Source organism: Camponotus vicinus, unplaced genomic scaffold, assembly GCF_025532165.1.
Source record: "Camponotus vicinus isolate PSW18456_S1 unplaced genomic scaffold, iyCamVici1.0 SCAF_2, whole genome shotgun sequence".
Classification (NCBI taxonomy): Eukaryota; Metazoa; Arthropoda; class Insecta; order Hymenoptera; family Formicidae; genus Camponotus; species Camponotus vicinus.
Genome location: NW_028141956.1, coordinates 3,646,612 through 3,718,700, shown reverse-complemented (window position 1 = coordinate 3,718,700; position 72,089 = coordinate 3,646,612). Strand labels below are relative to the sequence as shown.

At 31.4% G+C, this 72,089-nt stretch overlaps 2 protein-coding genes, 2 long non-coding RNA genes and 1 pseudogene across 6 annotated transcripts; 4 read left to right on the top strand and 1 right to left on the bottom strand.

The window, feature by feature from the left end:
• Positions 1-9,471: 9,471 nt before the first annotated feature.
• LOC145967557 (uncharacterized) lies at positions 9,472-11,049 on the bottom strand. The gene is made up of 3 exons (XR_014437459.1): positions 10,779-11,049; positions 10,230-10,602; positions 9,472-9,743 (listed from the first exon to the last, which is right to left on the bottom strand). It is a non-coding gene; the product is annotated as an uncharacterized LOC145967557 (long non-coding RNA).
• Positions 11,050-31,497: 20,448 nt separating this feature from the next.
• Positions 31,498-33,021, top strand: LOC145967390 (uncharacterized). Of its 2 annotated transcripts, XR_014437394.1 has the most exons (4): positions 31,498-31,649; positions 32,004-32,332; positions 32,421-32,478; positions 32,764-33,021. It is a non-coding gene; the product is annotated as an uncharacterized LOC145967390 (long non-coding RNA). The 2 variants fall into 2 exon arrangements; XR_014437395.1 differs by lacking the exon at positions 31,498-31,649 and having other exon boundaries at positions 31,928-32,332.
• A 2,168-nt stretch (positions 33,022-35,189) lies between these two features.
• LOC145966365 (uncharacterized) lies at positions 35,190-59,675 on the top strand (annotated as a pseudogene).
• Positions 37,194-46,866, top strand: LOC145966713 (aminopeptidase N-like). Of its 2 annotated transcripts, XM_083091011.1 has the most exons (12): positions 37,194-37,363; positions 37,580-38,105; positions 38,762-39,220; positions 42,512-42,695; positions 43,003-43,159; positions 43,366-43,447; positions 43,972-44,348; positions 44,707-44,981; positions 45,136-45,326; positions 45,489-45,788; positions 45,874-45,955; positions 46,103-46,866. In XM_083091011.1, the coding sequence occupies exons 2-12, from the start codon at positions 37,600-37,602 to the stop codon at positions 46,238-46,240; spliced, it is 2,751 nt and encodes a 916-aa protein (XP_082947137.1). In that variant the 5' UTR covers positions 37,194-37,363; positions 37,580-37,599; the 3' UTR covers positions 46,241-46,866. The 2 variants fall into 2 exon arrangements, with proteins under 2 accessions (XP_082947137.1, XP_082947139.1); XM_083091013.1 differs by lacking the exon at positions 46,103-46,866 and having other exon boundaries at positions 45,489-45,777; positions 45,874-45,959.
• LOC145966712 (aminopeptidase N-like) lies at positions 48,262-55,666 on the top strand. The gene is made up of 12 exons (XM_083091010.1): positions 48,262-48,387; positions 48,613-49,142; positions 49,776-50,234; positions 50,921-51,104; positions 51,411-51,567; positions 51,795-51,876; positions 52,382-52,761; positions 53,170-53,444; positions 53,595-53,785; positions 54,106-54,405; positions 54,493-54,592; positions 54,989-55,666. The coding sequence occupies exons 2-12, from the start codon at positions 48,613-48,615 to the stop codon at positions 55,094-55,096; spliced, it is 2,766 nt and encodes a 921-aa protein (XP_082947136.1). The 5' UTR covers positions 48,262-48,387; the 3' UTR covers positions 55,097-55,666.
• Positions 59,676-72,089: the final 12,414 nt, after the last annotated feature.

Here is a 72,089-nt window from a genome sequence, read left to right as displayed (position 1 = left end):
ATAGATATAATCAGAAAAATCAAATTGATAGATTTATTATTTTGCTTGTCAAAATCTAGGCATTATTTAATAAACGATTTGAAAAATTCATTTGTTGAATATGATTAATATTATACAAAAAAGAATATTATTTATAATAAACATTATTTATTATACAGGTACTTTAATCTTACACGGTTTAACGTAATTCTATAATTGAAATATTTCATAAACAGTCAAATATATATTTAGAAATACAGAGTACAGAAACAAATAAAGAGTACTGACCCGAATTTTCATCAAATTTTCGATAATTAATTAATAATTTTATAAATTACGCAATTGTACAAATTACATATTTTGTCGAATTTAATCAGAGTTATGTCATAATTGTGTTAACAATCTGAAGCAAGAGCGTTTATTCAATGTAATAAAACATTCAGCCAATATTTGAAAAATATGTCAATTTATCAAGATGTGAGTTTTCTCGTAATCACATGCGAATAATACTTTAACATTTGACACTACAATGACCTCGTAATTTGAACGATTATCACGATTACATTCCACAATTATCAAGATTGTTAACCTACGCACAAACAACAATTTATACGATTTCGTGTACCGACGAATGCAGTGTATTTTTATCTTTACTGTTAAATTTTCCGAAAACTATTGAATGCGTTTTTTATAGGTAAAACCATGCAACGTGCGTGCTACTGCTTGAAAAATTTTACTTCATCCGAATATTGTCGCCAGATCGTTAGTTAGTGCTATTCATCGTGTAATTTTCAATTCAAAGTATACAACATTCGTTCAATTTCGCAATTTTATTGAAATTAAAATCGTAGTTTTATATAAAAATGTTTAACAATGGAAAAATAAATGCTCTCTCTTTCTCTCTTCCCTAAAAATAATTTCTTCTGTGAAGAGAGAAAAAAACACCTGATTTGCCGAATTTAAGACAGATCGCATACACAATAATATCGCGGATCTTGCGTTTATCTTTGCAATAAATTCCCGACTGCATCGAAATGCATACACGCAACCCTGTCAGGTTCTCTCATGCGCCACAACAAGCTCTCAAGTTTTGACGAATGAAGCCCTTTAATCCGCGTAATAAATTATAATCGCGCATCCTGTAGCGTCAGTTAATGACTCCTGACCTCGTTAACTAGACTATGTATAACGGTCGAAATAATGCGGTGCAAGTTTGTGCCGCATCAATGCACAAGTTTTCGTCAAGTAATTTCGATTCGATCGATATACCTTGGCGTGTAAAATTGTTGCCTCAAATCTGCGTGCTAAACATAAAAATTGTATAATTTCACGTGTATGGTATTGCTAATCTTTTTTAATCAGATTGACATAAATTGATTTTTAATCGCGAGCTCATCAAGATATTACGTTCAAATATATTATCGAATTATGCATTGAAAGTTGAACTTCTTCAGATAATTCTGAAAAATAATCACTTCTAAATAAAATAACATGTAAAATGATTAAAAAAGAGAAAATTAACATGAGAGATGAATAAAAATTGAGAAATGTATACTCAAATCTTAAGTAAATTCCCTGAGAATTCTATGATTTTACAGGTATTTTTATTCAAGATAAAATTAAAGTATTTATACATATAAATATAATTTTAAAATAAGTTTATTTATTTGCGTGAACTTTATACTCTAACATAAATAAATTATTTTAATATATTTTAAAGCTAAGAAAATTAAAATTTCATATTTTTTATTAAATATATTTTTTAAAATAAATATTTATGTATTGAATAATATACGCTGGTGCGGGTTAAGTTTTAGTAGCAGCACTAATTAATTGCTGCTCATTTACAATATAAAACAAAAATGATCAAAGAAGCAATTTTTAAAAAATTTCTTAATAAAATTTTATGAGAATTCCCCGATTTTCCAGAGTAAAATAAAAATCCTTGAGAAGGTCCTTTCTAGAGGATCCTTTCTAGGTTTTCCAAGTTTTTTCTCCGCGAGTATCTTAAATATCTATAAAGAATATTTAGACAGAGATTATTATTGATAAGATAATATAAAGTCTTCTTTTTTTCAATTTGATATTTACTTATAAATTGTATTACTTCCTTAAATTTAAAGATATAAACATAAGATATAATTTAGAACATAAAGTATATACAACATATGCAAGATTGATATTTAATTAAATAACAAGTTCGAAAACAGTCAAAATTTTTGCTCACTTTTCAGATTTATATAAATGTCGAGAAGGAAAAAGCTCTCCGTTACATCATAATAAATCGAACTAACAATTAATGCGCATACTTAATTATGGCTAGTTCGATATTCGCAATGTGAACAAGAGGTTATATTTACTCTCGCCGCGCGTACAAACGCAAGATACAGTCTGCTGTAATTAATCGTGCAATAACCGCACGAACCCGGTCATCAGGCGGCCGATCAATTGGCCGCGCGTTGTATGTTTAATAATTTCTAATGGCAATCATGCGCGCGCAGGGGCTAGTGTGTATCGATAATTCGCTACCTGGATTACCCGGCAATATTATCCGGGATTATTAAGGTTTTCTCGCGCGCGCCCCGCGCCATGAAAGCGTTCATTACCATTTCCGCGACCCCTTCCGCTCCCTCCTCCCTCTTCATCCCCCCCCCCTCCGTCTCTTCTCGACCGACCGCTAACCCACGGAATTATAATCGTACACCCTATAACTTCGATGGTTAACAACATCACAGATAAATTGCACCCTGCGCCGCTGAGCTGTAATTTCGCAAGTGCACAAGTAGCGGGTCCATGCGACTTACACGAGCTCTCGTTACGAAAATTACAACGGTCCACGGCGGCATCCCGTAACTCGGCCTGTTGTAATACGCCGCAATACGCTTGAACGCGCTCGCGAACGAATCTCAATCTCGTCGCGGTTATTACGACACCGACGAATCCCGCAGGAACACGATCATCGGTGGAACAGCGATTGGATTGAATATATGCGTCTATAGTATTTGAAATCGTAAAAATAATTCTGCTTTTTGCGATTTGAAAGTACGATGAAAAGCAAATGAAACAATACTCATTTTAAAGAAAAAAAAAATTAAAAACGGAGTAAAAATGTGGTAAAAGCTGAAATAGAATTTTTCCTTTTTTTGTAGATAGATCGTGGCCTTTATAAAGAAATCTTTATATTTTATAGATTGTATAGAAAGAAGAATTAAGAAATAAAATAATATATTATAGAAAAGATTTTTAATTATGAAAATAATTCTATTTTTTGCGATTAAAAGATAAAAAACAAATAAATAATACTCATTTTAAAGAAAAAAATTAAAAACGAATTAAAAATGTGATAATTAATGCAATACATAAATATTATATATATTGTGTAATTTATATACATGTGTGTATGATAAAGCATGTGATAAAATCTGACGAGCGATCCGACGAGCATCTCTCTGGAAACTATGAAAATATGTTTAAACCAGCGAATAAAAGTTTTATGTCTCTGTGACAGAGTTCCCATAATGTTGCAGTCCAAGTACTAGCGAATTAATAAACACGAAGTAAACGCGTCGATGGCCTTCCTAAAAGCACGTTTCTTAATGCAACGAAACAACTTTCATTCGAATAAGCTTTATTGGAACATATTTAATGAGCGATGTTATAGCATGTCTTGTTATAGGGTGCGGATGTCATTTCAAGCACGCTCGTCTTCTTTTTTTTTCGTAATTTCGCATCGTGGAATATTAACGACGTCGTTATGTAGCATCCGGTACCTTTTGATACAAACGAAAATAACATCATCAAGTTCGTATCTACTGTAAAATAAAAATTTGTGAAGAATAAAAAAATTTTTTATTAATAACTATTTCGTAATTTTAAAAAATTTAAAATTTTTTTTTCTCATAAAGTTGATGCAACATTTGTGTCACTTGTGTTGCATTGATGAATTTAGGAAAAAAATCCGAATCTCCGAAATTCACATCGAAGATAATAGCAAGACAAGACTGCAACGGGTTATGAAACAGATTACTCTAGAATTCGCGCATAATAGGTGTCAGGATACAATGTCGATTGTTATCGGTCGTATTTAAGCGGTATGTCAGGCGAAACGCGACATCCTGAGAGTTAATCACGAGCATCTGTCGTGATATTACAAGTTTCCAATTACAAGCCGCGAGACGACCATCTTCCATCCGTGTTCTTTGGAGAGGACAAGGAAACGCGAGATTACGCAAGAGGACGGAATTACAAGCTCGATTTTGACGACAGTGCACTCATTTTATTTTCGCCTCGCCTTTCGACCTGCTCAATGTCGATGCAAGAGCCGTCATTACATACCCTTGCTAAAAACGTACTTTTGCAACACGGAAAGAATAGGACTGACTCTTTCAAGCGCCGGAAAATAAAGAGAGCAAAGGAGTGAAACAGCGCTTTTCCTCGTCCACAAAATGGTCGCGTTTCCGTCACGTCACAGACCCTTGATAGACGACGACACCCTTATATAATTCGTCAAGGGGTTTGTGAAGAGCTCGAGCAACCGACAATGGAAGTGCGAACAACTGCAACAGCGTGACTAACGATATTTTGAGATTGAAATCTGAAACTTTCGTTCTTGCTTTAAAACTATTCTTCATCTTTATTTTGTATTCTAATATCTGGTTTTCTTATGATTTCTGCAATCTGTGTATTCTGTAGAATACATAACTTTAAATGATGATAGATGTGTCTTCTGCAGTTACATATATGAATTATAATTCCACCATCATACACAGTTTTTTAATAAGTACAATGTTTTTTTTTAATCAAACATTAAAGCTTAATCTTTACTTTCTTCTCAAAATACTCTTCATCCTCTTTCGTGTTATTATTTTCTCAATAGCTTATCCACTAAAATTAAAATTAAAATTGAGAGCTTCATGTAGAAAAGACTACAAGCGTATATTCTGAAAGTTAGATCTTTACTGAAAAAGTTTAAAAGTATAAACTGTCGCGAGTTAGATACTCTGTACTTCTTTTAACTTTTCTTTTTAAAATAAGTATAAAGGTTCGAACACACACAAATTTTAACTTTAAAATGATTTTTAACTTCAGTCTTTTTCTAAATTTCATCTTTACAATTGAAAAGTAAAAACAGAAAACTTTTTTCTTGAATTCATTCGTTAACATATTTATTGTCGAGTGGATGAAAATATCGACGTGTCAGATCGTCGACCAACCTCGATAGGTAAAAATGTTCCAGAGTTCCAGTGTACATTCCAGAGGAAACAGAAAGAAAGAGAGATAAAGATAGAGAAAAAGAACGCCTATGAAATCTCGTGGGGTTCGTCACGAATGGGCGAGTGAATCGAGTGAGAGAATTCTCACAGGGAGAAAAGACCAAACGGATAACTCGTTCAAGAGGTACAAAACTGTCTATTTAAGGAAGACGATGCCTGGCTGGTTATGAACGCGAAATAACAAAGCTGGGAAAAGAACAGCGGGATTTATCAGCTGAATCCGTAACAATAGTTTTTTCTTGTTTCTCCGAAACAAAGAACGATGTTGAAATGTTGCAGCTCCTATTTTAGTTCATTTATCTATCATTACCATATAAATTGACACTACTGAGCAAAACGATTAGTTAAATAGCTTCAAATTTTAAACTTAACAGTTCCGAATTATTATTAGCTATATCTGCTCTCTCTATATATTTTTGCCGATATAATATCGTCATAATTATCTCTCGGTGAACCAAAATCATGCGAAATATTTAATGAAACTGACCAAACAAATGTGTGCTGTGAACTTCATTTTCTTGTTTGCTCGGTACACTTTTCATCGACCGCTCGTCAAGTTCATCTTTTTTATCCTGGCTCCAATAAACATTTACTCGTAGCAGGACTTCTTTTCGCGAGCAGCGTAATTGCGGTGATCTTTGAATACTATTCTCAACGTCAGCCTTGTAGCTGCTTGTTTTAAGCAGTATCGTAATGTATTGATCGAAGAGAATTTCCATTTATTAATTATATCAAATACAAGCCAACCCTTCTCTCTCTTTCTCTTTCTCTATCTTTCTCTTTATCTCTTTATATCTCTCTAGAAATATAGCGTATGTTGTCATAGTACAGGTAATTGCGTAGTTTGTATAGACAAGTTCAAACTTCTCTTGTCGACTCACCAAAGGCAACGATAAATTTACGGTGCAATGTTTTTCAATCATTTTGTATCGTTAAAGAGTATATTTGAATGTATATTTACAAGATCGCTGGTGACAGATAATTAAAAAATGTTTATTTTATTTCGAAAGATGTACGAAAAGTTTATTAGCAGTTGAAGCATAAAATAAACAAGAAATAAAAATGATATTTATTTAACAAAAAGTCTCTCTTTTTCGAGCTTTAATTTGGAGGATATTTTTGTAATAATTGCTGCTAAAAAAGAGTGCGTGATGATAATAAATCCTAAATATATGTTTAAAATTCACACAACGTCAATTCAATGTTTAGTGAAATTTTGTAATTAATTATTGTCCGAAATAATATAACGAACAATATCCAATTTAATTAATTTGATAGTGTAATTTGTTTATTTAATAATGCCGTACTGGAAATCTATACTGTTGTATTGACTCGGCTTTAATTGTTACAGCGAACACATTATTGGAGACTATGCAATATGACGTATTGATTAACGCAACTAATTACAAAATCATTGCTGATTATATCTTAAATTTCTCTAGATGTCATTTGAGATTTTGTAAATTGCTTCCGCGTTTAACAATTAAGCTTCGAATTTTTTATAAAAATATTTTCGCTATTTTAATAATATTTTAATAATATTTTCGCTATTTTAATAAACTCGCGATTATGTCGGATATTTTAGACGCTCATAAAATCTCGTAAGAATATATTCGTGCAGCTTATTATTTTACTTAACGAAACCGTAATAAAAATAACAAGTTTTATTTGAACATTATTTGAAGGCACCTTAATGTTAGTACCGAATTACATTTCTTAAGTTAATCTGACATTATATTAAGTTTATGGAATTTCTTTTCTTTCTCGATTGTGAAGAATAAGTTATGAAAGCAGAAAGATAAGTAAAAGAATTTCATCTGCATCATTAATGGTGAGTTTCCTCGACTGTCTTCTTTCACAAATCACGCGCCATAAACATGATCTGCCAGCATAATTAATTAACCTAAAATCATAGCGTGTCTCCAAAAGTAAAAATATAATATTTAATAAATTATTACTTGACAGCTTCACTGAATATCTTTTGCAATAAACACATTCTTTAAATTATATCCATTATCTCTTAAAATAAAAAAAATAATAAATAATAAAATAAAATAAAATAATAGTTACATATATGAGGTACACACGTACATTTCTTGTATCTTTAATTTTATACGACATAACGCATTTTCTCTGAATGTTACAGCTCGTAAAATCGTAAAAAAGCACATATGACGAGAGAGTCAGATTTTACTTCGTACATACATATATACTCTTACATATTTGCGCTAGATTCGATATATACGAACAACAATTTTTTTCCCTCCTTTCATCGTACGCTTGCATCCTTATCGCTCGCGTTCATCTTACTATTCTTGTTGCTCGTCTCTAACATACTTTGTCCCGGTTGCGTAATTCAGCTCCAACAAAACAACTGGACAAACGTAGTTGGAAAAATCGTGTCCGCAGCCGGAAAACTTATTCTCCGCGCTCTCATATGTGGAAATTGCTCGCGGATACGGCCGCGGTAAATAAGAAAAGGAGAAAAAAAAAAGAAAGAAATGCTAAGCATACGAATAGCGGCGCTTGCGATCGCATTCGCGTTCGTACTATGCAAATGTGGCTCTGGCCGAGTTTGTTCTCGAATTAATAATGCTCGGTCCATACCAATGTCCGCTCTATTTTACGCAGGGACTGCTTGCACAGCAATTCTAGTATCAGCCATTACTATTTAACCCTATAATGTATGACTTTTTCTAAATCACCGGAAAGAAAAACTTGCAAATTCTTAAAAAGCAGAAAAAATAAATTACTATCTACATAAATTTTTCTATATAAATAATATTCTTTCTGTATATTCTTTTTTTAAGATATCGATTTATGATTGATATTATTAAGTAAAAATAATAATTAATGTCATAATAAAATGAAGAAATAATCGAATGATATGCCTTTTGCGCGCGTATAAGATTTTACATGCTTTTGAATTCTTTATCCTTCCGTGTTCCCTCATTCGTGTTTCTTTTGACAAGCTGCAGGATTATCATAATTCCAAAGCTTTCCTTCTTATCCGACGCTTTAAAAGCGACAGGCGCAGAAACTTTGAGACAACGGACGAACAATCGTTGAGGAGGACATTGGGGAGGAGAAGGATACGCAGGAAAAAAAAAAGAGAAAAGTTTCGAGGCTCCGCCTCGGACTCGTAATTCATTTTTACGTCCGTATTCGAGCCATAGGAAAACGAAGAGAAGGCCGCGACGCAAGCCGCGACAAAACTTTTCCATGCCATTCGCGAAAGCGTCTTTTGATAAATGACGAAAGCGTTCCCCTAACCCCAATGCCGCGAAAATTCAACCCTTAATCCGACGACGATCGTTCATACCGGCGATATACTTTGAAAAATTCATCGGCCGTCCGGCTATCGTGATATGGCGCGGAAATGTATTTTATAGCTTGCATACATATATCATGCATTTATCGTTACATATATAAAATATATAAATTTAAGCAACTCTGTATTCAACATAGAAATTAATTAAATAAATAAGAATTTTTGTTAGCACAAACACAAATAATATCATGCTATTTTTCTGATTAATTTGTTAATTAATTAAAAGATTTAGAATTAAGGTAAAGTGCAGAAATTTTCCTACTGAGATAATGTAAAAATAACTGAATTCTTTTGTGAAAAACTTCGTTTGCAATGCACTTAGAAAAAGAATGAGAGAATCCTCTTAAAAAAATAGATATAATCTCATCTGATAAAATAGAAGAAAGTCACTAAAATAACACCCGATAACTATTACAATTTTCAAGATGTACCGTTCATTACGAAGTAATCCCTGCGGTGCAATCGATACAAAGTAAAACTGCAAAGTTTTTCCCAAAGATAGTAATACTATTATTTGCGCATAATTCACTCATAACTATCGATTGAAATAGATTGAATTTAGAATTTTTCATATCTCTTTTTAAATAATTAAAATTAGGTTAAAAGATCACGGATACAAAATAAAATTAAGAGCAATTATTAATTTATTAAAAAGTAGCAGCGTATTGCTTTTCCATCTAAATCAATTTTTATTAGAATATTATTTCTTCTATCTTGGATTATATGAATTAAAAATAGCAATGATAGAAGAGAGAATAACCGATGCCTTTATCAGCTAATCAAGGTAACTTTTTAATAATGTTCTTAAGAAAATAATGGAGTTTTAATTTTGCCGACAACAAGTAAGGTGCTAAATAGTTTTTGATCTTACCGGTTGAATATAATCCATCCTCAAAATTGTAGCCAGCCGAGCGAATCGAGCGCGAGGTTGCATTGATCGAATTAAGGATCGGGCTGCAAGTTTAATTACGTCCCGTTCCTCGACGTGCCCTATTTCTTCCAGCTCTTTCGTCGGCGCCTTCTTCCATCGCTTCTCTTAATAGCTCTTTGATCGTCTCGCTATAAAATCGAGCCGCGTATTAACGCTTTTGCGCACTGCTTTCCTCACAGCCACCGTAATTCGAAGCAAATTTATGTGATCATCCGCGTAAACGAGAATTCTTCAACAGAAAAGAGAGACGTAAAAGACCTTACATGCGTAAAAACCATAAATAATAATTAATATTAATTATCGCGAGATTATTCCACAAACATGACTTTCACTTTCCGCGTTAAGTGGAGGATATTTATTCTTGTAATACTCACATTATAAAATGCACAAACTGCATTAGAAAAAAATTACACAAATAATAACAAAAACGAACATAAGAAATTGCACGCATGAATTTGCAGAAGTCGGTGGCTCCGAATTATATGAAACATTCCTAACGACCGGTAACGGCGCAACGAGATTATTATCGTTAGCATTAAAATCATTACGATGCTATCAAATCCCTCGCGGGAGACGTCTCGGTATTTCACGGAACGTATATCTTGCGTAAGGTGCAAGGCGCGTGTTTGCGTGAAGCATGAAGTTTCGTCGATCAAATTAAGCCCCGCGCTACACGTTTAATTACATCTCGTCGCGACGACGCGGGATGTCTCACCTGCATCTCTTGTGCGAAATCCACCCACACTCGGAAAGTGAGTTTTTCCTTCCTTCCTTCCTTCCTCCCTTCCTGCTCGCGCAATCCTGTACATGTCAACCCTGTCAAAGGGCGCGGCGAGAGAATTTCATCCGGAAACTAGGTCCCCCCGAATGCTCGTCTCAATCGAGTAAACGTCACCGGATGGAATACAGAGCGAAGTGAGACAAGCCCGGAGGTCGCAAAGTTCGCTTGTTCGAGGACGCAAGATGTCCTCGGGCTGGCGACGTGCGAAACGACTCGTATTGGCCAAGGGAGACTACTCCACTCGACATGGTGGATGTGAGACTGGTTTCATATCCGCGTTGACTGGCAATGTAGCAATTTTCCAGACCTTTTTAAGCAACAATAAGATAGAAAGGAGTTGAAGGAATATTGCGCGTTTTTTTCACTGGCTTAGATTTATAATTTATATTTGGAAAACACACTACGTAGCTTTCGGTGAATTTTAAAGACTGAGATGAAAAAATATCACGACAATTTTAGTTATATCAGTTGTGAGATTATTACTTTTATCTCAATTATCTTTATTTGTTTTCCTGAAATTTCGCCGGCTGTTCGAGAAGCATACTCTTGTTTCCGCGTGCTTTCATTATGTAAACGCGTCAATTTGGAGGAGAAAAAATATGGCACAACTCCCGCGAAAACTTCCTCTCTTCTTGATGGAGAAAGTTGCCGGTGAATAGTTTCCTCGCACGCTCCATCGAGTTCATCATCGGTCGTAACCGATCGATGCTACTACTACCTTGAAAACTTCGCTGTGTATTATTACGACGGTCGTTCTCTCTTCACTTGGTCATGACGGGATACTAATCGAATATCGGTCGATTCTTATCGATTGTGCAAATCATCATCGATCGTATCTCGCTGCAGGACCACAATTGCCATTCGAGAACTCTCGATTATACAGACACTCGAATGTCACTGGTAACATCACAATATATCCTGTTTCCTCTTGTCTTTTTATTAATAGTAAAGCTCATTTTATTCGTTCGTCGAGTTGATTGTATAAATAGAATCCTTTTTACGAGATCATTTGAAAAGCTCGTAAACGATGAATCTGATAATAAAATAAGCTGACATCGCGATAAACGAGTTCTATTTTTTTATAGAGATATTTTCAGCCATTGAACAAGTTATAACATGAGAAATAAGTAATTTCCTGCAATCGTAAGCATGTTCCTTCTTTCATCACTAAAACTGTGTGGTACAAAAAAAATTTTGAAGTAATATAACGTAATCAATAATGATATTACAAATTTTTTCATTAAAGCATTAAAAATAGTTTGAAAAGGTGAGCTTAAGAGAGAGATCAATTTTTTAAAAATATCTCAAACTAAAGTACATTTAATCTTATTCATAATTAGCGACGCAGACGTGATCGAGAGATTACTTCGATGCCAATTTGTGATATTCTCAAGAAAGTGTGCAAGAAAATTCGCATGACAGAGATGCTTTTTCATTCGCGTTTCACTGCGCTTTCACCCTTTAACGAAACTGTCATTCGTGCTTCTTAACGCGCGCTCAAGTATTCGATAATCTCAATTTACTTCCGTTAGAATCTGCTTCGTTGTAGTAGTGTCTGTTACATATAATCTTAAACTATCCTTGTAAGCTTGCGACATCATTGATCTTGTCGCAGTTCAAGCATCTCTCTATTGCAAAATTTATACGACGGCACTTTGTATTACGAAATATCCAAGATTCCATTCAGATAAAAAAAATTAAATATAAATATTAAAAAAATTAAATATGTATTGTATGTATACAGGTACGAAATAATAATATTGTAAAATAATCTATCAACATTGATAAATTATGTATTATTATTGGAATATTCATTATATCAAAATATATATTCCACCTAATAAACATATATATGTAAATTTGTAACATATTTGGATAATTTGTGTATGGTTTTGAGAAATGAAAAATTCTAATTGGGCGAACATATAATTTTGTTTCTAGTAAAGAATAAATTTTATAAATCTTTAAGAATAATTTTATAAATTTTATAATATCGTCCTCGCCAAATGTAAAATTGTAAAAGCAATAATGTTACATAATACTATTGTTTTCCAAAGACTTTGTAATTTCAATCGTAACGTGCGAAGAAACTCGACTGTTCTTTGAAATAACGAAAAAATACGAAAACTGAAATACGAAAATACCTCGGGAAAAATAATTCGTAGGTATTTCGAATTATTCTCACGTTGTTCGCGTTTTTACGGCGCGAAAAGGATCCGCAATGAAACTCAGAAACTCAAGATAAATGAAAAGCAAACGAGACGGAAGTCTGGCTCGTTATGATCGTTTAAAACGTTTGTGCTGCTCTCACACGAAGCTCATTAATGATTGAGAAGGTGGGAAAGTGGAGTAATTCATTTCTGCCGTGCGGCAGCGGCAGCGCGCGATTCCATAATCCATAGGGTGTAATTCAGTTGGTTTCTAGGCAGGGAAGGCTCGCTTGAATCCCGCAAGGTATTTACGACAATACCGCGGAGATACGCTGGCTCTATTATTGCATCCTATAAGATCATTCGAACATCGTAAAGTTTCCCGTTCGCGTAATCTACCGCTTTAACGTTACATAGTCCGCAAGAAATTTTATGAAGTTTCGAAAATACGAATTAGATCTACGTCGTAAATTTTTACGAAAGCCGCGGGGAAAATGCACCGAATGAAGCTAATGCGATTAATTATCGTCGTAAATTTTCGATAAATCTTTTTTAGCAATAATTTGGCCTCATTAGTAATATCCGAGCAATAAGCTGAAGGTGAAAAACACCTTTTTAATTTTGCAATTTTACCACATGTGGGGTGTCTGGGGACCTTAATGCGAATCACCAGATATAAACGAAGTCAAAGAAACGCGGAAAATTCAATCGTGCATGCTCCTGCAATTTGCGTATATGCAAATATATTTTATGCATATCTTGCACGTCTGAAAAGCACTCACCTGAGGAAGAATATACGCGGAGTGCGTGTGCTTCGTTTTCTATTTTAATTTCCAAACATAAATAGCGCCGCGATTCATTTCCTCTCGTCGTCAAACGTTCGTTAGGAAAAGAAGAGAAAGGGCGAAAGGAAGAGAGACAGAGAGAGAAAGGGAGAGAAGGGGTGAGGAGCATGCGCGATTTTCTCGACGCAATTCCCAACGCAATGTGAAATATTTCCGGTCCACGTGTGCGCGCGTTCGTGCGCGCAAACATTAGCGCACTGAAATATTCGCGGCCCGGAACGTCGAATGCAAAATAAATTCCCGCGACCCCTCCGATTTATGCCCAGCGCGCGGCCTCTCTCCGGGCACGTTTTCGATTCGCTCGATACACTCTACTCATTTAATATCTGTCTCGAGAATAGTCGGGAATGGCCGATTGGCAAGCTTGAGCTTTACCCGACTTTATCAGGAGTTTTTCCAGCGTCGACGATGCCAGACTACTTCGCATCCACTCAACTGCTTTCCAGCAAGTGCATCCCTCGAATGTATCTCCTAAGAAGTCCGGAAATATCCTGACGATACTCTCGTTAGAAGCCATTGCCGTTAAGCTACTTTTGTGTTTGCTGTTCGATACTAATACTCTGCAATTGCTAGCGTTTGTTTATCCCGCGATATCCGCTGTCTCCAGTGATTTCAAATATCAAATATCGATTGCGAGAAATGCGAAGAAAGTATTCTGACGTTATGGTGTAAATCAGACTGCATCTTCAAAGTTGAGTAAATTGTGCGTTTGATCTCTAATTGTTCGAAAATTAATTCGGTCATCGAGATAAATATGACGAAGAGATTGTCATAATTCTTTTTTATTCGCATGATTAAAGACTTAATATTTTATCTATGCAAATAATTAAAAATTATTTAATGTATTTGAAAATAAAATTGTTTTGTTTTAATATTTTTGAAAATATAATAGTCCCTGTTAATGGAATTTCAAAATATACAAGTCACGCTAACCCATTTCAATGCGGTTCAATGACAATGGAACAAAATCGAAAATTGCGATGGCGCGTACAAGTCTATGTCTGGACAATTACGCGAACAATTGTGCACGAAAATGTAAATGTAACGTATAAACAGTTTGTTTGCCGCTTAAATAACCATTGGGCATCTGGACAAACGACTGTCATTTGTGGCAATAACAATTATAGCCTTTGTTAGCTTTTCTCTCATATTTAAGTTCATGTCGTGTCGTTATTTTTATTCATCGATCGCCAGATATAACTTCTCTATCTTTCGTTCTCCCTCTCTTTTTCTTTACACGCACGAAACTTTATTATAAAGGCCGCAAACAAAACCAATGGCCAACCAACGGTACAAATCTGAAAATTTAATTACACGCTTGACAAGAGTTGTCTCGTCGCGAAACACGACGAAAAGGTGAGAGTGCATTTTAACGAGACGCTCAACGTAAATCGCTTGCTTTCCACGAATATAATCACGCCGGCACGCTTTTCCAGCGCAAGATGTTGCTAATTATTTCAAAGAGTTACGCTGTTAGAAGAACGGAGCCGGCGACCTGACTTAAATTGGTCGTGCAAATTACATTTTAAAGCGGTCCAAGAAGTTGTTGCCTCGATACGGAAAGTTTTTGAATTTTCCGGTCGCGGGAATACGACTTTCGCGTCCCGTAAGAATCGCATATAGCGTTTTTATGTTTCTCGACTTTATTAATCCGCAATTTGGCTCCTATCGTCTACGCTCGAATTGATCCCGCGTGTTTCCGGCATCACTACTAAAAAAATTCGAGCGCCAGCTTTACATTCTTAATTTTTAGCACACACGCGGGATTTAGAGAGCAGAAAAAGAAGGAAAGGAAACTTTCAAAGTAAGAAAATTAATTTTGCACATGCTTGATATTCAATTCTGACGAATTCCACGAACTGCTAAAATGTAGCGTAACAATGATCAAAGTTTACAATTTTTCGGCAAAAATACGATATGTGTCCAGGCTAAAAGGAAATTCTGGTTTCGTGAAATTATTCCGCGGGGATTAAAAGAAGGCTTTTTTTATATCGGCGCACGTCTTTCTTGAGGCTACGGGCATGAATAATAAATTTCAGCCGGGAGCGAGCGAATAATCACCGTTCGATCGATATGTGATTGTAACGTGGCATCAAAAATCTTTTTTCTCCTTTGCCGAAGTCGATCTGAAATTCGAACACGCCGCCCTGTCACAGTTTTCGATTATTTTTTTATTCGCAGCTGCGTCGCGGCTCGATTACGTCAATCTTCCTACGTGTTCGTACATCAACCGTACAATCCTCTAATTCCGCAGCCACAAAGGGCCCAAGGTCTGATCTTTTTTGAACACGATACATCACGCGTCATTGAGCGATCGAACAAAGATGCCCTCGCTATTATCAAATGGGAAAAGTTTGTACGTTGTAGCAAATTGATCAGTGTTAAATTTTTCACACAAGCTTGGAGACAAAGTTTTATCAAACTCTTTCGTTGACAAGTTAATTGATCATTCTAGACATCGAGGAAATCGAGCGATAAGAGCTTTCATTCACTATGAAAAAATTTCTTTTTTAAGAACGTTTCACACATATATAATTTTATCAAGTTTCTTTTCAATCTCATTTCCTTCGAGGAATTTAAAGTTAAAATTCTTTACGTTTAGTTACAATGAAAATCTTATATAGATAAGTGTTCGTTAAAATAATAGATATATATTAAAATAAAAAGATATATAACAAAACAAGATTTTTATTTAATTCTCTATCAAACAAAGTCGCTTTTAAAACAATTCATCAAAATTAGCCGGTAATTCCTTTCATGTCCGTATCCTATTTCTTAATTCTCTCTTTTCCCGAGAATAACAACGTTACGTCTACGTGTTTAAACGAGACGAGCGTCTTTTCTCATCACTGTTTCTCTCACGACGAGATCTGAAGGCGGCGAGATCGTCGAGCCGGAAGATGCAGAGGAAGATGCCGGTAAAGGCGCGAACCCAGCAAGTAAATAAGGAGATGCTTCAAACACAAACCCTTGTAATACTTACGCGGGCTTTTAATATCACGATGCTTCTTCGTTATATGAGAATTCTCAGCGGCTGGAAAGGATCTTACATCAAGAACGGAGGTTACGAGTGCAGTGGCGGTGGCTGGCAACGGAAAATCGCAAGACAAAGTGAGAAATATCCGCTTCCACGATGGGAAAAGTGACGTGACGCGGAGGATAAGATCGAGACATCGGCGATGAGGAGGCGGTAAGGACGACGAGAAATGGAAATGTCATGATTGGTGGATGCTGATGAGAGAGGCACCTCTTTCTCTCGTCGAGGGAATCTGGAAATACGATAGGAATGAGCTTAACGACGTTCGTTCCCACGCATTTTCAAAGACAACTCTTATTTCAGAAACGAATGGGCGCAATTGAGGAGGAGGGAAAGGGAGAACGCGCCGTCGTCGCGATGCCATCGGGGAATTAATAATAAGCTACTGCAGAATCATTCCCCGTTCCCGTCACCGTGGGAGTTGCCTTGTTGTGTTCGCTCAAATTTGTTCTTACAGACGTTGCAGAGCGTAGCTGCACGCGCCTGCTGTGCGTCGAACTAATTCCGCGGAAGCGGCTTGGCGAAAGCGATTTAACGTGCTCCGAGCACGAAGCGGAATAACAAATATATAATGGAATGTTAAGGGGAAATTGGAATTAGATTCCATACATCGCTATGATTTCCCCACATTGATTTTAAGTCTATTAATATATAATATATAATATATAAAGTACAAACTAGTCTCGTAGTGTCAAAATTTGCAATAAACTTACTGTTTTGAACCGACATAAATTATTGGATAATAAACTATTAATAAAAACTGGATTAAAAAAAAACTATTAATAAAACTATTAATAAAAACTGGATTAAAAAAAATTATTAATAAAACTATTAATAAAAATTAGATAATAAACTTATTAATAGAAACAACTCGTTAGCGCGGTTTCTCCACTTTTCCTACGCTTTTCAACTCTTCGCGTTTTTCCGCTCGTAAGATCGCGTTAATAAAGCCAGGAATATATTTTACATCCTCCAAGAGTTCGTTATGTCGACGAATGAGCAGCTGAGTATCCGGAAAAACGCTTGTCCAAGGTTGTTTCAAGTCGCGGGCACAATTTGCGTGACACGATTTACTTTTGCACCGCGGCCTCTTTGCACGCTGGCAAATTCTTTTAAAACGCGTACGGCAAACTTTTTCACGATGTGCGAAATATCAAACCATACATCAGAGCTTTTCTAAGTGATATAGTAAAAATTATAGACAATTAAGTTATGATTTTCACGCAAATTAATTAATTAATTAATTAATTTAGACTGATTATCAGACATATGATTTCTATTATAAGAACATTCTTATCGTTTGCTGATCAATCTGATTATTGCTGATTATTAAACAATTGACATATGTGTAATATATCGGGAGAATTAATAGAAAGCATACATTGTAATTTATGACATTATCTTGTCCTGCGTTATAATTTAAGCATTTCCATCAAGCCAATAATGAATAATTAACAGCGCGATTATTCCGTAAGCTCGACCAATAATGCGAAACACTTGCGGCGAGGAAAATGGTCGATATCGTCAATTACACAGATCCATTAAATTAATAATTGTACGTAACATCTGGCGCGCGTGCAAATTTCGGCATGGGAGAGAGAGAGCCGACGATAATTAGATCCGTGTGATTAATTCGATCGATAAGAATTAAAAGCGATGAGATAAGAAAATTTCTCGCCTATTAAGTTTCATGGATGATGCTGACTCGATATCGAGAAGCGAGTGTCGTGACGTTTCCCGGCATTGCTTAATCCCGCTACGGATCTTACAGAGGTCCTGCGGGACTGCCGATCCTCTCTTGGCTAGTCGTTTATAAGTCGCTTGCGGCCAACGGCTCATTAAAAGAGATTTAGTAAGTCGTTAACTCGCCCGGTCGGGCCGCAAATGAAATTTATACAGTTTATTTAAGAGGCCGGATTAAGCTTTATTCACGGCCGAGCTCTGACAGCATTATTCAACGTTGGTATGTTCAAAATTCTCTGTTACTTCAGCTTGAGTTCGTGTCAATATGCAAGATGCCGATGATGGAAGCCTCGATTATAATAATATATACATTTTTCTAAATTTGTCTTAATAAAAGAGCAATTCCAAAATTCAATATAGATTCTTCCAAAATTAATAATTAGTGGAATTGAACATTTCTAGAACATTAGGAGACGTTATACGTTTGGAAAAATTAATGTATAAAATATAGAAATATCTATAAATGTAATGTATATTTGTATAAAATACACTATAATATCTTTTACAATATTTAATAATATTTAAATTATATTTCTTGCTACTATGTTTGTACTCATAATTAATGACAACGTAATTAACGAAGATTGAATAAACTTAGGTAGATGTCCCGTAGAATATCTCTCTGAAAAAAATCGAATCGCTTATGTAATTAACCCAGATTATTTTCCTTCTAACCCGTTATATTTAATTGGCATTAATTAAGAACGCGAAGGAATTCGTTATATCTGCCATCGTTACGTAAGAGATGCCACCGATGCGACGTTAATTAAAAAGAATGTCGATGAAGAGAAGACGAAGGAGAATTGGATATGTGAAAACCGATCCTAATTAGACCAACGTCAAATAAATCGCATGTAGAAACTTAACGCGTTTTAATATCAAAGTTGTAGAAAAACTCCAGATATCTTTAATCTTTTATCTTGAAGAATTTTTAATTCAATAAGCATTTATTGTTACTCTTTTTAAACAGAAAATAAACAGATTCAAATAAAAAATATCGCGATTAATTTGAGAATATCTCGTATATCTAATTTATCATTTCAACTTCTCGGTAATCATCGAATCATATTGCACAATCTCAATCGCGACAGTTGCGACGAAATGCGAAAGAAACAAATTCGTACATTTGTTAAAAAAAAAAAGAAAAAAACATTAGAGGAAGTGTGGGGAACGGCATGCGCCAACCATAAATCAGCAATCGGTCTAGTGGATCTAGCGCCATCGATGAAGAATGAACAGTGACAAATCCAACGGCGCTAATGAAAAATCACGAGCAATAGACATCGCTCGCGAGAACGACGAACTATCAGGGGGTGCATCGATGAAGGATTTGGAGACGAGGGTGACGAGGAGAGGGATGAAACGGGTCAGCGGCGAACGTAAAGCAGACCACGCTGCTGACTTTATGGATTCGATTATTCGCATTTGCTGCCTGTGCAGCAGTTCTCTCTCGATGTCGTCTCGGCATCGAACGTTGCACGGGAAAGGACAGCGAAGGGAAGAGAGGGAAGGAGGGAAGGGGCTTCGCGTAGCATAATTTAAATTTATATCGAGCCCGGCCGGTGAGTTGGCAAGACTACTTTACTAGTGCTATAAAAGCGATCGTGACGGAACTTGACGAGTTTTTTCTCGAGTTTCAAGCACGCTCTCTTCCGTCCCATCTCGCGATTATTATTCATTTTATTTCGCTGTAATTCTCCGGTATATTTTATTTATGTAAATATAAAATTGTGTTGTATATTGAACGACTGACGATGACTGATGTTTACGATGCTATTTAAATATAACGAGCAATGACGACACGCTGTTAATGCAGTTAATCCTTGTCAAGCTTCATCATATTTTATGCTACTCTGAATATAGATGGTCAAGTAAAGGTAGTTGATACATGATGTTGAATTATTTCGGTTAATACTTCAATTAATTTTAATACGTTCGAGGTTCATTCCGAGGTTCATTCCGAGGATTTCCGAGGTTCATTTCTCTTAAATTAGTAATATCTTTTCAGATATAACTTGGTAACAATAAAATGTAGAAATATAAATCGGAACATATTTTTCACTATATGAGTGTCGGAGTAAGGTAAGGTACTGATTGATTTACGAGAGTTTTGTTTATTTTAGAAAAGTTTTGTTGTGTAATTCTGTATAATCATTTATATTCAAACAAAAACTCTAAAACAAAATTTCTTAAAATTAAACAAAACTTAATAAAAGAATTCTTAGAATAAACTGAAATGTAATATGTATAAACTTAGTAAATAAATTAGTAAATAAATTAGTAAAATAGTAAATTAGTTTATGATTTAGTTACTAGAGTCAATTTGACTTTCAATCAATTTGATTTGATAAATTATTTGTTTAAGATATTAAAAAATCTATTATTTGTGCTGCAATTACTATTACATATTACGTTTTCAATATTTAATAAGTTTATATGAAATAGATCATGTATTGCCACACACAATAACATATTAGTTTCATTTATATACAGGGTGTTCATTTTAAAACTTTCCACCCGTTTATTTCACGAGTGACTATTTTTTGCGAAAAATGCCAAAAGATGTCAATTTTGTTTTAGAGAGGAACATTTAAGTACATTAAATACAACGAAATTTTTGCACTCCCAACTCTTTTTCTCTTTTTATATTTAAGTGAATAATTTTCGATAAATCAGATTTGGAAGTTTTAGGTGTCAAAAATGTTTTACATACAAAGATATATTTTGGGGTATAATTTATTTATTTTTTAGTCATTTATTGTAACAAATGTTCAAATGTCTCTACTGTTTTCTAAACAATAATATAAACGATTCTTAAATTCTGATTGCCATTTAAGATTTTTGAAGGGGTGGCTACTCAGACGAAGGGAATGAAAAAATTTCGTTGCATTTAATGTACTTAAATGTCCCGTTTGAAGACAAAATTGACATCTTTTGACATTTTTCGCAAAAAATAGTCAATCGAGAAATAAACGGGTGGAAAATTTTAAAATGAATACCCTGTATAACATATGACAATATATTTATTTATATAAATACACGAAATAAAATAATTTAATTTCCCAACATGGCAATTAGCATATCTGTTTATAGATATAAAATATATAATAGCATACGCAAAGAGAATATATCATGTTATAATGCATCATTTTCGAGATATATCGAATAGCACAATATCAATATCCTAGAGCGTATTAGAAATTTATTCTATAAAATTAAATTTACTCTATAACGTAGATATAAATACTCTATTACGTATTAAAATATCTAAAGAAAAGTGGAAAGAAAATGAAAATTCTCATATTCGTATTTATGTTCGTCGTCATTATAAATAAACAAATACTGAATTAAACAAATACCGAATGCATAATTCTTTTCCCAAATAGCATATAAGAGATTGATTAATTCTGAATCCTTTTTTAATTATTTCCTTTAGTTTATGCGTATTTCGAATCTTGTCTACATAAATTTACATATTAGTTTCAAAAAATTTATGATTAAAATATTAAAAAATATTAATCTTCAAAAAAGATTTAATTTACAATTTGCATTTTTTTATTATCTTTAAAATATGAATATTAAATAAAAGAAATTATTGTTTAAAATATATATATACATATATATAATTTATATGGTTAAAGGTCGATGCACAATCACTTCTCATTGTCAGTTTGACTAGTCGATCCTGAGGATTGACTAATTGTAAGTCTATTGGTCAATCTTCGAAACATTTTTATATTTCGGCCTTTAACTAAGGCGTTTTCTGTCGATTCTAGGATGAATTAGCATGCCTCGTCAAAGAAAGAAAATAAAAAAAATACTTCAGACTTTGCCTAGTCAATCCTAGGTGTGTTTTTATTTGGAGTTTGATTAATAAAAGAAATTTATATTTCTGATTATTTTTATCTATTTCTTTGTTCACTTAATAAATTGTTACAATTTTCATTCTTGAATATTCAAAAATCAACAAAATGCTTATATTTCTTTGATTTTCAATATAAAATAATATAAAAAGTAAGTAACTTGTAAAATTAATAGGCAGGTTTCTAAAAAGTAGTACTAAGTAGTATTAAGTCTTTTGATACATCCTAATATCTTATTAACTTTTACATTTATTAACAAAAACTTAGTTAGTAATGATTGAAATCATATCAAATGAAGTAATAAAATGAAAATAAATATATTTTTATTAAATAAAATTTAGGTATCTTTTAAAAAAAACATTAAAATGATATACTGACATAAAAAAACATAACATATATACAACATAACATAACGATAAACAAAGTGCACATCGCGATTTTATTACCTCATTGCAATCAGACTAGTCAAAGGAAACAAACTTGATTATTTTAATTTCTAATTTTGATCGGCCGGTTTATTCTCTTCTAGGATTGATTAAAAACATATCGGTCAAAGGCCAAAATTTAAATCTATTTCGGATTTTGACCGATGTGTTGATCCAAAACCGTTGGTCAATCAAACTGATTGACTAGTTATTCCTAGAAAAGACCGCGCTTCGGGCTTTAACCTCATAACATATATGTATACAGGGTGAGTCTGATAAAACGTCCACCGTGTTTTTCTCGAAAACGGTAAGAGATAGGTAGAAGACATCCATTATGAAAATTGTAGGATAAGTAGGGGCACATACTTTGATGACCTAGAATAACCTTGAATGTCCGTTTTTCACATCAAGAATAAAAAAAAAAATTTTTTTTAAATGGAAAGGGGTACTTTGTAGTCACTCTATCGATAGTACTCAATGAGCTTAATAACTTTTGTGTCAGAGTTTTTTTCGAAAATTCAACCGTTGTCAAGGTATCGACAAAATAAGTCAGAATGAAAATTTGGAATAAATTTTTTTATTATTCCTAACTGTACTTACTGTAGTACACTTACTGTAGTAAGTGTTCAAAATGTGCACCACGTTGAGCCAGACATGCCTGTAGTCTTCGCGGAAAGCGAAGCTTGTACTTCTTCTAACTCCTGTGTGGTTATTTTGCGAAAAATTATTTTAATTCTTTCTATCATATTTTCTCGAGTGGTAGGACGTTGAAAATAGGCTAACTCCTTCACTCTTCCCCAGAGGTAAAAGTCCAAACATGTTAAGTCGGGTGATCTCGCAGGAAATAGTACAGGACCACCTCTATCTATCCATTTGTTTGGAAACATTCTGTGGTGGTTCTATAATATCACCTGCGAGATCACCCGACTTAACATGTTTGGATTTTTCCAAATTTTCATTCTGACTTATTTTGTCGATACCTTGACAACGGTTGAATTTTCGAAAAAAACTCTGATACAAAAGTTATTAAGCTCATTGAGTACTATCGATAGAGTGACTACAAAGTACCCCTTTCCATTTAAAAAAAAAATTTTTTTAAATTCTTGATGTGAAAAACGGATATTCAAGGTTATTCAAGGTCATCAAAGTATGTGCCCCTACTTATCCTACAATTTTCATAATGGATGTCTTCTACCTATCTCTTACCGTTTTCGAGAAAAACACGGTGGACGTTTCATCAGACTCACCCTGTATATAATTTCTCTATTAAAAAATATATTATTATTATTATTAAATAATGAATTGTAAAATATATATATAAATTTAAAAGTTTATATACCGTAAAAGCATAAAATTTTATTTTTTTAAAGAGAAAATTAAAAACGTTATCATTATTTATATATTATAATTTTTCACTGTATCATATATATTTATCATTTAAGTCAAATTCACCATATGTCACATGTAAACAAATGTAACATAACTTTTACATTTCGTATTCAACGTCTTTATTTTAATAATCAATTTATTATCATTAGATGCAATTATCGCATACTGCGTTTTTACAAAAACTGCAATTGCTTCGTGATAGCGGCAATATATCGCTGATTGTGAGAAACAATTTAATTATTTTGTTTTAATTAATCAACAAAGACGGATCGAATTGCAGCATCGGGAATTGAAACACATGCCGTCGAGGCAGATATTTCTCTCGGTGTTTCCGCGAGATATGATTGCTCCAGGCGGCAGACTTTGCTCTCAGACCATTAGAGAGGCAAAAGGGATGAGAATAAAGACTTTTCAATCGGGTTTATTCAGACTGGCGATACCCCATCCTCCTCTCTCTTTCCTTCCCGGCTGGCATTCGCTTCGCTCGTTCAGGAATTGGAAAACACAGAGGAAACGGAACTTGAAACGCCGCGTCGTCCCGGAAAAATGGCGCGCCGGAAATTGGGACTTACCCCCTCTAATTTTACGTACCAGAAGTGTCTTGATCGGAAGCGAATCGAGGGAGAAAACGGCGCGAACCATCCGAATACAAATAGCTCGCCGCAAAGGACTCCACTTAGTGTCAGGATGCAGTCGGCATGACTGCAGATTACGACAATACCATTCGCGACTACGTGCGTTCCATGAAAGCTTTAAATAAAATACCAATTTTATCTAACTTGTACTTTCATCCCTTTATTTTTCAATGAACAATTTCTATTCGTGCACGATTTATACATGTATACATTCGCCTGTCTTTAAATTCATCGTGCGTGGAATCATCTGCCGCTCTAAGATTATCATTTCTATTATCGCACGAGAATATATTTACAAAATGATTTTTTGCGATTAAAATGGAAATGTAATTTCGCTGTAAGTAGCAGCAATGACTCCCCATTGTATCGAGCGATTTATGCAAAAGATATTCGAAATATATAATGGAGATTCAATTTCGTTAAAATGCTAAGTTACATATTCTTGTGTCTTTGGAGTATGAATAAATTACGTTTTATAATCTCTCGTGAATATCTCTTAGAACATGAATAAATTTGCATCACAATGTAACACCCCGGTATCAAGAAAACGTTGTAAATTTTAATCGAAAACGTAAACTTTTTCAATACTCGCTGGAAATTCGTACGTTTATCAAGATTCTTCTCAGAAACCTCCTTCTTGCACGTGTGCATTTGCACTGTCCGAGAGATTATTCAGCCCTGAGTCTCGCGAAATGACGCGAAGCCGCTCTTTAAGTACAACCCTCGCAAGCCGACATCGAAACTACAGTGACTTTCGTCGATTCGCTTGCTTTCGATCCATGTCTCGGTTTAATTTACGCAGTTTCGCGCGAAGCTAATTACTGAAGAAGAGGAAAAGAAGTGCGGGAGGGAGACAGGTCGACATTTCGTGTAATCTAGCACGGGAGAGAGAAACATCGAGATAGTCCAGCTGCCTCCGCCGCCACCGTTCGGCCCATCCTGCCGCGGACAAAGAGGGATTAGCATGGGAATTACTTCCGGCCGGACGATAAAGCCCCGGCGCGCGGAAAGTTCAAAGCCGAACCGACGTAGCTTGTTCGTAAGCGCGCTCGTTGCAGGCCATGCACGGCGGAGGAGGAAATTGACGCCCCCGCTCGCTCGCTTCAGGGAGGGAGGCCCTTCGACCTTCCTGCTCGTTCTGATATTATTCCAGTTTCGAAAGTACCTTCCATTGCACCGCTGAATGTACCACCGAAGGACCAATCGTGCTCTCGATGTCGCACGACTTTCTCGCCATCGACGTCGACGAAATCATTTCGCGAAACGAGGCTCGAGCGGGAGATTGAATTCTCCTCTTTCTCTCCGCGCGATTTTTTGGCCCCTTTCATACTTTTTTTCTTTACGTTACACATACAATGGAGACAAGAGCCGTTCCATCGATCGTGTTATCATGCGGGGATTGTGTTAGATGGCTGGACTTTTGGCGCCGCTAGCTTACTGGAAAAGCGAGCGGACTACGAGAGTAGAATAATAACGTGAAGCGCTCTCGAGCGAGAGGCTCGCGTGCTTTGTAAATTGCTTGTAGAGCGAGAATTCGATACGCCAGCAGCATGTGCCATGTAAAACGCTGTTTGTTTGCATTGTCGTTTATTGCGAGACGTGACTGCGAGGCAGGAGGAATTCATTCGCATAGCCGATGACCGCCCTGTCAGATTAATGTCTTCCTGTAGAGGCCCGCTTTCCTTTTACTCGCGCTGAGAGAAAAAATATACAAAGGAAAACGAATAAGCAGACATAAACGCGTAAGCAGACTTCTTAGAAGCTTTCGTTTATTTTTCATTTTGCTGCTATTTATTTAATGCCTCAAACTAACAGAGAATTCCGTGTTTTACGATATTTGTGTAAAAAGATAGATTCGATTCAGGGGGAGAGGGAGAGAGAGAGAGAGAGAGACAATACGCGCTTTCACGATCTATTGTGAATCAGATACGAGATGCAATATAAACTTTCACAGCGTGATTGGAAAACAACGCGACAACAACGCGTGGACGGACGACAGATTTTACTTGCAAGGGATTTTCCGCGCCGCACACAAAATACATAAAATGGGCGGAAAGCCCAGGAATAAAAGCCGAGAGTTAGAAGAAACGATCCTTTACAATCCTTCGTGTTTTGATTTTTAACCGCGCGCGCTCTCCTTCCTACACATTTTATATCCAATCTCATAAGGAAGCCTCCTCGATAAGGAGAAAAGGTAAACGTTATTACAGTCGAGAAGAATGCAATCGATATTTTATGAGCCCGGATCGACAACGAGAGTTCTCGCGGAGCAAAATTGAAGTCCAAACACGCGGAAAATCGCCGTGTAAAATATGAGAAACAAAGATGATCGAGAGAGGACGAGCAAAATTTTGTTCGATACGTAAGTTAAACACCAGCATGACCGCAGAAGGATATAAACGGGGAATTGAACTTATCGCCTCGAACCTCATCGTTGTTTCACGATCGGAAGGGTCCGGATCGATGGCTGGTTTTAAACGGAAAACGGAGCAGCAGAGAAATATCTTTAGTGTTCAAATGGAGCGAGAGTCGTAACGGGAAAGGAAAAGGATGAAGAGCGAAAAGAAGCACGTCGACACGAATGATGAAACAAAGGTAGAGAAATGAGCATAGTGACGGTCGCGAAATATTACTCGAAATATAGCGCAGCATTAATATTCTGTTTTATATCGAACCGACGAGACAAAGTGAAAAAGTTTTCTCCGATGAAATGAGAGCGACGCGACGCTGTTTTCTCGGCTCTTTCGGAGATTCTCTCACTCCTTCTTTCCACCCTTCGTTGAACCTCATTTCGTCGACGACGAAAAATGAGAAGAGATATTGAGAGACGGCAATGCAATAATTAATGTTTTCACGAAACGAAAGATTAATAAAGTGATATTGCTTGCGAAAACCTCGTGGAAATATTTGTGTGATTTTAAATTTTATTACATTTTATTAAATCGACGTACGGAATGAAATCCTCTTATATTCGTAATAGAAAAAAGGTGCATTCGGAATTTTTATTTTCAGGATCCTCTCGCAGGATGAGAGGGCTCCTCCTACTTTAATTTGTACGAGATTCCGTCGCAAATTCACTTATTTTCTTCTCTTCAATGAGAAAAAATAGTAACCAACTCTCTTTAATCTATCGCGTTTAAAAGATACAATATTTATAAAAAGCAGTGATATTTTATAGAAAATATTGGAGGACGAATTTAACATTATCTGTAGAATTTTCTCTTGTATGCGCCGCAATTCATCGCTTTAAATCGAGAAGCTACACTAGAAAGAAAGAGAGAAAAGTATTGACGCGATCGTTATCGTGGAATAAGTGAAATAAATTTAATGGAGCTCGCGAGTCGCGGTTCGTTTAGGTGATTCCGAGCGCGAAGGTTTCGACGCGAAGGGTCCGCGCGAGAGCCGAGCTTTTTCGCGTAATTTATAACGTGTCGTTGCGAATGAGGAAAGTTAAGTGGTCGGCCGTGCGCGTCGTATCTCCGAGTTGGAAATGCCTCCGAGGTCTTTAAAAAGTCCCGCAAACTTCATTAAGAAATTCGGCGCCTCGGGGGGCACGAGCGCATCCATTCTCGCGCTTTATACATACGAAAGTCCGGCGCGGCGGAAAAGGAACTTTTAAATTTAGTTGGCTTAACTGACTCCGCCCGGCAGTTTAAATGAAATTACATGATTTCGGAGCAGGACGAGAGACTTAACGACTTGCTACTCCCTGTATCCCCCTCCTCCCTCCTTCCACCCTCACCCCCTCGGCGGTCTGACGTCTCGCTCATAACGTAATCCCCGGTTGATATACATCGAGGCGAGCCAGATTCTCCAGATGAACTAGAAAAGTTGGTTCGCTCCGTCATTAAGTCGGCTTTGTTAACTAACTCGTAACATCTTTATTCGGCCGACGACATTCGCGATAACGAAACGTGCTACGAATTTATTCAGGATGAATGGAATCAAGTATTAATATTAAGATCAATCGAAACAATTATTTCTTATTTTAATTAGTCTACTTAATTAGAAGTGAAGAAATTATTTTATCATTTTAAAGTTATCGAAAGTTATCGTAAATAGTTTTATCGAGTAATTTCCGAATAAATGTGTTATCATATTTATAACGAAAAGATTCTATAGTCTGATTAGATTCTCTCTGTGCAAAAAAAAAATAATTTTTAAATATGTAATAAATATCGTGTGCTTTCGACTATATGAATTTTTGTTAAATTTAGTCAGTCTTATTGTTGATGACAAAATGGATTTGATCATCTATTTTAATATGCAAAATTTTTATTGCTTTCCTTAAAATAAAATCAAATTAAAATAATTTTATCTATAATTTCAAAATTATATCAAAATTCATTAACCTATTTGATCAAAAAATGTGCAAAAAATATGTGCATGATTGATTATGTCAGAAAGAGTTTTGCTAGAATAGTTTTAACCCATTTTAAGCGAGCGGCATTTTCCTTATTTCATCAATTAGTAATCAAAAGCGCGCGACGACAACAGAACACTCCGTGTATCCGGTCCATCCTTTGGCCAAACTGTGTTTCCGTCCTATCGATTGCTCGTTGCAATCAGTAATTCGATTTATGCTGTCCGAGAACGTTGCTGTTGATCGACAAAAGCGCGGCCGCTAAAGGATCGAGAAACGAAACGGTAGCTCGACGACGACAAGGTGCTCGTGTAATCAAGGAAACGATCGAATTATAGCTGCTTGCGAAAGGCTGATTGCTCGCCCACGGGGAAATTACCCTCTCTTCGTTCGGTCGACACTACTCGGGGACTCGGACCTTTAATTGGCGCTCGTAATTAAGCGTTTCCTTTTTCGCTCGTCCCGATCCGCGACGTGATCGTTCCAGAACAGCGTATATGCGAGAAACAGAATGCAAGAAGCAGAAATAAGATGGTAGTATAGTTTGAAATATGCTGGAATCATCATACGCGATTTAAGTCACTTGCATAAAATTGTAAATAATCACGGCAAAATCAAATTTCTCGCTAAATGTAATTTCTGCAAACAATTTTACTCGAAACTATATCTTTTGGAGTGACTCTCTATTTGGATTACCTTCAAAGATCTTATTTAAGTGTGTGTCATTTATTACAGCAAATCAAAATAAAAAGAAAAAATTCACGAAAATTAAATGTATATTAATTTGAGAAAAATTAATATGTGAAAAAATAAATTCCTGTTTCTGTCTTTTTAATATTTTAACTCAACAATAATATTATGCCATTAAAAAAAAATTAAGTTGATAAAATAATACTATAGATAATAATAGATTAAAAAAAATACTAGAAAATAATAGATTTTTTTATTGTACAATATTATAATAAAATATTATAATAAAAAAAATCTCAGAGAAATTTGACATTCCTCTTGGCTATGGCAGTGCACATTTTAATATGATTGTATTGCACATTGACAATTTTGCGATATTTCGAGTGAGATATCATTAAGTTGATGGAAGCGGAGGAATCTCGCTCCGCTCCAGTTTATCCTGCAACCTCTGCTATTATTTCTCCCGCCGTCAGCCGCAAATTGAGGATTCCCAGGTTTATAAACGAGATCGAATGAAATTAATGGCAACGAGGGAAGGATTACGAGGAAGAGGACCGAGCAGGTGACCGAGATCGAGAACGTAGAATGTCGTTTCGTGAACAAATTCTGACAGCGAGAAAGGAATTTCGAGCTTTCCGACGCGAATTGTGCACGTTAAATCCGGTTACTTAGCAGATTGAACCGCCGGAATGGAATTCGAACCGATGGTTTAGGGGACGTTTGATCAAGCGACGAATGCGGGACGATAAACCAGATGGAGAAGCAACATGGAGAATTTTATTTTCAGTCGTTTCTCTTTTTTCAAATCAACCGACGCCTATGTTCGCACTTCTCGGATTAAGAATTTGATTCACTCATATACATGTTATACAGGAGCACACAATTTACACAATTTTCAATTTACTATTCTAGAGTATTGTATATAAAATAATTTATAAAAAATGTTGAAAAATTTTTTTAGAAGCATATAACAAAATATCTTGGAAAGAGAGAGAATTCTTTTAATTTTTTTTTAAATTACTTTATATTCCTCAGAATCGCAGTTTGTCATAATTTTGTTTGCTTACTTTCACTCATATACATGTTATACAGGAGCACACAATTTACACAATTTTCAATTTACTATTCTAGAGTATTGTATATAAAATAATTGATAAAAAATGTTGAAAAATTTTTTTAGAAGCATATAACAAAATATCTTGGAGAGAGAGAGAGAATTCTTTCAATTTTTTTTAAATTATTTTATATTCCTCAGAATCGCAGTTTGTCATAATTTTGTTTGCTTACCTTCACTCATATACATGTTATACAGGAGCACACAATTTACACAATTTTCAATTTACTATTCTGAGTATTGTATATAAAATAATTTATAAAAAGTGTTGAAAAATTTTTTTAGAAGCATATAATAAAATATCTTGGAGAGAGAGAGAGAGAGAGAATTCTTTCAATTTTTTTTTAAATTACTTTATATTCCTCAGAATCTCAGTTTGTCATAATTTTGTTTGCTTACCTTATCAGCTACTGTTGCTTTATTCTTCCTCTCGTGATATGAGAACGTATATTGCAATTTGCAGCCTCCTCCGATAACGGTGCCGAATGCTCGCTATTCAAGCCGTCAAGGAGAACCTGTCAACATTGATTAGACGGATGTTAGAGCGTCTACTTTCAGCAGCATATATTATCGAGTTAACAGCGCAGCTCTAATTACATCCCCGTCTAATTAGCTGTCGTTGAGCGCGTTGCGTCGTCGTGTAAACATTCGAACACGCCCGTATTGGAACGAAGCGTGTCGCGACGATTAACGGCCTCGAATTGAATTCCGCCCTGTATCGCTTGGCCCTCGGAAGGAACACGAGATAACCCCCCCGATGACCGGGGGGCAGGCAACGACCATAATTACAGGCCGCGCAAGCGTATCGATAAGGGATGAGGGGGAGGCTGCATATCGATAGGGAGCAAGCGTGTATCGATGACAGGGCACAAAGCAATTCAGTTGGCGGCAAGCCGTAGTAAGGCGAGTCAACTATCGGGCAGAAACGCATCTGGTCCAAGAGAAATCCTAGATTTCCCCCGAGGACTTCTTTGGAAAGCACCAACCGACCGGTTGCCTCACGAGCCCTTTACCTACTTTCGTATCGCAGTCACAAATACTACACTCGAATTCAATTCTAACCCATGTTGATAGTCCGCTTTGCTCGAGAATGATCAAAAGTAACCAATTTGCCTGCAAAGAGTAAATTCAAAAAATGAAAATCATGAAAAATATGATTCGTATATGACGTGTAATCGTATCTAAATTTAATATACATTAGCTTAAGATATAATTATATATATAATATATGTTTTTTTTCATTTTTTGTTGCAAATATCATTGTTTATCTCGTTGATTGACACATCGCGAAAAACAAGAGAAATTGTTTTCAATAAATCTAACATAACATAATACGAGCTATTTATGCGAAAAAATGATTGACTTTCTGAAATGTTGACTTTTTAAATCACAATTTAAAGCAATAAGAATCATATAAATCAAACACATTTATTATTTTATCAAAAACTTTTTAGGAAATAAAAATATTCAACACGAAAATGGAACACGCATACATGCGCGCGCGCGCGCACGAGAGAGAGAGAGAGAGAGAACCCGAGAGCTTATTTACCGCTCGTTAAATTCCACCTCGCCGGTTGAATTACATGGCACATCAAAGCTCGAGTGAGTACTGGAAGTGGAATCAACGTTACCAGAGTTTTCAGTAAATACAGTAAGCTCGTGCGCCGCCTTCTGTGTACCTGTTACCTCAATATTGTGAAGGATTGGAGCTCCCTTGTTTGGAAATGCTTACGAGAAATTGTCGGATGCCATGTTGTTTGACCATAGCATGGACATACTTATGGTAAATCATGTAATATATTCTATACAGATATGATATATATATATATATACATATCAGAAACTACAATCCGCTATTCACTATTATATAGCTTGACTCCTAGATGTTTCTATGCTATTCACATGTGTGTCGGAAAGCATATTGTGTGTGTAAGTTACAACACGAATATGCATAGCATTATGACGATCTCGTATTTCAAACATAATATGAACTGATTTCTTAAAAATATTTGATAACGTAAAAAATATGGAACATTAATATTTTTTTTACTCATTTTATTATTTAATAATTAATCTATATATTGTAAAGTTCTATGTGTATTGTGCATTAAGTGAAATTTAATTATTATAATTATTTCTGTTCTCTCCCTTTCTCACACATATGTACAGAAGTAGTTATTCAAATTAATTAATGTAATGTTCTTTCTTTTAAAGCTTTAGAATTATAAAACGACAGTCATGCATAACTTAGAGATACGCAGTTTGTACTTGTAAATGCCGTTTTGCCTAAAACACGTGAATAGTTTATTTGTGGAACCATTTACTTCGATGTGTAAATGAAACAGCACAGGGAATAGATCTAAATAATTAAATATGGACATAACGATTCCTCGTGAGATCGCACTGCAATATTCATCTTCATTAGAATAACTACTCGTTATGGATAACGAAAATCATAATATTACATGATCGTAATAGCTAGTTAGTTTTTTTCAAAAGTGTTCAAATATAATTAATAACAACAATATTCAAAAGTATTACGAGTCATTATTTGGTGTGTGTGTGCATAATTTAAGTATATATTACGTAAAATTTTTACGTAAATTTCTTGTAAAAATTGCTCGTTAAACATCATTATCTGCTATCGTAATATATAACGTCATATGATATAAACTTAAGCTCTATGTTGCTCAAGCACGAAACTTCCTGTGACATATAACGAGAGGAAGATAAAGATCAGTCAAGTAGAATCTCAGGTTGTTTGATCGAACATGAGCCATGATACGATGAAAGCGTTGTATCGTTGCGAGCGTAGAATTTCTCGATGCTTGTTAGATTTTTCTATACTGGCAACGCGTCGATGCAAAATTTTAATTCCTCTCATCGATAAATCGATTGATTCATATCGATCGAAAATCGATTTCGCAATAAAACAAAAATACGCGAAAGCGCACGATATAAAAATCTAGAGATTTGAAACGTTGTATTTACTCTGCTGTGTAAAAGTTGCAGTGCATTCAAGGTATTAATCAATCGATAGGAATATATTCTAATAAGAGAATCTTTCGTTTAATATTTATCGAGATGATTAAATTTTCGTTTCATTGATGTTATTTTCATTTCATGTTAACGTTTGCATAATTTTATTACATTCCGAACGCGAACATCTTCAAATACGTAAGCAAGAAAATTTTTGACGATAATCTCGAGATTATCGTTGAAATACGGATAGTTTAAAGATTAACGATAATGCCGCGAATGTAGAATAGATGGACGAGAATTGCCGAAAGGACAGCGGCTGGATAAAGCGAGAGCATTCGAGATTGTCGATGCTAAAGTAAAGTTCGAGAAACAGGAACATTCCCATCACCTTGAGTCGGCGGCCGCATAGTGCACTCTCATGTCACGTTGCCGCATTCATAAATTGGTTAGAACTTAGGACCGACGACCAACGCTATCCAATTAGCCCTTTAACGCCGCTTAATGCAATAATAAACTATGCCGAGTTAAGGAGAGAAATGTAAATACTATAATTACATAAAAAGTATGTATAAAAATATAATATTTAAGAATATTATATGTGCAGCACTAAATATAATCATGATTGTTATCAAAATTTTAATTAATTAAACATGCATTTTATAATTCCTGTAAATTTTTTCCTGAAATTTTTTAATAAACTATATAAAATTCAAAGAAAAATCTACATCTTCTTTCTAATTATTTTTCTAATTATATTTCTTTCTAGTTACTATTTATAAGATAACTACTATTTTTTTAAATATTTATCATATCATGCTAAGAGCTCAAGTTAAATTTACAACTTTGATTCACTATTATTGCAATCAATATCTTGTTGACAAGTTGCTCAAGTAGATTCACAACCTCGAATCATTATTATTGTTATGGACAAACCAGTTATTCAGATACGAAGCTATAGATGCGTGTATAGATATTCTTTAATAAAGAATTTTTTTCAAACAAATGTTTATTGCGTGTTCCGCTTTTCTCTTGCCTACAATCAATATTTTTTCAATATAAAAGTATTTTCTTTTACATTTTGTTAGAATAAAATCGGATCGCTGCATTAAATCAGTGGTTTTTGTTCAGAGAGACTCGGAATTACTCAACAGAAAGAGAGAAACATTCGTGGACGGGACTTGCGCATCCGAGTTTGCATACAAATATTTGTCTTTCCTCGGTACATCATGACAGCATTGTTTCGCAACGCGTTTGCGAGTGGTGGGTTTTTTTCCTAATGGATCTCTTGATAATTTCCATCGTAAAAACAAATTCCGAGGGAACGTTGATATACTCACCGTTCGCCACGAGATCATTTATCCCTTCCATCTGCGTGAAAATCACAATGCACTTTGATGCATTATCGCATTTTATAATATTGTATAAGTAAATCATTGTCGTAATAATATTAATAATGCAAGAATTAAAACTAAGCCGAGAATAAGATAATGAAAGATGTGCACTCGTTTAGTCAGTTATATAAGTCTTACACGATTCACTCGTAGGAATATCGAGTATTAAGTGCAGTATCGAGAGAGAGAGAGAGAGAGAGAGAGAGAGAGAGAGAGAGAGAGAGAGAGAGAGAGAGAGAGAGAGAGAGAGAGAGCATTTTTACGATGATGAACTTTAAGACTCATCGAAAAGGTACAGATACAATAAATGTCAAGAATTATTATTGGAAGTCTGTATCGTTAGCGCTATTCATGACGTTAAATTCAAGTTTAAAATCTTTTTATTCAAGACTTGAAAAGTATATAATTAAGTGTCCTCGTCTTTTTTCTCTCTCTATCAGAATTAACATTTAAATACTATTTAAATACTACAGAAAAATGAATTGAATGTCTGCTGCATAGATTCTTTTATACCGCATTGATAATTTGTCATCTTCGGCACTTAAATTTTCAATTCATGATTATCAAATAATTGCACTTGCCATACAGACTTTCAGGACGATCTGACGTTTAAAATAGAAGACAACATATTGATCGGCAAGGAAGTACCGATTCACGAACGTCGGAGCGTTGAGGGTTGGAAAAGCTGCGGAGCAAACCAGAATTCGTCGCGCAAGTAAATAGATATAGACTATTTCTATGAAGAGAGTGTCAATAGACGCACCATCGGATCGACTTTAACGTAAATTCCGCTAACGTAGATTCGCCTCTTAACCCGCTACCCCCTTCCCCCTGCTCCTCGTTCGATCAGTGATGTGTGTGTTGGTGGAGGCGGTTACCGGCACAAGACCACTTTCGCGGAAATGACGGAGAAAAGCGTGAAATGCGCGCTGTGGTTGAGAGAGCAGGCTGTTCAACTGGGCGACATAATCGGCATTTGCACTCACAATCACTTGGAATCATACGTACTACGCTGCTGGCGGCACTCTACGTCGGCGCCATTAGCAACCCATGGGACAACGAGCTCTCCCCAAGTACGTTATTACTTTTCTCCCGCTTTTCCGCAGCCTGTTCCCGATCCTTTTTTTTCCTTCCACCGAGCATTAAACCACCGCCGAACGAGATCCGATTTTTCCGCACGTACAGCGTACGACGGCGAGTGCGCTCTCTGTTGCTGAGCATTTCATTCCATTTCCAGTCCTTTTCCCTTTTGATTTTCTATACCTTTATTTTGATTTCGGTTTTAATCAATCGGCGCGACGCGGCGCGAAAAAAACATCTGAATTATTCGTATACGAGTAGTTTCGGTTTTATCTTTGTCACGAATCTGCAACGAATATGGCAGATTAATGCGTATAAATATTATAACGAAAGTAACGACGGGATGACGTCGCGTCGAGATTTTTTCAAAAACGTGTGGAATAAATTTACATGGAAATCTCTTCATTTTTCAGCGACCGCGCGTTTTTTTCTCTCGCTAACAAGATCGAAAATAGTGTTTGCGAATGTGGAATCGATCGAATGTTTGGCACGGATCGTCGAGGAGGATCATCTGGACTAGGGCTCTTACTTTTGACAAAGATTCGAAGCTTCCAATTTCGATGTTAACTTCGAACCTTCGAAGTTCCGAAAAATATAATTTTGCAAATTCATATGAGAATGTTGAAAATATTGTAAATAAAAGAGAAAATTAATTAATATATATACATAAAAAATTATTTGAAAAATAAATTATTCAAACTTATTGAAAATCAAAATTTTTAGTCATATTTTTCAACTTGGCAACATAATTGCAACGTTTCAGATTTTATATTTTTATAAATGTATATTTATCGTGGTAAGATAATCTCCGATGCTTCGAATTTTCGAATATCGAAGCCTTCGAACTAAATCATTAGTCCTCATATTAATTATAAGACTACAAGAAAATTTGTTTTGTTTCAAAATTTTGAAAAAACATATGTCTGACATATCGATCCCACGAGGATTCGCATATGTATGTATATTGCATATGCATTAGATTTGGGCGGATATAGGCATTTATTCAATATGTATATAAAGAATCAACTTTCGAGAGGACGCATTACATGCCTCATATAATTGCAATATATTAATATTTCAATTATTTTTTGATGGTCTATTTGATCCCCCGTTTTAAACTACAAAGTTGAAAACGAAGCGAAGACAACAACATAAATATACTTAACGATGACATGTAACTTTGCTGAAGTCGAAAATAATAGACCTTCCCCGTGACTTCAAACAGCAAACGGCTTTAATTTCCTCGGGTTCGTCAACATTAACGGACGATATCTTGAACCATCCAGATTAGAGAATACCAAATAATAAAAGATATTAGTTCACAGTGTTCCATCTCGTAAATAAGAATAGCAATCGGTTATGTAAGTAGACAATAAAATTTGAAAGTTCTTTTTAATATGTATTATATCTTTATTTATTATTTATTATTATTATCTATTTTGTTACTATCTATTGCATATTTTTTTGCCTTCATAGTTATAATATGCTAAAATCTGTAACTCATATAAAATATAAATTCAAAATTACAGTTTGTATTATATTATTATATTATTCTTCTTCTAAAAATATTTGTGCAGATTTTTAACAGCGACTTGACATGGCTATTTTGAAATTGTTAATAAATCTTGGCCTAATATTTACTGCTACAGCGATTCCTATTGACAAAGATTCAAGCAATGATTCAGTTCAGAAAATTGACGAAGATTCAAACAATAATTCGGCGATTAATTATCGTTTACCAGACAACGTAGTTCCGATACATTACAATATTAAGCTAATGCCATATATTGAGGAAAATAATTTTGTCTTTATAGGAGAATCCAATGTTAACATTACAATTCGTCATGTAACGCAAAACTTGAGTTTACACGCATTGGAATTGATAATAAACGAAGCGGTGATATCATTGTACAATAATAATGATACTGTCTATACTCCGGCATCACATAATTATAACAATGTAACACAAATCTTAGTTCTTAATTTTAATGATAAACTATTACCTGGAAATTATACTTTGAAAATGCGATATGTTGGTATTCTACATGAGGACTTGAAAGGCTTTTTCATATCATTTTATATCAATGAGAAAGGAAATAATGTGTAAGTATAAAAATTAATATCTGAAACGTTTCTTTCGAATGCCATGTGTATTTTTTTAATATTATTTATTATTATTATTTATTTGTTACTTCTGTCATCATCATATATCGTTATAATATGCTAAGATCTTTAAATGTCATATAATATGTATGATTTAATATGAAATTGCTTAATATCGCAATTTGAGAATTGCATATACGTGTGCAATATTTTAAATATTTGTCTACATAATATTATGTATTCCTGTTAATGCACTAATATGTTTTCTCATATTTCATATTTTTTGGAAAATTCCGGAGTAAAATTTTGCCTAATTTTTTTAAATTATAAACTGTTTTATGAAAATTTTTAAGAAGTTTGTATGTATAATTATTTTTAAATATATTCAATAACACATAATTATATTTAATAAAATATAACAAAATTAAAAAAGATTAACAGATTTCTGAAGAAATGCACACGTATGCATTTTGATAAATTTCATTACTTTATTTAATATGTAATGTCTAGACTCTACAAAAATGTTATTTACTATTGTTCGAGCATGAATCATGAATCACATTTTACGCGTTTTCATATTTATGTATTTCATTCATCCTCATTCATGGCAACAGAAAATTTATCATAATCAAAAGCGTATCATTGAAATGTGGCAGGTGGTTAGCTGCAACGTATTTCGAACCGACTTATGCGCGACGAGCGTTCCCATGTTGGGACGAACCGGCATTAAAAGCTACTTTCGATATCTCCATAAAGCATCATCGAAATTACACGGCTCTATCAAATATGCCAATACGAGAACAATCGGAAGATGGTAACAAAGACGACATGATATGGACGCACTTTGATACGACACCTATCATGTCTACCTATCTCGTAGCGTTTGTATTAGTAGCCGATTACGTTCGCGTTCCTACTAAGGATGAAACCATTAATATATGGTGCAGACCGAAATTGGTGTCGGACACAAAATTTGCACAAGAAGTTGTTCAAAAATCTAAAAGGCTATTGACAGAATATACCAACAGCACCTATAAGGTTCCAAAAATGGATCTCGTAGCACTCCCGCAATTCATACCTAGTGCCATGAAAAATTGGGGACTCATTACTTTTGTGTAATATATGCAATTTAAAAAAATTATCAATAGAACAATGCGTATCAGATATCTTGTATCATATAAATTGAAAATTTTTTTCAATTTTTCAAATTATTAATTCTGTATAAATAATATTAAATATTATAACTATAGATTATTACGAAAGAGTAGATTATTTATTTTACTGGAAATTTTATAATTATTGTTCTATTGTTTCATTTTTTAAAACTATAGAAATTATTCTTTTTTGTAAAAAAGGTAGTCTTAAAAAATTTTGGTTATTTAAGTAATTTAAGATTGAACTCAAAATTATAAATTTTTTCTGTTGAATAATTTTATAAAATGTAGAGTATATGCATGTGCGCGCACACACACAAAAGAGAATAAATATATAATTGAATTATATTTTGGACCATACAAAAGTTGAAAAAGATATAATTTTAAAATGTAAATTATATACAGGGTGAGCCATTTTAATTAACGCACGCAATTATTTCGGAAACAAAGCATTTTAGAGAAAAATGTTTCAGACAAAAGTTGTTTGGTTTCGAGGGGGCCATAAGATGGTATCATTGGTTTGACCTTGAAGAGTTATTTGAAGGTCACATGAAGGTCACCTTCAATTTCTTAAATGGAACCTACTATTTGTCATTGCATATTCTTGTAGCTTATCTCGATAGCTTTCCAAAACACTATAATTAAGTACCTTTTCGTTAAGTACTTTTTGAGATATGAGGCTTGAAATAATTTCTTAATTTTACATAAACCGTAAAATATCTTGTAAAATATTCATTTTTCGATTATCTTACCTTAATACTTTTACGTACAAAATAATGAGAGGAATCAAAACACATAGGAAGGAGAGGAAAAAAAACACATAGTTGTTTTGAAGAAAAAATATGTAATTTGCAATTAACAATTCCATATTTTTTCTTAAAAACAACTATGTGTTTTCTTTACACCAATTGATTCCTCTCATTATTTTGTACATAAAAGTATTAAGGTAAGATAATCGAAAAATGAATATTTTACAAGATATTTTACGGTTTATGTAAAATTAAGAAATTAATTCAAGCCTCATAACTCAAAAAGTACTTAACAAAAAAGTACTTAATTATAGTGTTTTGGAAAGCTCTCGAGGTAAGCTACAAGAATATGCAATGACAAATAGTAGGTTCCATTTAAGAAATTGAAGGTGACCTTCATGTGACCTTCAAATAACTCTTCAAGGTCAAACCAATGATACCATCTTATGGCCCCCTCGAAACCATAAAACTTTTGTCTGAAACATTTTTCTCTAAAATGCTTTGTTTCCGAAATAATTGCGTGCGTTAATTAAAATGGCTCACCCTGTATATATATATATATATATACAGGGTGTCCTAGACCACCCGTACACCCCTTTTCTTTCAAAAACTAAGCATTTTAGAGAAAAACGTTTTCGACAAAAATTGTATGGTTTTGAAGGGAACATAAGATGGTGTCATTGGTTTGACCTTGGATGGCATCGTTAAGGTGAGGTCAAGGACACCTTTAATTTCTTAAATGGAATAACCTATTTTTTATTGCATATTCTTATAGCTTATGTCGAGAGCTTTCCAAAACACTATAATAAAGTATTTTTTCATCAAGTACTTTTCGAGTTATAAGGCTTGAAATAATTTCTTAATTTTACATAAACCATAAAATATCTAGTAAAATATTCATTTTTCGATTATCTTATCTTAATACTTTTATGTACAAAATAATGAGAGGAATCGATTGGTGTAAAGAAAACACATAATTGTTTCCAAAAAAAAAATGTAATTGTTAATTGCAAATTACATTTTTTTTTTCGAAACAATTTTGTGTTTTCTTTACACCAATTGATTCCTCTCATTATTTTGTACATAAAAGTATTAAGGTAAGGTAATCGAAAAATAAATATTTTACTAGATATTTTATGGTTTATGTAAAATTAAGAAATTATTTCAAGCCTTATAACTCGAAAAGTACCTGATGAAAAAATACTTTATTATAGTGTTTTGGAAAGCTCTCGACATAAGCTATAAGAATATGCAATAAAAAAATAGGTGGTTCCATTTAAGAAATTAAAGCTGTCCTTGACCTCACCTTAACGATGCCATCCAAGGTCAAACCAATGACACCATCTTATGTTCCCCTCAAAACCATACAATTTTTGTCGAAAACGTTTTTCTCTAAAATGCTTAATTTTTGAAAGAAAAGGGGTGTACGGGTGGTCTAGGACACCCTGTATATATACAGGGTGTCCCATTTTAAAAGTTTCACCCTCATAACTTTTTTAATTTTAATTGTAGAAAAAAACGTTTCAGACAAAAGTTATATGGTTTCAAGGGGGACATGAGACGGTGCCATTAGTTTGACCTTGAAGAGTCAGCTGAAAGTCACGTGAAGGTCACCTCCAACTTTTTAAATGAGATATCCTATATAATTTTGCATATTCTTGTAGCTCATCTCGAGAGCTTTCCAAAACACTATAATTAAGTTAGTTTTCATTAAGTACTTTCCGAGTTATAAGGCTTAAAATCATTTCTTAATTTTACATAAACCGTAAAATATCTTGTAAAATATTCATTTTTCGATTATCTTACCTTAATATTTTTATGTACAAAATAATAAGAGGAATCAATTGGTGTAAAGAAAACACATAATTGTTTCGAAAGAAAAAATGTAATTTGCAATTAACAATTACATTTCTTTAAATGTAAATAATTGATTTCTCTCATTATTTTGTACATAAAAGTATTAAGGTAAGATAATCGAAAAATGAATATTTTACAAGATATTTTACGGTTTATGTAAAATTAAGAAATGATTTCAAGTCTCATAACTCGGAAAGTACTTAATGAAAATTAACTTAATTATAGTGTTTTGGAAAGCTCTCGAGATGAGCTACAAGAATATGCAAAATTATATAGGATATCTCATTTAAAAAGTTGGAGGTGACCTTCACGTGACCTTCAAGGTCAAACTAATGGCACTATCTTATGTCCCCCTTGAAACCATACATCTTTTGTCTGAAACATTTTTCTCTAAATTGCTTCGTTTCCGAGATATAAATTTGTAATACTTTACGTGGGCTACCCTGTATATATATATATATATATATATATATATATATATATATATATATATATATATATATATATATTTTTTATAAAATTTTTTAAATAATTATGTATAAACTTTGACATTTATAATTATTTAAAGTAAAATGTTTTATATTAGATTACATAATTATATAGTACATTGAAATAAACATAACTACATTTATATAATAATTTTTAGTGAAAGAAAATTAACATACAATGAAAGTTTCGATACGGTATTTACTAAACTAGATGTAGCGGCGACAATAATACATGAAATGGCGCATCAATGGTTTGGTAATATAGTCACTCCATTATGGTGGTCTGATCTATGGTTAAGTGAGGGATTTTCGTCGTTTTTTGAAATATATATTTTTAATGAGGTAGGTAAAAATATAGATATTATTGCAAGTTTTGTTTACATGTGGGTGAGTATTCAAAAAAATATTTCTATTAAATTTAAATGTAATATAATACAGATGAATCATTCATGACTTTCTATATGAAAAAAAAGAAATGTATCGCTTATAATTTTAGATTATATTTACTTAACATTTTTAAACAGTTTCTCTAAAAACATAATGTTATTACAAGTCATAATTGACTTTCTATTATTAATTTATAATATTGATTTTTTTTTAATTTTAATGAATTTTAATTGGTTGAAATGAAAACTTGTGTATATTTTAGATTTTCGAAGATTGGCGAATAATGGAATATTTTGTTGTTGACATTCAGCGAGCAATTCTTAATTTGGATATTAGTATGTTTATAAACCCAATTACATTAGAAGTCAATACACCCGAAGAAATTGAATCACTTTTCTTTGGCTCCATTTACCGCAAGGGTAAGGTAGAATAAATAAGTCATTATCCTCAAGTTCTCGAACATAGATGAAGAAAAAGAAACAATAAAAAGAATTTTTTATTTTATTAAAATGTACTTATCACAATGATTAATCTCTTTTTTAGTTGTGTTCACAAATTTATACATGATATTTTATTTTATTATATATTTTAGTTTTTGTGTTTTTTTATTTATTATTTATTGCAGCACCTGCTATACTGCGCATGTTACAACATATAATTACCAATGAGATATTTCAAAGTGGTCTTATTAAATATTTACACACTCAGTAAGTAACATATTTATCTTTTTGTGTAAATCTTTATGAATTATTCAGTGTAATAGTAATTCAATTTAAAAGCAAAAAGTTTAAACTGACATTTTATTGCTCAGATTTAGTTGCTCAGATAATAAATCTATCAATAAAATACTATACAGCTGAAATTTTTTACATTTCTAAATGAACAATTTTTAATAATAAATATTTCAACGAACTACTTTTATATTTTTCACTGAACAATGCAACAATTTAATCATTATTAAAAATATTAAAAATTTTATTATTAAATCGATAACTTTTAAAATGATAAAAAGGATTGAGATGATAAAAATAAGTATAAGCATTGCAGATAATTCCTGAGAATTTTACAAAACTTTATTCTAATCTTTCTCAGAATTAAAAAAAATGAATCATTATTATATTTTGAATGCTTTAGTGTAACATTCGACAATTGATTGCATTTATTTATGCTTGTATGACTTATTGCATTAAAATTCTCTTAATAAATCTATCTTCTATGTTTTACAATTTAGCCAGTTCAATTCGGCTACTTCGGATGACTTATGGAACGCTTTACAAGCAGTCCTAGATAAATCAGATGCCCCGTATAATACTTATAGATTGAAGGAGATAATGAATACTTGGATAAAACAATCGGATTTTCCTGTAGTACATGTGACCCGAAACACTGATACTAATGAGGTAATAATAACGCAAGAACATTTCCTTTCGACAAATAAAAATAAGAACATCAATGATAAATGGTGGATACCTTTGACTTTCGTTACGCAAACAAATCCCGATTTTTCTAATACTTTACCCACTCATTGGCTAAAACCGCAAGATCAATATATAACGATTGATGGAATTGATCCAAATGATTGGATTATTGTCAATATACAACAAATGGGTGAGTATTTTTGATATATTCGATATTAATTTAATTTAAATGTTAAAATACAGTCCTTTTTATTTTTAAGACCAATAATCATTAATTTTATAATTAATAATAATATATCAGAATTAGCATTTTTATATTTATTTATTTTCTATAGATTTTTATTTTTATGCTTATATATTTTTATATTTTTAATTTTAATCTATTATATAATATAAATTTTCAACACACACATTTAAATGTAACAAATGTTGAAATAAGAGAAAAGTATGATGTATATGTATATGTTAATTTAATTTAATTTTTTAATAAATTGTTTAACAAATTTTAACGTAATGTAATTTACTATTTTTATTTAATTTTACAATAGGATACTATCGTGTCAATTACGATTCTTCAAATTGGCAAAAAATTATGAATTATCTCCAATCTGACGATTATACAAAAATTCATGCACTTAATCGTGCTCAAATCATCGATGATGCCTTTTTCTTTATGGTATCGGGCCAACTTGATATCATGATGTCTTTGAATCTTATTGACTATCTATCCGAGGAAATAGATTTTATACCATGGTACTCTATATTTCAAGCGTTAAGATTTTCAGAAGATATATACAAAGTTCCAGAAAATGAATTTCTCAAAGTAAATAGTAATATAATCACTTAAAATGAAGAAATATATGTGCGCGCGTGCGTGTGTGTATGTGTATGTGTACACGTGTATCTAATCCATAAGACAAATGTTCATATCAATTACAAACCGATGTAAAATTTATATTATTCTATGATTTTTGTAGTCATACATGCTCGAAATTTTGGATGGATTTATTAAGAACATAGGGTACGAAGAAGATCCTACCGATGATGAGCTTACGAAACTTCAAAGAACCGAAACTTTAAAATGGGCATGCACTCTAGGTCATTCCGAATGCAAGAGAATGGCCACTGTTAAACTGAATGAACATTTGGCAGATCCTAAAACATATAAGTAATTTTATTCTATTCATTAAGTTTCAATTTGTCCTAATAAATTAATATGAATATACATATGACATAAATTATTTAAATAAATTATTAGGATTTTATATAGATATCCACTCATATATATATGTAATTATACACACATAAGTTTTTTTATTATGTGTTATAGAGTTCCGCCAAATTTAAAAGAATGGGTGTATTGTAATGGCTTGATGGAAGCAAATGCTTCTACTTGGAATAAGTTATTCGATATATATGTAAATAAATCGGATGAAAAGACTTTGACGTACTTGGTTTGCTCTGAAAATCCTGACATTATAATTAATTTGCTAAACATATCTATATCGAACAATTCAATAATACAAATTGAAGATTACTATGTGGTTTATACTTCTATTATCAAGAAACATGCTAAGAATAATGTAGTAATCGATTATATATTAACAAATTTAAAAAAAGTAATCTCAAGGTATTTTAGTAACATATTTTATATAAATTGTAAGTACATATTGTTTTTTGTATTTATTTATAATAAATTTTTTAATTTTGTGCAGATATGAAAATAATGTATACGATGTAAATAATGCATTATATGATATAATTAACAATGTGTATTCTAAAAGAAAACTTGACGAGGTAAATTTTATTATTTTAAATTTTATATTTTTATTTATTTATATTTAAGTTTATTTATCTTTTTTCTTATCAAAAATTATAGATTTTAAATATTTTCGATAGAATGCTCTTAAATTTATAATAAACATAAATATAATTTATTTTTAGATAAGCGAATTTATCAGAAATGAATTTGAAGAAGAAGTATTCAAAGATGTTCAAGACGAGATAATAAAACGCAAAGAACGGTTAAACGCATATACCTCAATTCAACCACCTAATATAAAAGAGAAGTTAAAATTATAAAATAATTATAATTAACTATAACAATTGCAAGACGGACACATACGTTTATTTATTTCTGATATTAATTTTAAACTTTATCAGAATTCTTCTCGTTTTTTTTTAATTGAGAATAAGTTATAAGATATTATTTTTTACATTTCTTACACTAATATCTCTTCAACTTTATTCTGCATAATTTTATTCCTTTTGTTTTTATTCAAATTATGTTTTATATTACATGTACAATATAGATCTCACAGCATATAATAAAATAATAAGTAAATTGAATCATTACTTATATATATGTATATATATATATATATATATATATATATATATATATATATATATGAATTGTTCAATATAAATAAATTGTGGATTGTGTTATTAATTGTTATTTGGCATATGTATTGTGTATATATGAATTGTTCAATGTAATATATTCAACGAAAAATATACATTTTTTAAGTAACTCGACGTAACACGTGCTGAATCATTCTGCTAACGAATACGACAATAATAGCTGTTAGAATTTTATTTGCAAAATAAAAAGTTATTTTGCATGAATGAGTAAGATAATATTGGTTGATATCATTTGATATGCAAGTTAATGTACAGAATTCTATAAATATACTTTTGTTGATCTCTTATATATAATAAACCATATTATATAAACCAAAATTATTAATTCATGTGGTCTTAATTTATTGTTAGCTCTCAACTTTGCAAATTTTGTATAGTCTTATATTTACTTGGAAATTACTGTGGCAATTACTGTGGTATTATTGCAACTCTTTTCAAAATATTATTTCGAATGAATTTAATGTTAACAAGAGATTAATAAGGCTTTATATGTGAAAACACAAAATTGAATTTTTGCGGGCGATAAGAGCCAGATGCTGATAGTTATGTGTCTCAGTTTCACATAAAATTAAAAATTAAAATAAAAATTCATGAATCACAAATAATAATAATTAAAAAATTAAAAATTGACAAGTAGGAGCCAATAAGACATGATAATTGGAGCGCAAGGAAGAGAAAAAAAATCATCCTTTTTCTATTAGTTATTAGTATATTTAAAATTTTATGTTTGATCGTTACAATACATGTATTAAACACGAATACCTTACTAGCTTTTATTGGCCAATTTTTAATTAATTTTTAAAATTAAAATTTATTCAATTTACTGTTTCTCTTGCCGAAAGACAAGTTCATTTTTTTCTCACCTATGTTTCAGGAGAGAAAAAGGGAGATATTAAAAACAAATTTCAAATTTTGATTTACTACGGCTATTACTTTTGACAATTTCAAAGTTTGAGATGTTTTCGATGTTTTAAAAATTCTTGTAAATTCATATAAGAAATATTGAAAATATTGTAAATAAAAGTGAATTAATTAATATATGTACATATATTATTTAAAAAGTATATTAGTAAAAAATTATTAAAAATGATTGAAAATCAAAAGTTTTTTTATTTTAAATATTTTTCAATTTAGCAACACGATTGCAACGTTTTATTCAGATTTTATCATACAATTTTATAAATGTATATTTATCGCGGTAAGATAACCTTGGAAGTTTCGAAATTTCGATCTTCGAAGATTTCAATACCAAAGTTTCAAATCTTCGAATATCGAAACCTTCGAATTAAATCAGCTTTAATATTTATTATAAGACCAAGAAAATTAATTTTGTTTTATTGTTCAAAATTTCGAAAAGACATATGTCTGACACCAATCCTACAAGATTTGGCACATGTACATTGCATATGCATTATGTTCGGGCGGATATAGTGCATTTAATATTTCAATATGTATAAAGAATCAAATTTCGAGATAACTCATGCTTCATATAATTATATTAATATTTCAGTTACACTCTTCGATTGTCTATTTGATTCCGTTTTAAACTACAAAGTTAAAAACGAAGCGAAGACAACAACATAAATATATTTAACGATGACATGTAACTTTGTTCGAAATATAACTTTGATCGAAAATAATAAACCTTCCCCGTGACTTCAAACAGCAAACGGCTTTAATTTCCTCGAGTTCATCAACACTAACGGACGATATCTTAAACCATCCAGATTAGAGAATATCAACTAATAAAAGATACTAATTCACAGTGTGAATTTCATCTCGTAAATAATATAGCAATCAGTTATGTAAGTAGATAATAAAATTTGAAAGTCCTTTTTAATACGTATCTAATATATATTATTTCTTAATTTATTGTTTATCATTATCTATTTTAATATTTTATTATTACCTATTTTTTGCCTTCATCATAGTTATAATATGCTAAAATCTCTAACTCATAAAATATAAATTCAAAATTACAGTTTGTATTATATTATAATATTATTCTCCTTCTAAAAATATTTGTGCAGATGTTTGAAAGCGACTTGATTGACATGGCTATTTTGAAATTATTAATAAATCTTGGCCTAATATTTACTGCTAAAGCGATTCTTCCTATTGATAAAGCTTCAAGCAATGATTTGGTTTTTGTTGACAAGGATTCAAACAATAATTCGGCGATTAATTATCGTTTACCAGACAATGTAGTTCCGATACATTACAATATTAAGCTAATGCTATATATTGAGGAAAATAATTTTATCTTTATAGGAGAATCCAATATTAACATCACAATTCGTCACGTAACGCAAAACTTGAGTTTGCACACATTGAAATTGATAATAAACAAAGCGGTGACATCATTGTTCGATAACAATGGTACTGTCTATACTCCGGCATCACATAATTATAACAATGTAACACAAATCTTAGTTCTTAATTTTAATGATAAACTATTACCTGGAAATTATACTTTGAAAATGCGATATGTTGGTATTCTATATGAGGACTTGAAAGGCTTTTTCATATCATTTTATATCAATGAGGAAGGAAATAATGTGTAAGCATAAATATTAATATCTGAAACGTTTCTTTCAAATGCCATGTGTATTTTTTTAATATTATTTATTATTATTATTTATTTCTTACTTCTGTCATCATCATATGTCGCTATAATATGCTAAGATCTTTTTAACTGTCATATAATATATATGATTTAATATAAAATTGTTTAATATCGTAATTTGATATTTGCATATACATGTGCAATATTTTAAATATTTGTCTACATAATATTATATATTCCTGTTAATATACTAATATGTTTTCTCATATTTCATATTTTTTGGAAAATTCCGGAATAAAATTTTGCTTTCTTTTTTTATTATAAACTGTTTTATGAAAATTTTTGAGAAGTTTGTCTGTATAATGTTTAATAACGCATAATTATATTTAATGCAATATAATAAAATAAGATTAACAGATTTTTGAAGAAATGTATGCATTTTGATAAATTCTTCATTACTTTATATAATATATAGTGTCTAGACTCTACAAAAATGTTATTTACTTTGTTCGAGCGTGAATCATGAATCACATTTTATGCGTTTCCATATTTATGTATTTCATTCATCCTCATTCATGGCAACAGAAAATTTATCATAATCAAAAGCGTATCATTGAAATGTGGCAGGTGGTTAGCTGCAACGTATTTCGAACCGACTTATGCGCGACGAGCGTTTCCATGTTGGGACGAACCGGCATTAAAAGCTACTTTCGATATCTCCATAAAACATCATCGAAATTACACGGCTCTATCAAATATGCCAATACGAGAACAATCGGAAGATGATAACGAAGACGGCATGATATGGACGCATTTTGATACGACTCCCATCATGTCTACCTATCTCGTAGCGTTTGTATTAGTAGCCGATTACGTTCGCGTTCCTACTGAAGATGAGACCATCAATATATGGTGCAGACCGAAATTGGTGTCGGACACAAAATTTGCACAAGAAGTTGTTCAAAAATCTAAGAGGCTATTGACAGAATATACCAACAGCACCTATAAGGTTCCAAAAATGGATCTCGTAGCACTTCCACAATACAAACCTAGTGCTATGGAAAATTGGGGACTTAATATTTTTGGGTAATATATGCAATTTAAGAAAAATATCAATGAAATAATGCGTATCAGATATCTTGTGTTATATAAATTGAAAATATTTTTTAACTTTTGTTAAATTATTAATTCTGCATAATTAATATTGAATATTATAACTATAGATATGACTATATTTAATATTATAACTATAAATTTTTGCAAAGGTCAGATTACTTATTTTGCTGGAAATTTTATAATTATTATTTTTTGTTTTATTTTTTAAAATTATATAAATTATTCTTTTTTGTAAAAAAGGCAGTCTTAAAAACTTTTGGTTATTTAAGTAATTTAAGATTGAACTCAAAATTATAAATTTTTTTCTGTTGAATAATTTTATAAAATGTAGAATATATGCATGCGCACGCGCGCAAGCACACACACACATACACACACACACAAGAAAGAATAAAAATATAATTGAATTATATTTTAAACTATACAAAAGTTGAAAGTGATATAATTTTAAAATGTAAATTATATATATGCGTTTATAAAATACAAAAATTTTTTAAATAATTATATATGAACTTTTACATTTATACATAATTATTTAAAGTAAAATGTTTTATATTAGATTACATAATTATAAAATACATTGAAATGGACATAACTTATATTTATATAATAATTTATATAATTTTTAATGAAAACATTTATATAATAATTTTTAGTGAAAGATACCTTGCATACAATGAAAGTTTCGATACAATATCTATGAAATTATATGTAGCGGTAGCAATAATACATGAAATGGCGCATCAATGGTTTGGTAATATAGTCACTCCATTATGGTGGTCTCATGTATGGTTAAAAGAGGGATTTGCGTCGTTCTTCCAAGTATATATTTTCAATCAGGTATGTTCATCATTGCAAGTTTTGTTTGCATGTGGGTGAGCATTCGAAAAAAATGTTTCTAATAAATTCAAATGTAATATAATACAGATGAATCATTCATGATTTTCTCTATATAAAGAAATGGAATGTATCGTTTATAATTTTGGACTATAATTATTTAAGTGTTTAAAATATTATAGTTTCTCTAAAAACACTTATATTATTACATATCATAATAACTGACATTCTATTGTTAATTTATAATATTAAATTTCTTAATTTCAATTAATTTTAATTGATTAAAATTAAAATTTATGTATATTTTAGATTTTTGAAGATTGGCGAATAATGGAATTCTTTGTTGTTGATATTCAGCGAAAAATTCTTTATTCGGATATTGGTATGTTTATGAACCCAATTACATTAGAAGTCAATAGACCTAAAGAAATTGAATCACTCTACTTTGACTCCATTTACGGCAAGGGTAAGATAGATAAGTAAATAAGTCATTATCTACAAATTCCGAACATAGATGATCCAAAGTAAAAGAAGAAACAATATAAAGAATTTTTTATTATTAAAATGTACACAAGGAGTAAAATGTATCATAACGAATATCTCTTTTATTAGCTGTGTTTATAAATTTATGGATGATAATATATTTTATTTTATTATATATTAGTTTTTGTATTTATTTACTATTTATTCTAGCACCTGCTATACTGCGCATGTTACAACATATAATTACCGATGAGATATTTCAAAGTGGTCTTATTAAATATTTACACACGCAGTAAGTAACTTATTTATCATTTTGTGTAGGTCTTTATGAACCATCCAGTGTAATAATAATTCAACTTAAAAGCAAAAAGTTTAAATTGATATTTTATTGCTAAGTTCCTCAAATAATAAATCTATCAATAAAATATTATACTGAAACTATTTACATTTCTAAATGAACAATTTTTAATAATAAATATTTCAAGGAATTACTTTTACATTTTTCACTGAACAATGCAACAATTTAATCATTATGAAAAATATTAAAAATTTTATTATTAAGTCGATAACTTTTAAAATGATAAAAAAAATTGAGATGATAAAAATGAGTATAAGCATTGCAGATAATTCCTGAGAATTTTACAAAACTTTATTCTAATTTTTCTCAGAATATAAAAATGAATATTTATTATATTTTAAGTGTTTTACAACATTCGACAATTGACTGCATTACGCTTGAATGACTTATTGCATTATAATTCTCTTAAAAAATCTATCTTCTATGTTTTACATTTTAGCCAGTTCAATTCGACTACTTCCGATGACTTATGGAACGCTTTACAAGCAGTCCTAGATAAATCAGATGTTCCGCATAATGCTTATAGATTGAAAGAGGTAATGGATACTTGGATAAAACAATCGGATTTTCCTGTAGTACATGTGACTCGAAACAGTGACACCAATAAGGTAATAATAACGCAAGAACATTTTCTTTCAACGAATAAAGATAAGAACGTCAATGATAATAAATGGTGGATACCTTTGACTTTTGCTACGCAAACAAATCCCGATTTTTCTAATACTTTACCCACTCATTGGCTAAAACCGCAAGAACAAAATATAACAATTGATGGAATTGATCCAAATGATTGGATTATTGTCAATATACAACAAATGGGTGAGTATTTTTGATATATTCGATATTAATTTAATCTAAATTTTTAAATATTTTTAAAGAGATTTTTTTATTTTTAAGACCAGTAATCATTAATTTTATAATTATTAATATATCAATTAGAATTTTTATATTTATTTATTTTTTGTAGATTTTTACTTTTATGTTTATTTTCTATATACTTTTTACAATATTTTTATTTATATAATATTAATTTTCATTTAAATGTAACAAATGTTAAAATAAAAAAAAATTATGAGATATACATATGTACATGTTAATTTAATTTAATTTATTAAAAAATATAAAATAAATTAAATTAATTAAATTTAATTTTTTAATAAATTGTTTAATAAATTTTAGCGTAATATAATTTATAATTTTATTTAATTTTATTTAATTTTACAATAGGATACTATCGTGTCAATTACGATTCTTCAAATTGGCAACAAATTGTGAATTATCTCAAATCTGACAATTATACAAAAATTCATGCACTCAATCGTGCTCAAATAATCGATGATGCCTATATTTTGTTGATGATTAGCCGAAATGATATCATGATGTTTTTGAATCTTATTAGCTATCTATCGCAGGAAACAGATGTTATACCATGGCATTCTATGTTTAAAATATTAGGAAATACAAAAGATATATACAAAGTTCCAGAAAATAAATTTCTCAAAGTAAATAGTAATATAATCACTTAAAATGAAGGAATATACGTGCGCGCGCGCGCGCGCATATATGTGTACACGTGCATCTAGTCCATAAGACAAATGTTCATGTCAATTACAAACTGATATAAAATTAATATTATTCTATGATTTTTCTAGTCATATATACTTAAAATTTTGGATGGACTTATTAAGAACATAGGGTACGAAGAAGATCCTGCCGAGGATGATCTTAAGAAACTTCAAAGATCCGAAGCTTTAAAATGGGCATGTACTTTGGGTCATTCCAAATGCAAAAGAATGGCTACTCTTAAACTGAATGAACATTTCGCAGATCCTAAAACATACAAGTAATTTTATTCTATTCATTAAGTTCCAATTTGTCTCAATAAATTAATATGAATATACATATGACATAAATTATTTAATAAATTATTAGGATTTTACGTACACATATCCACACTCATATATATATATATATATATGTGTGTGTGTGTGTGTGTGTGTGTGTGTGTGTGTGTGTGTGTGTGTGTGTGTGTGTGTGTGTGTGTGTGTGTGTGTGTGTGTGTGTGTGTGTGTGTGTGTGTGTGTGTGTGTGTGTGTGTGTGTGTGTGTGTGTGTGTGTGTGTGTAATTGTGCACACATATCAGTTTTTTATTACGTGTTATAGAGTTCCGCCAAATTTAAAAGAATGGACGTATTGTAATGGCTTGATGGAAGCAAATGCTTTAACTTGGAATAAGTTATTGGATATATATGTAAATAAATTGGATGAAAAGGCTTTGACGTACTTGGTTTGTTCTGAAAATCCTGACATTATAATTAATTTGCTAAACATATCTATATCGAATAATTCAATAATACAAATTAAAGATTACTATGTGGTTTATACTTCTATTATCGAGAAACATGCTAAGAATACTGTAGTAATCGATTATATGTTAACAAATTTAGAAAAAATAATCTCAAGGTATTTTAGTAACATATTTTTATTTCAATTGTAAGTACATATTGTTTTTTTGTATTTATTTATTAGAATCTTTTTAATTTTTTGCAGAAATGTAAATAATGCATACCATGTAAACAATATATACTATTTAAGTAATGCATTAAATTATATAATTAACAATGTGTATTCTAAAGGAAAACTTGACCAGGTAAATTTTATTATTTTAAATTTTACGTTTTTATTTATTTAAATTTAAATTTATTTATCTTTATTTTTATCAAAAATTATAGATTTAAAATTTTTTGGATAGAATACTACTGTTATTAAAATTTCATAATTTAAATGGAAAATTATTTTTAGTTTTATTAAAATTATATACAATAATGTATTTTCAAAGATTTGATGATAAAATGATATAAACAAAAGACGAGAATTTATTTCAAACAATAGCAATAATTATATTTTTCTATATGTTTTACATTGATTTGTTAGCACATTAGTTTTATATAGAATACTGAAATATTTAACTGAAGTTGTCGTATCATGTATTATTATATAATACAGCACTACATTTCTAATAAATATAAATATAATTTATTTTCAGATAAGCGAATTTGTAAGAAATGAATATAAAGAGAAAGTATTTGAAGATGTTCAAAACAATATAATAAAACGCAAAAATTCGTTGGACTTACTTATTTTAACTATCTAATATAAAGGAGAAGTTAAAATTATAAAACAATTATAATTAACTATAACAATTACAAGAAAACATATGTTTATGGTCATTTGTTTATCTATAGTTTATATCACGTACACTATAGATAAATGAATGACATCTGCGGCAGCGGCTGCGTAAACGAACACACCCTATATGTTATAATTAACTATAACAATTGCAAGATACACATGTTTATTTATTTTTGATATTGATTTTAAAACTTATCAAAAACGTTCTTATCTTCTTTTTTTTTAAGTGAGAATAAGAGTTATAAGATATTATTTTACATTCGTTATATTAATATCTCTTTAACCTTATTCTTCATCATTTTATTCCTTCTGTCTTTTATTGAAATAATTATTATTATGTTTTATATTATACAATATAGATCTGACTGCATGTATTAAAATTATAAGTAAATTGAATTATAACTTATATAATATATATGAATTGTTCAACATAAATGAATATACATGAATTGTTATTCAATGTAAATGAATTATTATTAATTGTTATTGTTATTAATTGTTATAATTGGTATATGTATTGTACATATATGAAGCGTTCAATGTAAAATATATTCAAATATAACGAAAAATAAACATTTTTTTAAGTAACACGTGCTAAATCATTCTGCTAACGAACACGACAATAATAGTTATTAGAATTTTATATGCGAAATGAAAAGTTAGTTTAATGAATGAAATAATATTGGTTGATATTATTTGATCCATATGGAAGTTAATTTACAGAATAAATTCTATAAATATATTTTTGTTGATCTCTTAATAAATCATGAAATTATTAATTCATGGGTATGTGGTCTTATTTTATTTTTAATTCTCAATCTTGCAAATCTTATATAGTCTTGTATAGTGTTATATAAATTATAATTTACTTGAAAATTACTGTGGTATTATTGCAACTCTTTTCAAAATATTATTTCGAAAGAATTTAATGTTAGCAATCAAGAGATTAATAAGGCTTTATATGTGAAAACACAAAATTGAATTTTTGCGAGCAATAAGAACCAGATGTGGATGATTATGCGTCACTTTCACATAAAATTAAAAATTAAAATAAAAAATTCATGGATCAAATAATAATAAAAAATTAAAAAATTAATTAAAAAAATTGGCAAGTAAGAGCGAGTAAGACGTAATAATTGGAGCGCAAGGAAGAGGAAAAAAATCACTCTTTTTCTTTTAGTTATATATTCTATAGTTATCTTTTAGTATATTTAAAATTTTATATTTGCTCGTTACATATTAATACATGTATTAAACACGAATACCTTATTCGCTTTTATTTGCCAATTTTTAATTAATTTTTTAACAAAGTTTATTTCAATTTACTCTTTCGCTTGCCGAAAGACAAGCTCTTTTTTTCTCGCCTACGTTTTCAGAGGAGAAAGAGAAATATTAAAATTAAATTTCAAATTGAGATTTGTATATTTACTAGGGCTGTTACTTTGACAACTTCGAAGTTAACTTCAAAGTTTGAGATGTTTTCGAAGCTTCGAAGCTTCGAATTTCGAAGTAACTTTGAATCTTTGAAACTACGAAAAATTCTTGCAAATTCATATAAGAAATGTTGAAAATATTGTAAATGAAAGTAAAAATTAATTAATATATATACAATAAAATTATTTAAAAAATAAATTATTAAACAATTATTCAAAATCAAAATCAAAATCAAAATTATTGAAAATCAAAATCAAAATTATTGAAAATCAAAATTTTTAGTCATATTTTTCAATTTAGCAACATAATTGCAACGTTTTATTCAGATTTTATCATATAATTTTATAATTGTACATATATTTATGTATATATATTCGCGGTAAGATAATCTTCGAAGCTTCGAAATTACGATCTTCGAAAATTTTAGTACCGAAGCTTCGAATCTTCGAAACTTCGAAGTTCGAATGTCGAAGTCTTCGAACTAAATCACTAGCCCTAATCTGGACATCAAGCTGGCGGGATTCGAGAGCGCGTCCTATGTTCCCAAGATATGACGGAAATCGACGAATTCGAGTGCTCGAAGCTGACTAGTCCCAGATTGCTAGAATCGTTTGCTCATTCGACACAAGCGGTTTTCCGAAAGGCACCGAGATCAGTCATGCCTCCATGATCAATTACATGACTCACGTGAAAATTCACGATCTCAGGAGACATGTATCCGCGTGGACGCCTTCGATTGATATTGCGGTCTGCTCATTGTTCATTAAAGCTATTCTAGATTGCTCCAAGAGGATTATCGATCCGGATTATGATGACGACGACGAGCTGCGCCACTTTATCGAGAAATACGAAACAAGTAATGGCAAATTAGCATACAATCGCATAATTGCATATTAACGGCAAATCAGAATCATTCTTACGTAATAAACAATAATTGATAAGTGATCATAAGATATGACAATGTTTTATTCTAGCGAGCAATAGAAATAGACTAGTTATTTAAAAGAATTTATAAAACTTTTAATACTTTTAACATTATTTAACACATTTTTTAAGCAATAAACACGGATTTGTTTATACATGTATAATAATATGTATAATACCTTATAAATTAATTGTACATTTATGCAAATTTACGAGATAAAATTTGACGAAATCACGTGATTTATCATGCACTTCTCGCACACAACATCTGTTCGCGTTATTATTTCCATTTGGGGATATTCTTGCCTATGGAGGATATTATTTCACGCGACATTACACTCGCGCGTTCGCGTTAATTTGTGTTAATTTATGTCGCGTGGCGAATTTGCTAAAGGATAACACGGTGTGTCCGAATTGAGGTACATCTACAACTGAGTGTGATAGTTATACCGAATGATTTATTACCTCGTACAGGTAACACTGTGCGGGAACGTCCGAGTTTAACGGACGTCGTTTTGCATTCAGGTATCCTGGTTTAGATACGATTCCTGCTTCCCCATCCGACTGGTAAATTTCGACGTATTAAGCAAGCACCGACATTGAAAATCCTTTTGTTTGGCGGCGCACATTTTCGGAGAGAACTGCAGCAGTCTCTGGTGAAACTTTTGTCGCACACTAATGTCATATCGAGCTATAGTGAGTTGTATGGACTTTGTCATAAGGCCGACAGGTAATAAATCGTTATTGCAATCTCGTCATTTCGTACAAGTGTGATAGCGCAAACAACGCTTTACTTAAAATACATACGATGAACACATGCGATGCGAAAGAAAAACGATTCTTGCACAAACTGCCCGCAGGAATGACGGATTACGGTGGATTATGCGCCCGTCAGACGAAATACACCGTAAACCGGGCAGCTGCGGATTTGTGTGCGAAATAGGACGGTTGAAGGTGGTAGATCCTAACACAGGAAGAATCTTGGGGGCTAACAAAACTGAAGAAATATGGGCCAAATCGTCGTACATGATGAATGGATACTACAACAACCCTGAGTCTACGAAGAACGTTATCGATTCGGACGGTAAGCATGAAATAGTTCGATACGTCATTGTTTAGAGCAGATGCGAAAACTTTAATTCGAAAACATACAACGTCCCAGAGAGAACATATTTTTGCTCTAACATATATTTGCTCCATACTCTCAACAATCAGAAATAGTGCAAATAATTTTAATTATTAATAAAATGTTTCGCATGTTTATATAGATTAAAAAACTGCAAATTTTTAGCATACATAACTTGTTTTAATTTTGAAGTGAATACAGGCGATCTCGATTATGGCGAAATATTTCTCGTCGATAGAATGTCGGAGCTCATCAATTATATAGTTCTATCAAAATATCGCCTGCGGAAATCGAAGCTTTGATTCAGCAACATCTCGCGGTTCCCGAGGTCGCCGTGATGGCGATGCCGCACCCTATCGACGAGGAACACGCCATGCTTTTGTCAAAAATACCAGGCAAAAAGGTAATATTCCAATAAACGAAAGTTTGTAATTATTGCATAATATAAATACGTGATAGATGTATCTATCTTTATCCAATCATCTCAGATCTTTTTAAAAAAATATTTTTGTTTTTCTTTTTTTCATACATATATATTATAAATTATTTTCAAAAACTTATTTTTCTATACTTCTATAAAGTTTTTCTATAAATTTTTTTATACTTCTATAAATTTTTTCTCTATTAAATCGATGGCATAACAGCATGTTTATTGAATATTTTGATATATTTTTAAAAAGTATTGATGTAAAAAATATCCAAAGTAACTCATGTCGTCCAAATTTTTCCTCAAAGAGAAAACTAGTTTATATATAAATCTTCTATATTTATTGACTTTCACCAAAAAGAGAATTGACCTGTTTTTGCGCACACAACTTCAATTTACTGCAAGTCCTAAGAGTTTAACCATCTTGCCCTACATACGTTACATTATAATTTCTCACGTAAATTCCAGGCGACGGAGCTCGACATAACCGACTTGGTGGAGCAGAACATGCCGTGGTATTGTAGATTGCATACGGGAGTTAAATTCATGCAACGGCTTCCTCGCACGGCTACGGGAAAGATCGCTAAGAAGGAACTCAAGCAGATCGCTAAAAATTATATAATAAATTGATATTATATAAAAATTATCGATATTATATTTATATATGACTATTTCAGTAAACAGTTTAATTATATAAAAATTTTTCTTTTAGATGTTTTCAATAATTTTTTCCATATAATGTAACAATATACAATAATATAAAAACAATCTACAAAAAAGGTCCTGATGATCAAATCACAAATTTAAATACGTTTAAAAGGCTTAAGACCTACGCCAGTTATTAATGCGTGAAAATATTACAAAAACATAATAAATTATATAATAAAATATCAGAAAGATACAAAATACATTAAAACGAATATGACAAACGCTCGTGTTTCGACTCAATTCGAGTCCTTTTCAATGTCAAAATTAAATATAAATTAAAACCGTTGGAGAATAGACTCTGTGAATATAAAATCGTAACGCATGAAGGTCGGTAAATATAAGCGCACGGAAATATGGAAAAACGCATGATAAATCGCTCGAAGATCGCCAATACATATGAAAATCGCAAATCATGATCGACTAATTACAAACATTCGGCAAATGCAATGCAAATCCGCGAATTATTTGAAAATATATTATTATTTGTCCGCCTCCGGGGCATTCCATGAAAGAGCCGTTCACCTGTTATCACAGCCATCCAAAAAAGCCAGGAATAAAGCACAGCTAATACCATCCTTCTGTAGTCATCCCAAAAATTAATAATTGGATCCAAAATTAAAAAGCTCCTGCAGTGCAAAAAATTCCATGATAGAGGATAAAATACTGCAATCAAGCGGTATGACGTACCAAGGAGGCCTGAAAGTTTTATAAAAAAGCATAGAGTATCTCTTTCAAGGAACAAACCAAGAGAACAACATAAAAGCAACATAATTAAGAGATGCAAACTATGTAATAAATCACAACGTACTGTATTTTCGAAAATTCACAGACAACGAACCGCAAGGATCAAACACTATATTATTTGAGACGATCCACCTAGGAATACGAACGTTGGTAGTACAAAAAGAAGTAAATTCAAAGAAAAAACTATGGAAGGGAGAGATGACGCAGGATAAGCAACAAGGACAGAAATAAATCTCGCGGGAGCTTTAACACTTCACTTTTGACATTTCTTAATTAACGGTATATATGATTTATCCAACATATCCGTATCACTTTGAACATTAAGACCATTACGTTGTTGAGAGATATGAAGCATCTCTGAAATTAACCTTTTTTTATAAGAAGGTTCTTCGTCCAAAATTAAAATATTATTAAATATTATCCCAGTCAAACTCATGTCCTTCTAATCTATGACCAGAAACCACAGAGAGTAGTTCAGATGGTCTATTAATATTCGCCTTATGTTCTTTAATCCGAGTGAATAATTTTCTACTAGTTTGACCCACATAAGATGAATCACATTCTTTACAGCAAATTTTGTAAATTACATTTGAATGGCTCAATCTGTCAATAGGATCTTTGTATAATTTTATAAAGAAATTTAACTTATTGTTGACCGTAAAAGCTAGTTTCTTATTATAAGAATTAATTAACTGTAGAAATTTGTAGGGAATAGTATTAATAAAAGGAACCACAAAAAATGACTGAGAGGTAGACGGAGGTTGAGTGTAATCAGAAACCACAATGTGGTTGTTAGAAATTAAGGATCTAATTCTGTTCCCAATGTTCCTAAAAATGAAATCAATCGGATAATCATTGCTAATAAGAATCTCTATTACAAATTTTAAATTATCTTCATGGAAGCGAGGGTGCGAAAGTTTAAAAACCCTATCCGTCAGACCTATAATAACACCCTTTTTATGTGATATCGGATGATATGAAAGAAAATTCAGAAACCTCCCTGAAAACGTGGGTTTTCGATACCAGTTAAATTCTAAGAAATTGTTTCTAATAGTAAGAGTCATGTCCAAGAAATTGATAGAGCTGTTATTGGAATATTCGATGGTGAACTGTAATCTTTTGTGGACAGAGTTAAAAACTCGGAGAATATGAGGAATATGAAGAGAAGGAGCTGCCAACAAAATGTCATCAACATACCTAAAGTAGAACGACAAATGAAACGGGAAAGAGAGAATAGCCCTATTTTCTAGATCCTGCATAACTATATCGGCTAACGTGGGGGAGAGAGGGGACCCCATGGGCATACCAAAAATCTGTCTGTAAATAACACCATTAAATTTAAAAAAAGTAGAATCTAAAATAAGTTTCAGAGCAATCAAAAATTCGTTATAAGGAATATTCGTATTATGTTCAATCAAATGCCATCTCTTTGCAACTCCACCAATAATCAAGTCATGTGGTACATTAGTAAAAAGATTAGTTACATCAAGAGAAATTAATTCAATATGATCATCAATAAAAACGTTTTTTAATTTGTCAACAAGAGTAAAACTATTAGAGACATGACTGTTAGCCCTCGGTAAATTATCATAGAGGATATTATGAATATAAGATGCAAGAAAATATAGTGGGCTATTGATGGAAGAAACAATAATACGTAACGGATGGTTAATTTTGTGGATTTTTGGTAGGTCATACGCTCGAGGCAGTATCCCATCACTCACGTAAAGAGATCTCATCGTTCTATTACAAATGTATTCTTTTTTACACCAACGTGTTAACAAATTTCTTAACTCATTAGTAATCTTCCTAACTGGATCCCTGTTCATAACGATATAAGTACTATTATCAGATAATAAAGCTTCCATTTTTTCTATGTAATTATCCCGATCTAACGCAACCGTTGCCTTTATCAGCTTTAGTAATTAGTAAATTTGGATGTTCATTAATGAATTTCATGGTTAAAGTACAACGTTTTATCAAACGACGATCAACTTCAGAAAGGGCGGGGGGGGAGGAGAGGAATTTATCTAAAGTCTGGATAGAAAGATTTCTAATGTTCGTGGTGGCCTCCGAATTAAATTTTATAATATTATGTTCAATGTTCTTAATAAAATTAAAAACTAAACGCTGCCGATTACGTTGAGAGGGGAGGCAAAATTTTTCCCCCAATTGAAGAAGGCATTGAACCTGATCAGGAATGTTGATAGAAGACAAATTTATAAACCACTTATTATTTAATACATCCAAGTGTGCAACATTCAAATGAGAAAGATAATTATCCGGATTAATATCAATATTATAAGAAGAATTAGATGGAATATGAGGGATGGGAGAAACTGAAAATTGTGGTGGGTCTGAATTCTGCAAGACTGAATTTAAAGTCGACCGCAAATTATATCTGAGATTTTTCAAACCAGAGCGAGGTGGAATCGTACAATAATATGTAATCGAAGGTATTCTCAAAGCTGTAGTAAAATTCTTTTTACTCAACCAAGAGATTTTTTTATTAATTCTGACCAACTCTAACTCTTTTAATTTGCATAACCAAGAATATTGTTTATTAAAGAACTCATTCAAAACCAAAACCGGGATCCAATCATAAAGAATTCTAATATTTTGAGAAACCTTATATTGTAAATGTCGCAATAAATTGTGAGCATCAGATAATTCAACTTTCAGCATGTTTTTTACAATACGTATCTTTAGGTTTTTAAGAGCCTGAGCCGATTTTTCACTAAATAGCGAAATATTGCTTTTATTATAATGCCACAAATGTTGAGGACATACGTTGTTTTTAAGGCATTCACTCAAAAAATAAATTTGTGATCTAATTCTTATGATCTTCCTCTGCGTGGACGACCACTCTTTAAGAGTGAGTCTGGCGTTATTTCCAAAATGATGTTTAATAAAATTAAAAAATCCGAAATGTGAGTAACGCATAATATATACAATAATATATGAAAATTGAGTAATAATTTTTTATGTTTTATTTCTCATAAATTAATTTAATGCAGTTAATGTTACAGAGCATTACGTTTTGTTTATCATTAGTAAACGAACGATTATAGAACGAAATATCGTTTTATCGCGTATTCGCGTGGCTTACACATATATTTGTTAGATAATTATTAATGAAATATGATATTATGATAGTGTCATAATAGTATTAGGATACGCGTATCGTTGCATATTTATGATAAACTAATTAATAAAGCGATATGAGATAAACAATATCTATAGAAATAAACATTGTGTTATACACACACACACACACACACACACACACACACACACACACACACACACGCGCGCGCGCGCGCGCGCACACGCACACACACACGCACACGCACACACACACGCACACACACGCACACACACACACACACCTATATATATATATATATATATATATATATATATATATATATATATATATATATATATATATAAATCAGCCCATGCATATAAAATATTATTCACTGATAATAAAATAATATTATTTTCAAAATATTTAAAAAATTAATAGAAAAATATAATTAGAAATAAAAAAATTCTAATATTTATTCCATTCATTTCTATTTTGCTGGAATTATCTTGAAACGCAGATTATATTATTTCTCTATGTAGGAAACATTATGATATAAAATATTGTAGCGATATTACAGTTCAAAGTAAGAAACTATCGTCAAAAAACGTTAGAGCGAAATCCAAGAGATTTTCCGAACGTCTTACTCGTCTATTTCACTTGTCATTGTTGAAAGCGGATTTTCTTTCGCAGGACATTCATGTTACGTCGTCCCTATTACGTACGTCTACGAGTATCACGATGCATATGCATCAAAAAGAGAAACTCGAGCGAAGCAAGAAAAGCTCCGTGCAATACCATAAAATATGTCTGCTCCAATTGCTTCCGACGTAAGAAGAGCAGAGAAATAAAATGAAGGTAAATCGTATCCCATTTGACGAAAATGCGACTTAACAATATGATATAATGCTCAACTGTGTTAATAAGCACTTAAAACAACAAATAATATAAAGGCGCATATGATACGATTAGACAAATTATATTTACTATTGCATTTTATGTATTTACGAATGTATGGTAATGCTAATAAATTGTTGAAATTTTTCATTATTCATTAACGCATTTATATGTTATTTTAATGTTAATTGCTTTTGCAAAAAGCACCGTTGAAACAAATTGAATGTAATTAAATGAAATATATCCATTATTATTTGAACATTTATTTATTAAATTATCTAATCATTTGCTCAATTAGATCACATAAAATATTAATTCTTCCTTACCTTAAAAAATTAATATGTTCATTATTTTGTTTCCTGATTAGTTGATATAATACAGGTTTTATTGAATATTAATTAGAATCGATTTTGCAGAGAAATATATAACAAAGCTATACATAACGCTATACATAACGAAAATTAAATAAAAAATTTTTATTGTATTACAAATATTGTTGCAGAGCTATGATAAAATAATGAATATAATTTCAAGTAAATAAAGATTTATGCAATGTACAAAAAAATTAAAAATTGTAAAATAAAAATTTTTGTTTCTATATTTCACACAACTCAATGAAAATTTAGACAAAAATTAAACAAAACTTTTTATATCTATTTGTCTACTTCTACAATTATAACTTTGTCCAAGAAATTTTTCCATATACAAACATGATGCAAGAAAACTTATCCCACTTATGTTGCACAGTAAACAAGTACACTATAATAAAAATTACAAAAGCTACACTTCATGTAATTCTGTACTTTTTATTTACAAAATTGTATAGTATAAAATATTAAATATATAAAATATATAAAATATTAAATATATAAATATATAAAAAAATATAAATCTCTAGTAAGAATCTAAGTAAAAGCACGATTATAAACTGCATTACATATTATAAAATTTTTTACATTACTTTCTGATGCGATGATTAGTATTTATTATTTCAGTTGCTTTTATATAAAAAAATGTTCAATCTCTTAAATTCTGTATCAATATTTATAAAGGAAAGATATATTATAATATTTGATATTTTTTTAGCTTCCTTTACAAATCTATGTCGATTTGAAAAAATGCATGTCATATGTTTTTACGTTGTATAGGAAAAATATTTTGTCAATGTTGAAACCAGAAACCAATTAGACAGCATTTCGGTGTAATAACTGCACGTATACACCGGCACATTTAACTTCAAGAACTAAACTTTCGTCTAATTCTTCTCGAAAATATATAGCGAGGAAAGTGCAAGCGAAGTGGCAGTTGCTGCGGTTATACTTCCGTAATCGCCTTCAAAAGTGAACCGCGCTAAACTGCAGCGAAGTTTTAATATTTGTTTCACGGTGTGTTTATAATCTGACTACGCTTTCTCTGTTCGACAAGCGAAGAAAACTCGACTAAGTGTTTGTAAGTAAACGCGCGAGGTTCGAAAAGAAGCGCGCTGAAATAATTTCTTCCTCTCGCGCAATCGGTCGGCTTTAAAATCAAAGTAATTTAGCGCGACCGGATTAAGTAAATCAGATTTAATCAAGCTATTACGGGTCGCGCGGAACTAAAATACCTGCATAAAATAAGTTGCACGTTGCACGATTATTCGTGATTAAGAGTGAAATGATAACGAGTATTAGTTATGTGGCAGGATTCGTTTTCCGCGCAAGAAAATCGCGCAGCGATCGGTCTTCTTTAAGATAAATTTATCTTTTGCAAGTGACAGTCGAGAAATTGATGGAGCCGATGCAGGGAAATCGGAAAGACTTTTGCAGACTTTGCGGGAACCTTAAATTTGCCGAAACATTGGCCCGTATATTCTCATCTCTATTTTATCGCTAAATGTTGCAATAGATGTTCCTTGCACGACACAACAAGTGTTGTCCTTCTGAATATTTGTATATTATTATATTGTAACGAATGTAACAAAGTTGTTTCAGCTATGCGATTGAAACATTTGATGCGTGCAATGGCAGAGTATATGATACCTAATCTAACTAAAATTATTTATTTGCTTGTCACTCGAGTGTTCTCGCTCGAGAAAAGGAAAAAAAAACGTGATAATTGCCAAACAAGAATAGAAGCTGTAGAAGATTGGAGAGGAAGAAGAATTGGATAAAAAAGGATGCAATCACGAGCGCGAAAAATATGAAATTTCACGGCGTTACCGTCGAGAAATTGTCACGTCCATTTGAATAAGAGCCTCTCATAAAATCGATTCCTTATAATCTCGCTAGAAATTCACCAACTCCGAAATACGCACCGCGCAACTTTTTATTAGCAATGAAAAAAATAACGATGGACGTCACGAATAACGAAATAGAGATATATAAGCTTTACCAAAAGATAGATTATTCAGTAGAAAAATCATTACGTGAAATAATTTTATAAAGACTTGATGTTTTGATTTACATCGGTAAATTACATTTTATTAAACTTAATTAAATTAGATTAAATCATCAATTTTACAAACTAATAGTTACTCTATTATTATTATTATTTGGCTCGAAAAATTTATTACAAATGTTTTGTTTTATAGCTTGTGCTACGATCGACTTTCCAAATAGGAAAATATAAACAGATAAATAAATGTTTTTATTATACGTTATTTAACATTACGCAGAAATATGTCGATTTCGCGTTTTATTTTTGTCAGATGGGATGTCATTTGAGAATGGACATCGAGCGTTTTCTACAGCATAGGTACCTATCAAACATCCAAAACATTTTTCAACGTTGTCAGAGCAGACACCAGTTTACGAATGCAGCGGATAAATTTCATCATTTCGATTGCAATAAATTACTGTGACATCGAATAGGCGCGATGCATAGGTATAGCAGCATCCAAATGCAATTTCGTTTTGATAAGCGTATTTTTATCGCCCGCAAATGCATTTTTCAGACCACCAAACGGGAATCTCTCCTCTCTCCTTCCTTCTTGTAACATCATAAATTTATTATGTATATCATCGAACACAAAATTTCTCGAATAAAAGTCGATTCACATTATACGACAAAAACTATCATATATTCACATTTATTAGTAATCATACAATAATAATTTTTATAAACAATTTTTATAATTTATAAAATTTCTCTACTTTATAATCTTTATAATATACCCTTTTTAAAATCCTTATCAAAAAATATAAACTTCTTATAGCTAGCTTATCTTCACGATTTTGTGTTAGCGAATGTAAACATCCTAACTAAACTCACGTTTTAATCGATTGACAATTCAGTTATTTGCTATATGGTAAATGATAGCGGAGATTGATAAAAGCCTGATTATAAAAACTCACGTGAAATGTCGATGCTTTGTCGACGTGACTGAAATTTCTTAGCGACGAACAGAGAAAAAATCGACGAGCAGGTAAGAACGTTATCGATAGACTCGGCGAATTGACATTTGCATCAATGGAATTATTGTCACGATGTATCTTCGCTTTTCTCGAGTACGTACCGTCGTTCAGAATCGAGGATAACGTATTGATTAGCATGGAGGAAACTCATCCGACATGCATGAACATTGGAGAACTGGTTCTCGATAGGTTGAGGAATAAGCTGGATTTCGTCGGACAAGTACCGTCGCATGAAAATCTTATGATTGATTAGACTTCATCGCGTAGCTTTAACAACTTTAATTAGTTCTGAGTTGGCAATATTAAATGAATTTCAAAATTATGTTAATAATAAATTAAAAAATAGTCTTTTCCAATTTTTCGTATTTTTTGTATAGTGTCAATTGATACGGTATTAATTTTTGAGATCTAAGAAAAATTAAGGAAGAAAAATTTATAAATAGGATTTATAAGATGCACATCTTTCGAATATAAAATAAATTAAATCAATATAAAATTTATATAAACTAATTTATTTTTTTAAAGAATTATAACATTCATAGATGAATGTGCCATTTTTCGGAGAGAAAAGCACTTATGCAGAAATAAAAGTACAAAGTACCAAACGTGCCTTATAGTTAAAAAAACATGGCGTTCAAAAAGATGACAAAATTCCAGGAGCAATAATAGATGATGATGAAATTGAAATATTCGTGATTATTCGTAAGTACGGAATGAGTTTTAAAAAATAAATTTATAATAGCTCATGTGGAAATAAAATAGTATGAAATAATATTGTATCAAAGCAATGAAATAGTAATGTAATTGATACTCACTTTTCTTTTTATGTCTAATTATCATAAATAAAAATTATATTAATTAATTACTTAAATGTTTCTTCAACATAGAATTTATGTTATTTTCAAATTCTTTGTTATACGTATTTTTATATACTCGAAACAAGCGCTCATTAGAAATTCTATCCACTTTTTCAACTTTCCATTAGCATGTATATAACAGAACTGTGTAACATCTCGGATTGTCTTTTTTACTATCTGATTACCACTACACTTTTAAAGTCTGATATTTAACTTGTAATGTTGAAAGCTTTTCCTTCCAATTTTCTATCTCTTTTTTTCTCACGTTGTTTTATTTTATTCCTTTGTGTAATATTACTTTGGAACATTTTGCACGCTGTCTCCTTTTTTCATATTAATTACTTTTTACACATGTACATTTATTATTCATATATATAACTAATTGTTATTAAAAAATTTTTCATTCAAGATATAATATTGTTTTTAATTCCAAAAATATATAAATAAATTCTTCTGTTATCATCAAATAAAGGGAGAATTTCTTTCTTTCAAAAATCATATTTTTTATTTCTAACTGATAAAACATATTTTCTAACATAATTTTTCAATTTTATTTCTAGGTAATGTGGTTCATGAGTGATATTTGCATCTCGATGCGTTTCCTCAAGTACAACAAAAATTACGCTGCATATCCAAGGGTTAAATTGTTATGGCAAAATAAATTGAAATGAATTGAAAAAACAGTTATGAATCAAGAATCAAGAATATTACAAAAGATGATTTTCTAAAAGATAATTTCCAGTGTAAACAAAAATATTGTTAAAAAAATATTTTATCTTTTATTTTTTTAAAAAGAATTCTTATAAAAGTAAGACATTATTATTTTATTATAGGTCACGATATGTATATAATATACAAAGATATAAATTTTTTCTTTCGAAAAACTTTTATCTACTTTAAAACATTTTCTAAGGCCTGACAGATGCTAGATTGTGAGTCAAGCGAGAAATCGGGTTCATGTGGCTTTGTCCAAGGGAATACGGATAAAGGTGACGGACGAAAAAGCTGTCGAAGTTTTGGGAGCCAACAAGAGAAGTGAACTCTGTATAAAGTCGAAATTCTTGAACGGTTATCATAAAAATTCAAAAACTAAAACAGTCATTGATTCAGATGATTCATTTTGAAAATAAATGGGATCTATTGTATTATATTTTTTATTATATTTGTATTATATTTGTATTATATTTTTAATATTTTGATTGCAAAATAAGTTCTTTTATCATACTTGATGTAATTATATATATATATATTTTTTGTTATAATATATAAGAATATAAAAATATAAAAAAATTTCAAAGATTTTTTTATATTTTAACTATTGTAATATTATTCGTCTCTTTCTCTCTTTCTTATGATATCTTATATATATCAATTTTATTTATGAAAATTATAGTTCGTCTTTAATTAATACACATACACAGTTAATCAGTTTAATTAGATATTTTATCTATTAATGTAGATTAAAGAAGAATGATTATATATTAGTAATAACAGAACAAATATACAAAATGTAAAAAAATATAAATATATGTTAAATAAAGTAAACTATATTTTTATATAGGATGATTGTATACTAAAAATATAGTATATTATGACCAGAATGGCGAGATTTACTTCGTCAGTAGAATTTTGGATTTCATCAACTGCAGATGCATCAAATTGTCACCTGTGGAAATAGAAGGAGTACTCGAGGTTCATCCTTCGGTTTTCAAGACTGCGATAGTTTCAGTGCTAAGTATATGAAATGGATGAAAAACATCCAATGGCTTTTATTTAAAAAATAATCGGAAAAATGATACGATATTATTTTTCAAATTTATTCAAATGAAAATTATATTTTAAGTATCCTTCATATTCAACATTCTAATAATTATATGGCTTAATGTTTAGAAAAAAATGTCAAGCATCAATGAATTTTAAAAGATCGAATTAACTTTCCTTTAAAGCAAAAAAAAAAAGAGTTGATCTAGTAAAAGAGAATCTATCATGATATTGCAAACTTCTAGGGAAATTCAAATTTATAAATACACCTCCGTATCAGTACGGGAAAAATTGATAAAAAACAATTAAAATCGTTAGCAGAAGTTAGTTAAATTATTAAAGAAATATTATACATTATTTTTATAAGACAATTATAAAATAATATTTTATAAACATGACATTCTATTATGATAAGCTGCTTGATCGCGACAAAATCGCGCATTATTTAACGCCAATAAAAAAATGTTCACGAAACAAAAGAAAAGAAAATATACTTATATAAAATATGCTTATATAAAATATGAAATATATAAAAACTTGTAATAAGTGCATTTTTTCCCACTGTTTAAGATTTAAAATTTTAATTTTTAATAATATCAGATTTTACAATTAGATTTGATGAACCGTTATCTCTCTCTCTCTCTCTCTCTCTCTCTCTCTTTTTTACAGAGATAAAATATATTTAAAATATCATATTATCATATTTCGTTTTAAAATGTACATATAGATATCTATTTCAAATTTCAAACAATTCAGAAAAGTCTTTAAAAAATTTATTAAAAATAAGAAAAATTTAATTTCAATAGTAAATATAAGTAATCGAAAATGGGCAGAATAATAATTAACACACTTTAATAGTTCCAAATAGATTAAAGTAAATTTTTTGTTATCCTTATCATTACATTAGTATTTTCAAGTAGAAAGAAATAATTATAATTAAAATACAAATAATTAAAATAATCAGCAGTTTTTATTGTTTCGGTTGATCTACTATATCAATTGTAAAGTTACAAGTTTTACACTTTTATAAAAATAGACAAAACAAAATCTTTAAATTTATATAAAATACACAAACCGGCACAAAAGCAATTGATAACATCAAAATATAAAAATATTCCCAAATACTTGCATTAAAAATATATTTTTTTTTATATATTTGTTAATATTCTGTAATTAAAAAGATCAGGTAATAAAAATGTACTTTTTACCGATAAAATTTTCTAATTTATTTAATTTGTTATATTATGCTTTGATCGAACTTATCATAAGAACTGTGTCATAAGAAAATTAATTATTTCATCGATAATTGTTAATTATATATCGAGTTAATTCAACCGTTAAATTTATGAATGATTTACGAAGGATATAATAATTTTAATAAAAATTAACTGAATAAGAAATAAAAATATAAAAAATAAAAAATAGCTACAATTTAAAATATAAAAATTAGCTAGAAGTTATATTAGTAATATTTATTTATATACAAAAATAAAATTCATGGATATAAATACATAGCACTATGCATGTATTTTCATTTTTCAATAATATTAGATTTGACAAATGAAAGAATTAAAAATTTATTTATAAAATCTATAAA

Excerpts from the sequence above, each read along its gene's own strand:
- LOC145966713 (XM_083091011.1), top strand. The coding sequence starts at position 37,600 with ATGGCTATTTTGAAATTGTTAATAAATCTTGGCCTAATATTTACTGCT. Across the intron at positions 44,349-44,706 it reads TGTCAATATACAACAAATGG|GATACTATCGTGTCAATTAC; the intron begins GTGAGTATTTTT and ends ATTTTACAATAG. Across the intron at positions 44,982-45,135 it reads CAGAAAATGAATTTCTCAAA|TCATACATGCTCGAAATTTT; the intron begins GTAAATAGTAAT and ends TGATTTTTGTAG.
- LOC145966712 (XM_083091010.1), top strand. The coding sequence starts at position 48,613 with ATGTTTGAAAGCGACTTGATTGACATGGCTATTTTGAAATTATTAATA. Across the intron at positions 49,143-49,775 it reads AATGAGGAAGGAAATAATGT|GTGGTTAGCTGCAACGTATT; the intron begins GTAAGCATAAAT and ends GAAATGTGGCAG. Across the intron at positions 53,786-54,105 it reads GCAGATCCTAAAACATACAA|AGTTCCGCCAAATTTAAAAG; the intron begins GTAATTTTATTC and ends TACGTGTTATAG.